At 38.2% G+C, this 72,089-nt stretch overlaps 3 long non-coding RNA genes across 4 annotated transcripts in view; all 3 read left to right on the top strand.

Moving 5' to 3' along the window:
• The first annotated feature begins 31,319 nt into the window (after positions 1-31,319).
• On the top strand, positions 31,320-38,821 carry LOC137858162 (uncharacterized). Of its 2 annotated transcripts, XR_011097534.1 has the most exons (4): positions 31,320-31,814; positions 33,729-36,273; positions 36,835-37,143; positions 38,691-38,821. It is a non-coding gene; the product is annotated as an uncharacterized lncRNA (long non-coding RNA). The 2 variants fall into 2 exon arrangements; XR_011097535.1 differs by having other exon boundaries at positions 33,729-37,143.
• A 153-nt stretch (positions 38,822-38,974) lies between these two features.
• LOC137858161 (uncharacterized) lies at positions 38,975-61,318 on the top strand. Its single transcript, XR_011097533.1, has 4 exons — positions 38,975-39,802; positions 47,785-47,908; positions 57,398-57,459; positions 58,135-61,318. It is a non-coding gene; the product is annotated as an uncharacterized lncRNA (long non-coding RNA).
• Positions 61,319-67,459: 6,141 nt separating this feature from the next.
• Positions 67,460-72,089, top strand: part of LOC137858160 (uncharacterized) — a 22,832-nt gene continuing 18,202 nt past the window's right edge. The window contains exon 1 of the long non-coding RNA XR_011097532.1: positions 67,460-68,825. This is a non-coding gene — a long non-coding RNA (uncharacterized lncRNA). The remainder of the gene's footprint in view (positions 68,826-72,089) is intronic.

Below are 72,089 nucleotides of genomic sequence, written 5' to 3'. Positions count from 1 at the left end.
AGACCTACTGCTACTATTAATTCTTTGTGGAGGTATAGTTCTGTCTACTGGAAAACATTTATGATCCAGTCAGAATGACTGGAAAGCTTTTCACTGATTGCTGAAGAAAGTTCACGATGATACTGCTATGAAATGTTCCAAACAGATTGGTGGTAGTGAAGTTGTGATGGACCACTGCTCATGGCAGAAGTGTTGACTGACATTTTAGATTCAAAAGCAGAGGGTCAGCTCTGTTCCCCTTACAGCTGTATCCTGTCACCTCAGTCCTTGCTTTTGGCAAATTTGGCATCCTTTCAGACTGAGGGGACCTGCTGTAAGAGAACTAGACAGGTCTTAATCACAACCCATTTAAGACAGTAACAGCTTTCAGTGCTGAGGGTGCCACTGGAATTGCTTCTAGGACTTCCTGAGCTTTGCTGGTGCCCTATGAAATGACACTCTGCTGGAGCAAAGGTAAATGTATTAGAAATAATGTATGGATGTGACAGTAGTGAATGATCAGTCAGTTGTGACTGATGCAAAGCTGCATGGGATGTGGTCATCTTCAGACAGAGCATGCCAGGATCACTGATCCAGTACTTCTCCCCTTCCACCTGGGTGAGTAGGAGTGACCCATTGCTCTGGAATTTTGTTCTTTCATACAGGCTAACTGCACAGCTTGCCACAGGAGTCAGTTGCTTAAAACACAGCCGATACCTCAGGGGCGTGAGCCTCAGCTACCATTTAGCAAATGACTCTGTTATTATGCCAGCATTAGCAATTTTGTTCTGAATCTGCCCAGGGATCAAAACAATAAACGCAGGAGAAAATGTTTTCTGGAGCACTGCATCTAACCCTTGCAGGGCCATGAGAAAGCAGTCAACATGATGATAAAATCCTATGTTGGGGGTCCGTCCTCCGTCTACATATTCATTAATGATTTGCAGTGCTGTCTAATGAAGCTACCATGGGATCTAAGGCAATTATCTGAGCTGCTTGCCTCACTGCAGTAGACAGAGGTATAAGACATTCAGAATTGGAGCTAGGACTAAAGACCACTCTTCACAGAATCATAGAATGGTTTGGGTTGGAAGGGACCTTAAAGATAATCTAATTCCAATCCCTCTGCCATGGGCAGGGACACGTCCCAGTACATCAGATTGCTCAAAGCCCCATCAAGCCTGGCCTTAAACATTCTTGGCTTTTTGTCCTTCAAGGTGAAAATGATGTTTTAGATCGTGCAGATTACATTACATAACTGTTTAATTCAGAAAAATCCAATTAATAGCATGCTTAAACTCATTTTTAATTTTACAGGAATTAATCTGGTATTGCTAATTGCAAACAATCAGATCTCTTAAATTAATAAGACAGGTTTAAAATTGTTGAAATCAAATCTCATTGGGCAGGGAAACGAAGATGCTTTTATGTGCATTGTTCTTGCTTTTAGCTGCATGAGAGGTATTTAATTTTATTCTCTATTAAGAATAGAAACTTATTCTTTTAGTTCTTTTTTTTTTTCTTTTTTTTAATTTTAAACTTGAAAATTCTCATGTAATTACATACTTTCCAGATGCTTCAGCTTAAAGAGAATGCTGCTGGAGACTGTGTTAAAACTGCAATCTTTGGTAATATTGCAAATCGTGTTTTCTTGTGAAATGTTATGGCTGGGGTCAGGTTTTTCAAATAAACCTCTAGTGGGATAAGATGAGGACCAGGAAGAATAGTAGCGGCTCAGACTTGTACATTACTATGCAAAAAAATGAACAGAACAGGTTTGCACTCATGAAGCCCTTATATCCACGTCCTGGATTGTTGAGAAAATTTTCACAGCTTGAAAATATTTGACCTTTTGTGTGGCTATTTTGCACACTTAGCTGCAAAAACAGCAAGCTCTGTGTCCGTGGAAGAGTGGATTGGGTTATATCATACTGGAACTGAAGTATATGTCCTACATAAATTTTCTCATTTTATTTGTGTGAATAATTAATGCTTTCATTTTCATACATACATATTACAAAATTAGAATTTCTTATTCCAATATAATAATTTCCAGCAAAATAAATACTCTGCAGAGATTTGCATAACATTAATCTCCTTGGGTTGTTATAAATATTTAGAAACTGTGTGTAAGTAGATCTGTATATGGTTAAAGATTTCACCAAAATCTCTCAGTGGAATTGTTTTCTAGTAATTCTTTGAGTCATTTGTTATGCTATGTACACTAGCCAGCTCTGAGGCTGTATTCCCTTAGCTTTGTTACTCTTAGACAATCCTGCTGGTAGCTTAACTGTAAGGAATAGCAAAACCTATTTCTTAAAACACCAGTCTTCATTAGATGATATTAATAATAATACAACTCATATTTGGCTGTGCTGGCAACTTTTATGTGAACATCTGAAAGCACTTAAGGAATATTAGCTGATTCAGTCTGTCTACTTTCGTGGCAAAATATCTTTTCTATTAATGTTGATTCTCATCTTGACTTTTGAGCTTTTTTTTTTTTTTTTTTTTTCCTACAGTTGAAGCATGAGAATCAAGTGGCTTACCCTAAAGAACAGAAACACAGAATTTAATGCAGGAATCCTGATTTGTTGCAGGAACAGAAGGTCTTCAGTACCTTTATCTGATGGAAGATTCCATTACAGTACAAAACAGGAGTTCAGGTGATTATAAGAAGTCAGACTGATATCCCATGTAAGAGAAAAGCCTTTCATTATACAGATTTTTCAGAACAGAAAAAAAAAAAAAAAAAACACAACAAACAAAAACAAACAAACAAACAAAAATAAATAAACAGTGCTTTTCCTTTTCTGCATGAGCTACTGTAGCATTTCTGGCAGCTCTGAAATTTGATTGTATTTTCAGAATTAGTTACATAAACATAGCAGTTGTGTTCATAGGTCATTCAATGGTAATACTACTGTCACCTACTCTGTGTTTGTTAGTGTTTTATTCAGGCTAGTTCTGAATATCACAAAGCAAGTAGTCATATAAGTAAACTCATATTTATACAATAATTGGATGACATTTAAAGCAGTGACCTTCAAAAGTTGTTTAATGATTTCCTGGGATTAGTTTTTTTTTGTGCCTGGAGTTCAAATTGCAGTTCAGGATTCTTGAGTTCTTTCAAGGCTCAGGCATGTCAACTTGTGACTGTGTCCATTTACATGGACGGTATATTTCTGCACATGCACGCATACATACATATAATCTGCAGGGGCTGAATTGCTGCTACTGTTTGTTAAATGGCTGCAGACATATAAATGTCCTTTTAACACAGCAAGCATTTAACTTAATCGAGGTTTTGAAGAAAACTAAAAGAAAAGAATTAAAATCTTATCAAAACACTAGATGAAAACAATAGTTTTAGCTTAACTAAAATATTTTGAAAGTATTTGTTGTATTAATTTACTAATAATTATAGACAGTTTGGGAGAGGCTTTATTCTAATAAGATATCATTGAAGAAACTGAGTTTGTTCCTGCTGAAACAAATAGGCAAAATACTCATTAACTTGTTGGAACCAATGTCATATCAATTTTAGATGAAATACACAAAGTGATGAAAGGCAGTTCCAAGTGGCTGTTCACTTTTTTCAAACCTACACTGACATGATTAATTAGAATAAATCACAATAAACACATACATTTGAATTCTCATTTACTCCAAAATAAAAGAATGAAGTCATTGAGATGCTCTGTGCCTTCCTATTTCCAAGATCAGGCCATCTTGCTTAGTAGCAATGACTGAAATTTCAGCATAGGCTTTTCTTAGTCTCTGTTGTCTTTTTCTTAAATAGCTGCCATGTCTTCCCACTTTGATCTTGTCTAAATAAAAAGTAGCATTGTGTTTATTATGTTTTTGTTTTGTTTTGTTTTTGTACAAATTCATAGAGTCCTTAAAGGTTTTTTTTTTTTTTGTAGTTCTAGAATATATCTACCGGTATCTGGTAAATATTTAATGACTGCAGACAATTCATCTGCACAAAACATTTTTTAAAATCTATATATACTGCATACCAGAATTATTACTTGTTTAAATCTCTGATTTGTCAGTGGATAGAAATGCAGCCTGACATTGTGGTAATCCTTAGTTTATGACCTAATTTTATGTACTTTAATATTCTTTATTCTTCTAAGTTTGTTTACTGCACTGAGTAAAATTATACGATCCACAGAACAGATTAGGGAACAAAAAGCCTAATAATGGAAGTTTCATTTATCTGGTATCTGAAAAAATTATAATATGGCTGAGATGATATGAGGAAGCCTATGCACTTCCTGTAAATTCTGGTAGATTTTGTGTAGTTGTTTATAAAAAAGTACCATGGAGTACTTCTGTGAGGATGTGAAATTATCCTCCAGTAGGGAATCCAGGACATCTCTGCCACTTCAGAACCAAAAAGTCATTTTAACTGCAGTGACTGAACAGTAAATGTACTGGAGAAGTTTCAGGTACCCTGTGAGGTAGATAGGTAATTACCAGGACTTATGTAAGAGTACATGTCAGCATGGACATGAATCTTGGACAAGAAGTCAGGCCATGTTATTCAGGGTTTTTTTTCCAATCTGGTCTAGCAAACACCTGTAGATGAACACTGGCAAACTTTTCTGGGCAATCTATTGCATTTTTTGACTGCCCTGAATTCAACTACTTTAGGGTGCAGACCAGTGAATTCCACTGCATTAATGAAGCAAAGAATTCCATGAAAGATTTTCTCTAATTATTATTTATTTATTTTATCCCTTAGGATATTTGAATGGTACATACTGTAGGAGTCCAATGTCCTTACCCTGACATGCAAGTCTGTGAATTCAAACCATCTTTCTTCCTGGAAAAGATGCCCTTAAATAATATAGAAGCCCTGGGGTTTAGCACATTTCTAGGTTATCTAAACATTTTCCTGTGAAAATACTTTGAGATCTGGCCATAGGCAGCCCCTTGATTCAATTCAGACTCAAGTACTAATGTTTTTTAGGGGCACACTGGATCCAGGAAAGTGGCTGAGGAGCCTGTGCCGAAAGGAAACCTTCAAGTGCTGAGACAGAGGTTTGAAAGGAAGAGTGTGAATTAGCCTTGTGTATACCAATTTCCCTATAGAAATTCTCCCTAATAAGATATTAAAACACATGGAAAATACATATATTTTTAACTGGCTTCTGGCACTGTAAAGCATTAGTAAACACAGTATGAAATCATAGCACCTCAGCATATACTGTCTTTCACATGAAGAGCTTGAAGTTCTTCACAGACACTGATTAAGCCTTACAACACACCTGGGATGGAAACACTTCAGGCAGGTTTATAATATTGTTCCATTTTGCATTTACATTAAACACAGGCAGAAAAAAGTTAGATGACTAGTCCCCAGTGACACAGCAAGTCAGATTTAGATCAAGGAACACAACCCCAAGGCCCTACTTGAATGTCACTCTGCTGGAACAGTGGAAAATATGTATTGCAGTCATACAGTTCATAGCCAAGTAAATAAACTATGTAAATATTTATTTGCACAGGAAGTTTGGGATAGCAAAACATTACTGTGATTTAGTGAAGTTCATATTGTACAGATTGAGGAATAAATGCAGAGTAATGTGTCACAGAACTCATTTCACATTAGCAGTAGAGAAGGATGTTACCAGTCCTCTTCTCTTTCCGCTTCTGCAGATTTGTTGTGGATCCAGCAGCAGGACTAATCTTGCTTTCAGAATGACTTCAGCTGGAGGGAACTGGCACCTCTGAAGTCCAAGAAATGGTAGTAATAAAAGTTGCTTGAGGATCTGGCTCTCTATGCTCTTTTTAAGTTTCCAGTATTTGATTTTCTCAACTTGAGTCTCTTGAGGTGAAACTCCCAAAAGAACAGTGGTTGTGATTAAGCCCTTTTTTCCCCCCAGAACCACTGTAAGTGCCTTGAAGTGTGTTGTGTGGACCCTAACAATATTAGGAGTTTTAATTGCTCTTCAGTCTGAAATTTACAGGAAATACCCAGGAGATTTTTTTTCTTTATAAAACAAATTGTTAAGATACACCTTTATAAAACAAATTGTTAAGATACACCTTTTCTTGTTAAATTCTTATGGTTTTCAGCCTAGTCATGTTGGGAAGTTGGACAGACACAAGTATGAATACAGAAAAGAAGAAATAAGAAAACTCAATAACCAAAAATTAAATGACTGGTTTAATTCAAACTGTGCCTAGCGTTGTAGACTCTGCATGGGCTACCAAATCTGTTAGTTTGAAATACACTGTAAGCCTTTGAAATTTCTGGCATTTCTAAATGGAAAGGTGCATAATGAATTTGCATTGCTTCCTCTGTACTGTAATTCTGGCTTTTTTTCTCCTTTTTTTTTTTTTTTTTTTCTTTTTTCTAACAGACTTAATTGCTTTCTAAAATTAATTGGCTACTACCTTCAAGTTAGTGGAATCAGTCTGTTCTCCCAGCATGAGTTGCAGAGTTTTCCAAATGATGAAATAAACATGTTGGTGTAAGTTCACACGCAATAATCCAGACAGTGTCATACCTTGAATGATCATCTTAGAATCTTAGGCAGCAGATTTTCCCAGACCACCATGAAGTCTGGGTCAATATGCGTGCCATAGCCACTCAATACTCAGCAGAACCATGCTTGGGAAAGTTTTCTGAGCTATGTGACATTCAAGATCAGTCCATTCTTTTTCTGCTCTAAAGTACAGAACTGACACTATCTTTGGTTTCCTCTTAAATAGCCTGATCATCAAATTTTAAGTGCTCTCAAATGGGACTTGCTTATCTTTCCCCATTGAATTTGTTCAGCTTCAGCTCAATGGATGTTTTTTTATAAAAATATATATGTACATATATTAAAATGTGTATACAGATATAACTCACAGCTTTAGAGAACTGTCAGAATTATAGACTGTGTGGACTGTTTCCAAATTCTGTATAGCAGCAGTAAAATCTTTATGCCCGTTCTTCTGTTTCTCCTTCTTAGTTCTTGACTGTCTTCTAAAGTGACATTAAATATTATCAACTCTTTAAACCTCCCTTCTTTAATGTATTTGCCTTATCAGTGTGAATTTGAATTGTTATGCTTCTTCTCTACATAAGTTCATCCTGAATGCCTAAATTAGACATAAAAGGTGTCTCTTGGTGGCAAGGAGATTTAGCTGAGCAAAATTCATATAACAGGACTTTGATTCCTTGCTTAAAGACACTGAGACTGATTACATGGTGCTTCCTGAGAGCCTCTTCATGGATCTTGTGAGAAAGTTTACCAAAACAACAGACATATGTTTCAAGAGAAAGTTGGTAACAACTGTTATGCATAGGTAATTTTCAATTATACCTTGAAATTATAATTGATGAGAGCTGGAAGTTTACATATGAATATATTACAAATAATATGGTGAAGGGATACTATAATTGTGGAAATATAGTTTTTCTTTGCTTGACTTGTCCCCTCACCTCACCCCCTCATGTTAAGAATGCCTTGGAATTTCTCAGGAAAACTCAGTGAAATGGAGTTGGGAGCATAGAATTGCGTGAATGCACATGCATCATCAAGACTATAGCTAGTTTTGCTCTTAAATGAATAAAGTTATATATATATGTATAAATTTCTTTAAATGGATTTAATCACTTCCTGTCATTCATTATACCATAACTTTGTTTATACCTGAAGGTTGCCTGATGTTAACAGGGTAATGAAAGTAGTGCAATCCCCAGATACGTAGCATTTATATCATCATTAATAGAGCTTATACTGAACTGGAAACTTCTTGCTTGTCTTTCAGTATGAGTTTTGTTTTCAAATATGGTAGTATTTACGTCTTAGAGTGCATTTCATAAGTAGTTCTTTGGAGTGTTTTTAGGAAGGATGTTAACAGCATCACTGTGTTTGTAACGACATGAACCAAATGTCACTGAAGTGTCACACCTCCAGGGTAAGTGTGATTATTTGTGTGGGAATGGAAATAACTTATGCTGGTAAAGGGCACCTGCACAGAGTCCACAATGTTTTGATCTGACTTTCCTGGGACATGTTGATGACACCATCAACAGAGAGGAGGCTGGCAAAGGTCATCCTCATACAGAGTGTGGCAGCTTGCTACTGCTGCAAGTTCATCAGCAGGGAGAGTTACCCTTACTCAGATGTTTGACCCAGACACTGTACTCTTATTAGAAATACTTAGACTGATACAAATGCATGGTGTTAATGAAAACACTGGAACCTTCCAAGAAGTACTAGTCTCTGGTGGTATAAATTCAAACACAGGGTTCAGTTTCTATTTAAATGCATGGCAGAACAGGAGACTTCCACACTAAGTGCTTTTAATTCCTGTTAAATTAACACAACATTTTTGTAAGTAATTGAGTCATCTCAGAAAACACTTTCTGCTTCATTGAGACTTCCATTCCAAAGTCTTTGGAGAAAATGGCTTCCTTTCTGGATGAAAAAAAAATAAATCATTTTGAAAGGGCCTTAAGTAATTTCTTCCACTTTGTGAAATGCTGGTTGGACTTGGACATCTTTTTAGAGTGCTGTGTTTCTTGAAGCAAAACCCACATTGCCCCTTGCTTTTCAGTGGAGTTTTAAACTGTATGCCATCAACCCACCAAAGCGCTAATTTCTCAAGTACTTATTTTGTTAGATTTTTAATTAAGAGTTTATGTCCTCACCTCCTCCCATCAATGCAGGCAGCTCCAAGAAAAACAATCTTGAGCTACAACCTGCATGCATACTGTGCATACTTGATATCAGACCTCAGCAGGGCATTTGTAGGGCTGTGTAATGACAGGTCGGGGGTTTGGGGTGAGAATACAAAACCACTGTTTTTCACAAATGATTTATTAGGCATTCGTTACTGCCAAACTCATTGAAAGCCCATAAATTTGCATACATTTTTACTGATGTGACCCAATTACAGAATGAATTGAATTCATTAAAATGTAAAACGTTGGCTCTCCTTCCAGTAAAGTGCTTATTGTTAGCTGCCTTTTATACCTTAGAGAAGGAGAGGCTTGCTTCAAGGAGATCTGCAGGCTAAAGCATTGTGTATTTAGACCCAGATCTTACTTCTCAACTCTGTCAGTGCTTTTTTCCTCTTTGTAGTCAGCCTAGTTGTATTGCTTTCAAGTACTAAGAGTAATCCCTGTAGCTTTCACAGGCATTGTCAGCTGCTTTGATGCATGATCCACTGTAACATGCAAACATGTGCTCATTCCACTGTGAGAAGTTTCACAGTATACACCTTATTCTTTATCTTCAAGGTGGTGCTGTGTGATGCACTACCTTTCAGCTCCTCCACATTGTTCCCAAGTCTACAGTGTCATTTGTTTTTTCTTTCTTTTTTTTTTTTTTTTTTTTTTTTAATACAGAGGTTTGGTTTTTTTTTTGTGTGTGTGTGTATTAGTGAGTTTGAAATTGGCAGAGAGATGTTGAATTGAATGCCTTGAAGAGGAATATTCATTCTTCACAAGCAAAGAATAGCTGGGACAGTATACAATCTCCACAAGCTACTTCTCAGAGCAAATCCACTTTTGTGCAAAGAAGCTACTTAAGTCTTACTTAAGACCTGCTTTAAAAGGAACTTTTGAGCATGTGACCTTTAAACTGCTTTCCTGCTTTAGCAGCATAACCCATCACTGTTAATATACATGTACATTTGGGAGGGGAGGGGAGCAGAGGATAAACCACTGGTTTTCTTTTGTCATATGTCTTGAGTTGGTGTGTTTTAGGGGAGATGAAAGCAGAAACCCCACTGTACCAATTTAATACATAGTAATTGCAATGCTACAGAAGGAAGACTTGTTTACCAAAAACTTCGTTGCTGTTTTTTACTGAATCAGTTAATCTGCCTGAAGATATTACCATTCAGTATGAACATTACCCAACTTACATAGTATGGCAGCCTTCTTCCAGCTGGCTGTGCACACTTTGTTAGACCTAATATGTAAGGTTTCGCATGCCAATAGCATTTGCCTAAGTCATCTGTTGCACTGTAGTCTTCTGTCAGATATGCAGACTGAATCTCATTATCTTTAAATGAAGTAATATGAGGCATTCATCAAGAGATGTCTCTCCTTAAGTCTGTGCAGTGAGCTGTGAGAGGGAATACTATGATTTGTACCATGTTTTCCCAAGGTAATGTTGCTTTTAAGTGCTGTATATTTAGAATAATGTAAATAGACATTCATGCAGTGATGAAAGATGTATTATAAAACTCAGAGGTAAATGGATAGGGACAGAGTATGTACTTAAAATATTTAGTATTACTTGTTTATTTCCCAGAGGTATTAAGATGTAACTTAAAACGAGCTTTTCCTTCTTTGTTGCGCTCATACAAGCAGCATTACCATACCAACTGATCTCCAGAGACAGAAAAATTATGAGAGCATTGGAATGCCCACCGATAGTTTCCCTCTCTGCTGACATAAATATCAAGTGGGACATCACCTAAATGAACATTGGTATTTCTAAACTTTCATAGTGTCTACATGCAGCAACCTGGATGCAAATATAAGGGACACATGTCTGTCCTCTGAACTTCTTACTGAGTGGTTTGTTTGAAATCCTTTCATGTCAATGAAAGGAGCCTAAAAGGGAAATCAGAGTCTGTACTCTGTAATCGGAGTACAGAAATTAACAAGGCAAGTTTTTTCTATATGCTCCATATCTGTTGTTCATGCCTAGGTCTTAGCAGGCATCTGTTTTTAAGGATTTGAGCATTCGTTGCTGCTCATGAGTTGGTCTCTTTACTAAAAGTGCCAACCAAGGAGCCAATTAGTGTTGCCTGTGGCTGTGATGTGTTTTTATGGAGGCACCTGTTCAGCCCTCAGGAAGGTGAAGACCTACCTCCTCATTTCACACATGGCGTTGGACTACTAGCATATGATGATGGTGATGACGATTAGCCTCCATTGTCCTGCTCTGCATCTAAGGTAAGAATGGAAAGCATAATATTCATTACAATTTCTACACAGTTTTCAGAATTTCTTGGTGGTACAAAAGTCCCCCTTGGGGCTACGAACACTTTCCTTTACTAACCCTAGAAGAAAAAAAGCACAAGTAAAGACCACGTTACCACCATCCATGTCATCGGTAAGCCTCCGTCCTACACTAAAGGGTTGAAGATGAGAAGGCTATGATTAGAGAACTCTTTCATTTTCTGATGCATTTATTTCTTTACCCTCTAGACCTTTGATACTAGACTGAGTTAACAGTTACAGCCATGGTATTTCTGAGCAGGTGGACACATGTCTAAAGAAAACAAGTTGGGACCAAAATGTAGCTTTTGTGAGAGCCACTGAAATTATTCATGATTTTACTGCATTTCAATTATTTTTTACAAATAACCTAAGATAGATTCTAATATGACCAATAAATGTGAGAGGCAGTCATTCCTACTATATTTCTTTTTATATTAGTTTGCCCTCATATTTCATACTTCACTGTTAGACAGAATTTATGCCTCTCCTGAGAGCTGACTGCACTTCTACTATCTTAGTCTTGTGGCAAAAGCAATGTCATCACTTTTTGTGCCTGTGACCCTTCTTGTGTGCACAATCTTCTTAAGATATTGCTTTTTGGTTACCAATGATACCTGCCTTTGGATAGTTCCAAAGATAGTTCTATTTTATGAAAGTTAATAATAAGAGTTGAAAACTTAAGTATGAGCAAGCACAGATTTGCTTTTGAACTTTCTCTCTCAATATTTCACACATCTACAAAGAGGGGAGCAGTTCCTTTTTGTAGGGGAAAATATGTTAACCATATTTGAACTGCAATTCTTGTAAATGAACCTAAGAAAGAAAAGAGAAAATAGTTAAGTAAACCATGTGAACGGAATTAGATTTGGATAAGATTTCATCCAACTTCTTCATCCTTTATAGGTTATATTGTGTCTGATACAGTATATAAACTAATTTCAGGGTTCTTAAATCTTATTACCATTAAATCTTACTACTGTTAATTGAATGCTGAAACAATATGGGTATCTCGCAGGTCGAAGATGAAAAAAACTGAACAACACTCAGCAGCAAAATAAAATATAGGCTCTGCATAGAGACTGGACAATTTGAAAACTGTAAGGAAAATGAAAAAAAGAAGTCAAGGGGTTTTGTGTAGGCTGTATGTTACTGGGATGCTTAAAGTAACACTTTCTTCACACAGATAAGGATATGATCCACACTATAGTATCTCTCATATGCTTTAAGATCTTGATTTCACAACTCTTGACAAAGAATGCTTCGAGCAATTCAGTGTCTCTTAAATCCAGTAGCTACGCCAGGCAAGACAAAGGACACTACAGATCTCTGTATTTACAGTGTAAATTTAATATTGCCAAAGTTTCAGAAGAAAAATGTCTACTTTGTAAGTGCTATTATTACAATATATACATTTTACACTTCCTTCAGCAACTTTTAGTGTTGGCCACTATTAGAGATAGGTTTAATACATTAATTCAGTTTACCTGGTTTATTTAGACTAGTTATGTTTCTTTATTTTGTTCTTTAGAAAACCCAAAGGGAGGACCACAGTATTTTTGGCTTCATCCATCACACATACTTTATGCCAAAGCCAAATCCTGACTGGAAATGGGAAACAGCTCGGTGAAATTCTCCTCTTTGCTATGCCTCCTGGGGAGAAATCTCTGCACAGCCACTGCAGCATGGAGCTACTGGGGGTGTAGTGTGTTTGCAGTCTTTGGTGCACAGAGCTTGCCTCAGGGGTGGTTTCAGACTTCCTGTTGGCTGGCTGTGCACTGTCTCACAAGCCAAACTTCTCAGCAAATAAAGTCATCAAGAGCCTTACCAAGCAGTCAAGAGGGTTTAAGAGGGTTTTTGGTTACTTGTGTTGCTGTGTTGCTCTCCTCCCTTTCTTGCTTTGCCCTCCCCACCCCCCCTTTTATTTTTCGGCTGTGTAGACAGATTTGATTTTGATCTGGAGAGAAATATTAATGTCCCAACTTCATTTTCAAGCCCAGGGTTGCAATTCAGCTCTCTTGCCTGATTGTTGCAGAGTTACAACTAAATCACAAAGTGTCCTGCCTGATATAGCTAGGACAAACTATTGTTCAGCAGTTCGGTTGCTGACTAGCAGAAAATGATGGCTGGATCAAGGCTTATATTGCAGAGTTTTCCTGGCTGAAGGTAGAATCAAAGATTCATGACTGAGCTTTCCTCTTTCTGGAACATGGAAGAGTGATTGTCTACTAACATGTCCTGACATTCCTCACAATCAGTTGCAGTCAATTGAAACAGTATATCAGGGGTTAACTCCACTCTTTCCTTTGCTTCTATCTTATATGTGTATATATATATATTTAATGATATACTAAGTTAAATAAGGCATTAAAGCTTACCTGCCAAAGTATGTAAAAAGAGAGAAGCAGAAGAGAAGAAAATGCCCCCAAGAAAAAATCTCACTTATTAGAGTATTTATTTTTTCATTAAATCTTGGCAGCTACTTTAAGAACTAAAATATTACTGGTTTTCAAATTTTACAACTGACTAGCTTGTGAATTTAAAAGTGTTTGGGGAGGGGTGAATAGTTCATTAGCTTGTTCCCTCAATGACACTTTCAAATGCTTTCATTATGGTGACCTCTATTTTAAACTTACAGGAATCACTTAAGTGTCAAACAAGCTAAGTGGTGCATTTCATTAATGAAAAATTAATGGAGAAGACCTTGGGCTGGTTTGCAGTACTTGTTTACAATACATATAATTCATTAGAAGAACATCAGTCAAGCAAGGACCCTGCATGGCTGCAGTAGTGTTGTAAACTGTACTTTATTCTCTCTTTTCTAGCTAATGTAAGTGTGAGGCAGGGAAAATAGACATAAAAGAGATTTAATGAGTCTTTGGAAAAGTGTTAAAATAGGGTACACAAGTCATAAATTTCAATTACTAACTGCTCCAACCATGCTTATTAGTTTAAGACAGAGACAGTTCGTAAAAGAATGAAAGTATTTGTGAAAAACAGGAACCAACTGACTTCTAGAAATTTGGGACTATGGTCCACTAGTTAGAATAAGGGACTGGACAGAAAGTCTTAATGCTCCTGTGTTGTCTGTGCCATTGAGATGACACATGACCTTAAAGCAAGTCACTGCTCCCCAGAAATGGTGCTGCTTCACAAAAACTCACTTTCTTCAGAGGTTCCTCAGGGTCAGCCTTCTAAGAGAATTTCTCTCTGTCCGTCTACATAATGAATGGTATGGGTGACTGAAAAATCAAAGTCACACTTTCATGAAATGTGAAGGGCATAGTTTATTATCTTAAATGCAAGATAGTGCAGTTCAAATATGTTCTCCTGCTCAAATCAAGTGATAGCTATCCATAAGCTTTGGCTCAGAAATGAAAAAAGTTTTTCTTATAAAACTTTTTCATCATATAATAGCTGAGGAGTCTTTTAAAGGCTGTTCCTCCCAAGCACAATAATACCAAAACATCATCATGTATTAAGCATAGATACTAATAATCCAGGAAGACTTACATTTATTTCTATGATACAATTCTCCTGATTGTACTGTAAGTATGTTTATCAGACAGGTGATCAACATTGCACTAGACAGTGAATCCTGAGTTATAAACAACATGGTATAGAACAAGAAAGGCACATGGATTTGTAAACATGAAGTATTCTGGGGCTTAGAAGAATTTCTAGCAAGTTTCTGCTTTGAAGGAGCAAGGAGCAGAAAAAAGTATACAGTTTGGGACAAGCTAATGATAATGATAAATTTACACTGCAATAATATCTTGGTGTCAAATCCATGTATCACTGTGCTGAAGACACAACTTAATTTTTTGAGTGAAGAAACCTCATATCATTTAGACTTGCCACAAAATACAAGAGAAATTGTGTAAGAAGCTGTGGCTTAATGTCTCTGTCTCTAAACTGAGAGTAGTGGTATTTGTAAAATCATTCCACCACCTTGTTTATCCTTGCTAACGCTTGCATCCAGTCTCTGAACTCTGTCCCAGTTCTCATTGCATGTTTACAAACATCTCTTTTTAGAAGAATGCTCTCCAGTGCTCTGAACTTTCCAAGTGGTCCTCCAGGCCTGCTGGGGCTCACTGGCTGCTGCTTTTCCAAGGAGTGCAGCCTGATCTGTCTGCATGAAGAAGTAAATGAGGGACGGCTCTTATGGCTTTTCTGGCTTTCCATCGGCAGTGGATTAATAATGTAAAGTACTCTACAAGACAAGTTATTTGTTTTTGCTGTGAGATTAAATGGAATCACTTGGAAAACTATGTGGGTTTATTACTACAATAACTTTCATATAGTGATAACAAATATGAGCACTGTAATATCATCCAGATCAGTCCTTAATGGTCACAAGAGCTGTTTAATGTTCTTAAATCAGTTCTGGAATACCAGCTTGAGGATTATTTTGTTTAATAATGCTAATAAAAGCAACAAGAAAATATCCAGATGCTGATTATATTAATTGTACAGGGAGGAGAACAGACAGTAATTATACAGTACATCAAGGTAGAGCTACGCTGATAGTTGCAATGCTTTTCCCAGCACAAACCAGTTGACTTAAAAAGATTTTGAAATAAGTCTTTTCTTTTCATTCAGCTTGATTCAAAAATTTGTTCAGAATGAGACAATATTTAGAAATGGACCAGAATGAGCACACATGTTGCAAGACGGCAGTTCCTCTGTATTCTGAATAAATTTATTTAGGTGTGGCTGTATCTGTGAAAGACTCCAGTACCTCCTGTTCTGAAAAGTGGGATCAAAATGGTGAAAAATTCCAGTAATTATGATATCAACATTCTATCAACAACCTAGGATTTCCTGATGGCTCATAGGCTTGGCTTAGGACCCCTGTTGCTTTAGTTGACATCAAAGTTGATGATGAGCTTATATTTTTTCTTCTAAAATTCCTTAGCAATAAAATTGAATGTAACTGAACTTCTTTTACATGTAGAACGTGTATGTTTTTTAATTCAAAACTTGACTCCTAGACTATATTTCCCATGACTGTTCTCTCCCATGAGGCTCTTTTTCCTCTTGAAAATTTGAGGTTGTAGTACATTGTGAAAAATCTTCAGCCTTAGAAATCTGTGGAATGAAAAACAGTAAGACTTCCTGAGGCATTACAGCAGCATTTTCAATGTATTTGGGGTATTTTTAGTTGTATGCTTTTATTATTTTTGAAACTATGTTTTTACTTTGAGATTTTGTTTGTTTGTTTAATTATATCCACAAAGTGAACTTTGTTATAAAGCTTGAAATCTTATGATATACAGATCACCTGTTAGAGGATAGCTGGCCTAGTTGATTTGTGTTCAGTTCTTTCCCTTTTGGATTTTCTGCTGTCAGGAAAATGCATTAAGGCATGAGTTGTTTCCTCTCTTGTTCTTGGCACGTTCCTGCAGAATGGCTTACTAGTGCCTATTGCTTATCTTGCCCATCCTGGAAGTCAGTCATGAGTGTTTGAAGGTAAAATAAGAACCAAGGCAGATCTAAACTAATTGCTTCTGATCCTGACTTGGAAGCATGCCCTTGTGACATCCAAGCCTGTAGTATTAGAGATGATGGTGTACATATGGAAATACTCACTCAAGAAGATCTTCTGTTTTCAGTGTCCTGAATGTGAGAAAAGCATTTTCATCAAAGGATTTTAGTATGTGGATGTGAAGAGAGCACTGTTTCTATCAGGTACTTTACCATGAACTGCATCTTCCTTCAGCACTTTCATTTTATTCATGAAGCCGTTGGCTTAAAAGACTGTTTTGCTCAATAATAAGGCTCAGGATTATTTCTTTAAACTTGTATATTTCTCTACACTTCTAAATTACTCTAAAGTTTTCACTGCTAATTATTCTCACTTCCTCTTTCAGTTTTCATATTTGAGTGCCATGTTGGGAGTATGAACAGTTCAGATGTTTTCTCCAAATGCCTTATAGTTTGAAATTTTAGAGCCAGAGACTAGTAGCTTGTATCTGCAATATAGCAATGGAAACAGCTTCCTCAAACTGCCTTACTAGTGTATTCAAAATAACTGACAAAATATACAGTCTTTGTAAAGGTGTTAAGATGTTATTCCTTTCAGTGAAAGGTAGTGCTTCCACAAATGAGAGAATTGTTGTTTGACCCATTAATTCAGTTAACATGTTACTCTCTCAACAAAGTAATAATGAGTGACAGTCAATGCAGAATTTTCTTCACTTGTATGGGTCCACCAGATAGCTGTCAGACCTTTTGATAGGAAAGGTTGTTACTTATGTGGACTCGGGTTGGAAAAAAAAAAAAAAAAAAAAACACTTTAGAGCTTAAAGGCCATTCAGTTACCATGAACAATTTTATCAATATCATACACCAGGAAGGCCAGACAATAACACCTGGAAGCTAATATAATCATGACTGAAGAAAATTGGAGACAAGTGCATCTCCTTCTGATATATATCTGTTACTTGATACCACCAAGTACTGAAAAGAAAGAATAATGTCTGAGCTTTTTAAAACTGTATTGTACTTAGATTATTTGCCTGGCTTCTGGCTGACTGGCTAGTTCACTCAGTAGCTTATGTCTTGTCCATTTCCTAGGCTCTCTGATTTTTGGCAGGCTCTCAAAGTCAATTTAGAATCACCTCATTAATCTCTTAAATCAACACATGAAGAAGAAAAAATAATTTAAGACATTATTGTCATTTATATTGATCAAAGACTAGTAGGTATCAAAGACATACTAATCTGTTAAATCAAATTAACTTCTAAAATTTGCGTGCTTTGACTAAGATAATTAAGGAATGTTTCATGAAAACTGGGGGTTCCCAGTTCAACATCTGAATTAGAAGTTGTCATGTAAATGAAGTGTCAAAGTTCAGAAGACCATCATAAAACAGAAGCAAAAAATATTTCGGTCTTAGAGTCATGATCAGAGATTTCCAGAATTAATAAGATTGCTTAGAAGTGTGGGGGTTAATTATCTGCATTATGAAATATTTTGTATTTTTTCCCTAGAACTTACATTATTTTCAGTAAATTTATGGGGGAAAATGCAGCGTACGACACAAAAATTCTAGGTGGTCTGTGGACATATTTCTTCTTTATGAGTATCTTTTGGACTGATTTGTAGAAAAATAGTCTTCTTAAGTGGATAACATTTATTAAAGAAATCAACAACTATAAATACTGATATTCTATGCAAGATTTATTCTGATGTTCTCTTTGGTAAGTAGGAACTACATGTTATCTAGACTTCTGTCCTGGACTAAAAGACAACTGATGTCTGGTAAACATGCTGGAGATGAACAATAGAGTGAATAATAGACTTGGAAGGTATACTGTGGGTAGAGGACATCTAATGCAGTCCTCTGCCATTTCAAGTGTTTATCAACTGCTTCTTAGAAGTAGGTTTTACTTGTTTATTTATTTATTCTTGCATCTGGTACTTCTGTCTCTAATATTGTTCTAGAACCTCACTGTTTTTTCTGATGATAATATAGTTATGTCAGCCCACACATTTATTCAGGTAAGAGAGAGAACTGATGGGTCAAGAGCAATTTGTGAAAAGGATAAAGGTCAGATTTAATGTTTTGCACAAATAATTGCCCCACTTCATTCTACTGATTCAGCTGTGCTGGCAAAGTTTCTTTGTAAAGTGCTTTTAGCAAAGGAAGTGGCTCTGTCGCTATTTTTGTTCAGTGTATTTCACAGATACTCTTCAACATAAAAACAAGAAAAGCACAAGAGGAAATTTTTATAGCTCTAAGATAAGGAGACAATCATCATTCCTTTTTTTTTTTTTTTCTTTTTCCAACTTCCTCTGGTCTCCTGAGATAAAAACAAGTCTCACCCTAATTTAGACATATTTTAATTAGTCAGTTTTGAGATTTAACCTTCACTTGCAGAAGATTTCTCCTTGTGATCTCTCTTTCCTCCTTATTATCTATTAGGAAATATATAAAATAGCCTCCAAATTTGATACGTTTTTCTTTTGAAATGATGAGCTATCATCAGTTATTATTTCCTGTCTGGTGGAGATGAATGCCAGACATTATTTACTATGTATAAACTGTAAAGTTTTGTGTACCTCACTGTCCCCTTGCAGTGTTTTATCACTTTATTTATTAAAATAAATGTTAGAAATTAAATAATCAGAAAGTTCATACTCTTTATAATCGATTATTTCTTCTGTTCTATGTCTTACACAATGTGGCTCAGTTGAATGGTAGTGCAAATGAGTTAAAATCCAACAGATACTAAAGCAATCTTATGACCTTTATTTTGCATTCAAATGTGACAGTTTCCTGTAAAGAACAGCTCTCCCTTGGGACCTCCACCTTGTGTAAGTAAGTGACAAGTCTCTGTAAACTAATCAACAGGATACTATTGCTTGAATATGTTGTATACACTGGCTCCATTTCTTCCATAAAGGGAGGTATTTCAACTTCCCTTTGTCCAGCTCTGGAATATAATCTGAATATGGTACATTACTTGTGTGTAGTTTATATTGGAATGTGAATGACTAAGAAATGATTCTTCTATTGTCAAGGTTCTTCTTCAGCTGAATCATGTTTTACTGCTCTGCAGAATTTCCACAATGCTTCTCCATTAGTTAATAAGACCAGTTTTTATGCTAGTTGCAGAAGTATCCAAAATTGGCAATTGGATACAGACCAGAGCAGCTCAGACATTTTTGTGAATTTTCTTGTGATAAAATTTGAGATGCTACAGCCTGTAAGAATATCTTCAAACATTTGTCTATAATATAAAATGCTGTAATGCTATATTATACATATGTATATGTGTGTATTTCTGTATAATAGATGCCTCACTTTGTTCTTGGAAACTGTAATGCACTGATAACCTACCTTTCTGCCCTATGGATTGTTTGTTCTTGGAACAAATGGCTATAATAGAGAAGATTCTTATTAACAACAGTACAAAGATGTTGTATATTTTGAAGTAACAGACCAATGGCAGTTCCATGTGTGAAGCTTTCCTATCTAATGGTTTTGCTTATGTTCTCACCTCCAGTGATGCTCGCTGTAATGCTTGTCCATCAGGAACGCTATTCATGGAGGTCTCCAATGGGCCTTCAGGTGGAAGAGACTTTCAGAATTAGTGAACTAGAAGTAAAATAGCAAACTTTTTCACATCTACACCAAATTTATCCTATAATTAGCCCACTGAAAACCCACATATTCTTCCCCTCTGCCCCCCACAACACAATATTTTCACTTTCCATTTCATAAGGGCTAGAAAGTTCCATGATAGCCATTCAGTCTGACTTCTGGAATAGTAAAGGAGAACTCTTCTCTGCTTTCCTTTGTTTATCTGATGTATGTTTTAGATGACTTTATATAAGTGCTTTGTAGTCAAATGGATTTATCTCTTTGTTTCTGAGAGAGTTTTTCCCCCAGATAGGAAAGCTCAAGTTTTTCCCTGGGTGAATAGTGTTATCAATATTACTTACTACAGGATGGCATAAGATTGCACAGCTACAGCAAGTAGAAATTGCTGTAGCAGACAATTTACAGTATGAGGGTTTGGGCATGGCACCAAATCACAAAGACATGACTAATACAGAGGAGGTGTGATCAGATCTAGTCTCTTTTCCAATTGGAACAATGAGAATTTTAAGGTGACCCTCACTTGCACTAATTTAAATAATTGAGTGCACACTCCAGTACATAATTTAAGGAAGACAATTTTCTGTTACTGACAGAAAGCATGAAAAAAAATCACCTGAAAATAAGCAACTTGGGAACAGAGTTTCAAAGAATGCAATTTCATGTAAAAGAGGAGTAAACATGAAAAAAAGTTAACAGGAGAGGTGACTGGAACTGGAATCAGTGATGTGTTCAAGACAGAACTAGATGGGATTCATAGTGGGCGCAGCACAGGAAAGAAAAAAATAGGAATGTGAAATTGAGGAAAAATAATGAAAAGGACTATAGTCCTGTATTATCAGTGTTGTGTTTTTTTTTTTTTTTTTTTTTTTTTTTTTTTCTATTGTGTAATGATGGTATTATTATTCTATTATAACAGCAGTTTACATTGAGAGCTCTTGCCAGTGTTAGCTATCAAGTCTTCCTAATAGAATATTAGAAATGAGAAGTAAGATAAATTGATTTTTGTAAATTTCCACTGAATCTTAATGAATGCTGAGAAAAAGGAATGGGAGGGGGGACAGGGGAAAGTGGGGGCTTTACAGAATGGAACTTGCGGACAGAGACTGTGAAGTAACTGTTATAGTATTTACTGAGTACTTGTGCTGTTCAACCTGCCTCGTAACAGTTACCCTTTCACATTTCTCCTGGAGGCTGAAGCCAGGGCATGTCTTTAATCAATAAGGCATATTTTCCTAGTGGCTGAAGCAGAAGACTAGGAATTGCTTGGTGGTTCGTCCAGATTAGGTACAGACTTTCATATACCATCTCATCTCTGTGCCTTATTTTCCCTGTCTGGAATCTGGTGTTGATGATACTTATCTACTTCATAGGGTTGTAGTGAATTCATGAAATTGCCCAGTTTCAAGCTGCTGTGTTGCAACAACCATATTTAATCTAGATGAAGAAAAAATATACACAAAAAGGTGTTTTTTTTTTGTTTTATTTTGTTTTGTTTTGTTTTGGGGGGGGGGGAGGGGGAAAGAGGTTATATTGATGATTTCTGTGACTATTGTGATAGTTGTGACTGTTTTTCAGAAACTGGCCATTATAGACATTTTCTTATTTACCAGTATGCACTCTCACCAATTTCTTCCAACAGCCGATTTAAGCAAAGTAAACAAGTGGTAGTGGATTATACCTGTCACTTTGTTAGTGCGGACCTTTGCGTTTCAACTGCCAGCTAAAATTTGCGATTCTTGATTTTTTTCTTCCCTTTACTTTCTGTCACTGGTACAAAATTTCTGACTATGATTTTTAATGTAAGCATACCTTGATTGAATGTAAAATTCCTTTCGTTTTCAAAAGATGGACAGGGAACAGAAAACGGTGTAAGAAATACATGGTTTTATAGGGAAGCTGGGATTAACATGGTTGTTCGTACTCAGTTGTATGCAAATTCTGCAAGACTGAAAATGAGTGGTAATATACAAGGAAAACAAGACCAAAATATTTATAATAATTAATAATGATTAAATACGTTACCCGTATTGGGAGGAATTATACATCATGTAGTTTAACACCCTTTCATTTTTGGGTCTTCTTTTTTTCCCCAGCTGATATGATACAATCAAGTCAGTGAAATTCTTGCTTTATTGGTTACAGTACTGAGGCTGATTAAAGAAGTACCATTTTTTCTTCATTTTTGTGAAGCAAAATGAAGAAGACTGGAGTATAGAATATTATGGAAGAATATGCCAGCTAACAAGTCTAAATAAGGGCTTTGAAAAAATATGAAATATCACAAAAATATAGATTCCCTCTAGAAACACAAACGGTGCTTAAATTATGCTCACCTTCTGTCAGATTAATCTTTTACTTACATTCCTCCAGAAACTCTTCTCCTGATGGTATTCCAGACAGAAGAAACTCCACCTGACTCATCTCCTAGCCCTGCCCATGTCAAGACTTACAATATATTAAAAAAAATGTGGGGAAAGCTTAAAAGCTCTCTGGTGAAGACTAACTTGTTTCTTTATCCACTCTTGTCCTCGGTGGACACTGGAAATTTTTATGATAAAAAAGTGGGACCAAATATAGCCAAAGAATTGGTGGGAAAAAGGGTGGAACCTTTGGCATTGGCTCTACTTGAAATAAAACTATCGTTTTTATCCTTTATGTGAATATTTTTAGGGAGCCTTGTATTGGCCAGCACCTGAGGTGCTGATTAAACAACTGCCAGTGGGCCCAAAAGAAGAAGAAAAAAATACGTTTTTCAGTCTGATGAGGCTTCATGTCAATTTTTTTTTTCCTCTCCCACATCAAAGGCCTAAGTTGTGTTCTTCAATTATTTGATTAAGTTGATTTGAGCATGGATAATAAAGCTGTCTCGAGATATAATATTCTGCTATGGCTGTAACTGCTCAGGAAAGACTAGAATATATTAACTATTGCTTTGTTTTGTGTCTTGCCTTATTGCCCATTATTGAAGCATGATTTCTTCTTCATTGACTAGGTCTGGGAGACTAATAATATAGGAAAAAAACTATAAGGAGCTTGGGGAGAAGACTGCATGTGCAAAAAGTAAAAAGAAAAATCCTTGAAGATTCAGTGTAATCCTGTGAGTTTACTAAATTGCTGTGAGTGTAAAAAAAAAAAAAAGCAAGCTATTTCTATATCTGCTGCAGGGAAACACGCAAGCCTGCAAGCCTGCATGTTAAAATTGCTACATATTTTTCCTTCAAGCTCAAGCTTTTGGACTGCTGTAAGGATTTTGGTTTTTATCTCTACCTGATCATTTTAATTTTTTTATCTATGTATTTGAATTACTTGATTTATTATATTTATAACCCAATTTTATGATTGGGATTCAAAGCTGTACAAATACCATTAGAATCCTCTCGTATAATCTTGGTTTTGCTAAGATATGGAGAGAAAAGTTAGAATGGAGCAGCAAAGCAATAGGCTAAAATAATTGGTTCAAGAATGAGCAAGAGAGAGAACATGACATAGTGAGGTACTTGTAACATGCTAGTTCAGTAAGAGTGGATTCCATTATTTTAGAGCTAACGTGTTGTTTTAATAAGAGAACTCTTCACAACAGGCGTTCTGGTCACGTACCACTGTCTTCTCCAGCACTTCCTTAGGCTCTGTTCTTGCACCTTATGTTGTTCCTTTCTACTTCATGCAAGATGTCAGAGTGGGGAAAGTAGACACATAAAATGAGTATATAAAGAGTTACAAACAGTTCAGCTACACAAAGAATAATCTGAATATACAAGAATGTCTGTTTTTCTCGTTTATATTGGTCTGAAAAAACAATAATTACCTTAAATTTATGCCAACAGAAATTTGATGTAACATTAGGATCATGTCTTTTGCAAGATGAAATCAGTAAGTATTTTCCTTCCAGCTCTCGTCCATACAGCCAAAATTGGACCATTTACAAAGGCTAGGCCTATTAGCATATACAGCCTTAGTAAATTTTACAGACTAACAGGTCTTCATAGCAATCATTCCAAACAAGAAACAGACATTCTAGGCTGTAATAATGTGCTTGGGTATAAAAAGTGGGTGTAGAGGTGGTACTTTTCCAGATGTTACCTATTGGCCATAACCTAGAGTCGACCACCTCAACCAAAACTAATGCTGGCTGACTTCTGGGGTATTTCCTCCAGCATTTTTGGAGGAGCTGCCAAGTTCATGGCTGTGTCCCAAATTACATAAAATATGAGGCAATCTAGGCATTGATTCCTAAAACTTTTGGAAACTCATATTCTTGGAAAAAGAGTATTTCCAAAGTAAAAGCAGCATCCCTCAAAACTGCAGAAACCTTTTAGGAGGAGCATTGGCTTAATACAAGCAATGATTTGTTCCGTAATGTTTATTTTCCTCTTTGCTTTTAAAAAGGTTCATAATGACAATAACCTTGGCGCAGAACACAAGCTTAATGATGGCTCAGCTTTCTTCAAGCCATCATCTTTTCAGTTGGTCATTAATCCCCCGCTGGTGCCAAAGGCTTTTGACTGTGGTGTGTTTAATTCATGGAGGTTACACAGGCTGCTTCCCATGAAGACTGCAAATGTAAATTCAGGACCAAATTAACTTTACATTTTTTGGCCAGAAATCTTCAGCTTTAATGATATGGATGTCCATGGAGAAAAATGACTCAGACTCTAGAGACTTTGATGAGCATATCTTATGGCAGAAGATTAGAAAGGAATGGAAGGGAAGAAGAAAATCCTTGTCTCTTTTTGACACCCTGGTCCATCGTTTATTTGCCTACTCTGAGGCTGGGAAGCTGATTTTTTTTTTTTTTTTTTTACCTTCTTTACCTTTTTTTTACCTTCTTTGTAACTGCGGCTCTCTGTGTCTCTCAGTGTGGCAGTTTTCATAAATACTTTGGTTGTTTGTGTCTGACTCTGACCTCTGTAATTCCCCACCAAGGCCACAGACCTGTATGGAAGGGGATGGTGCAAGTGCCACGGTGTCCTTCATGGCAGGTGACATTCTTGCCTGCTGGCAGATGAATCAGAGATGAACTCAGTAAGGAGTGAACTCTGGCCCTCCAGTATAAAGTAACAGAAAGAGAGGGGCCTGACTTTTGGTCAGGAGATTGCTTTGTAAAAAGTAATATAACCCTCTAGTATCAAGGTCAAGAGCTAATCTTAACCACAGCAATAACAAGACAGCAGGAGCATATTCCAAAGCTATTTAGCAGTGCAGGACAACACCAGAAAATAAATATCAGGGTGTAATGAAGAATATTGCAGAATTTCTTAACACCTCAGTGCTGTTTCTTGAGAAAGCACAATCAGATTTCTTGCTAAACCCTCTCTCCACTGATTGCTATACTGCTTGCTCTTCTTTTTAAGGTTGCAAAAGGTATTTAGTGTGTGTGATTAATAAAACGTTTCATGCTCTTTATTTTTAAACTGTTAATGTGTAAGTAAAAAAGATAAAGTATGTAACTTTCAGAGCTGAAAGTCTTCCATCTAAAGCTTGCTTTATCACTCTCTCTATATCAGTTACCGTATCTTTCTGAGGAAAATGAAAATTAAAAATCCTGCATTTATCCCCCTCCACTCCCTCCAAATCTGGTTCTTACATGAGAATATCAAGACTAAGTAAATCAAAAGTGTCTCATGTTCAATTGACTATCTGACAGTGCTGGTCTGGGCCCTTCAGTAGAACTGTGATAACACTGCTTATTCTTTCATGTTTCATTCTGCAGTTGAATGTGATCTCATCTGAAGCATCTGAATGCTGTGCTAGTGATGAAGTATGAACAGAGAGGTAGAGAGATTCTGTATACCTGGGATATAATTCCACAGCCACATTTGTAGACATAGAATTACAGATGGTGTGAAAATAGTGCTGATTAAAATAATCAGTCTAGCACTTGATAGCACTTTACATTTTCAAATACAACACATTAATAGATTGATCTTTGCCACGCCCCATGGGGTATTTTCCTTTGAATTTTTTATATACGTAAACTGAGAAACTGCATACAGAGGAGACAGACTCTAATTTAATTTGTTGTTATAACAGCTCTTGATCACACTGAGCATTGCTCTATGAAAGGAATAAAAGCTTTCTGGTGATTTTAATTTCTTACTGAAATCAGCCAGCTCTGGGAGCCCTTAATTTTTTCATATGCAGGTTGGATAAAGTAGTAAAGTAGAAAAGGTAATGAAGAAGTTGGTATTATCATGAAACAACTCTTTTTTAGTCCCTCTTTCTTCTCTGATCAGCATAGCAGCAGAGTATGTGCAACATGGGACAGTTAAATAAGGCCTAAGGAGTTTTAGCTGCTGTAGCTACTGCATTCAACACAGACTTAACAGGTTACCCTCCTCTTCTTCCTTACTTCACATTTTGTTAGGACAGTTGGGAGACAACAGAACAGCTGTCATGACTGAGACAGCAAGGTCATTTACAAGGAGCAAAATATAGGGATATTGTATTGCTTAATACCAGAAGAATTTTTGTACTGTGGCTAGTGTCTTAGGGATAAAAAATCAAACAAAGAAACAGGCATTATACTGTAGATGGAGGTGGCTTTTGGACTGTAAAGTGTGTTTTTATTACATCATTTATCTCAAATAAGTAATTGAGGTTCAGCAACTCCTGACAGGAAATGACATGCAGACCAGCCTTGTTTTAGGCTGAAGTAGAAGCATCTATCATGTAAATTAACTCTGAACCATGCCAGCAGGCTACATACATTGAAGGGATAATGGGTGGATGATGTATTTCTTTATCCCAGGCCTTATTTATCTACTTTTTTTTTTTTTTTTTTTTTTTTTTTTTAATAACCAGCTGCAGTGATAGTTGCCAAATATCTATGCAATGTAAGAACATGGTTACCTAAAGGGCTAGAGGACATCTGAAACCATAATCAGGGACTGAAAGATTAGCTGGGGTACAGTCTCAGATGTGCTTGTACATCTGTTTTTGCCCATATCCACTCAGCTTTGTTTTCCCTTTCTCTGTAAGAAGGCCAGAACCAAACTCAGGATGCCTAGGATTAACCCAGAAAAATTAGTCTTCTCCGAGTTCTTACTCATTTGCTAAATGTTATCTTTATTTCCTATTTAAATCATCAGGAGCAGGTGGTCTGCAGGACATATCCATATGGTATAGTCCAATGTTATAGAATCAGAATATCCCAAGTTGGAAGGGACCCACAAGGATCATCAAGTCCAACTCCTGGCTCCACATAGGACCGCCAAAAAATCAGAGAGCATTTTCTGAACTCCAGGAGGCTTGGTGCTGTGACCACTTCCCTGGGGAGCCTGTTTCAGTGCCCAACCACCCTCTTAGTGAAGAGCCTTTTCTCAATATGCAACCTGAACCTCCCCTGATGCAGCTTCATGCCATTCTCTTGAATCCTATTGCTGGTCAACAGATAGAAGAGATCAGCATCTCCCCCTCTGCTTGCCCTCTTGAGGAAGCAGTAGGCTGCCCATGAGGTTTGTCCTGCAGTCTTATGTTCTCTGAGGTGTACAAAGCAAGTGACTTTAGCCACTCCTCATACTTCTTGCCCTCTACACCCTTTCACCATCTTTGTTTTCCTCCTTTGGACACTCTAATAGTTTTATGTCCTTATATCATGGCACCACAAACACAGTATTATACATAATACTTGAAGTGAGGCTGCACCAGTTCAAAGTGGAGTGTTGTGTCATGAAGAGATACCTAAAAAACTGTATAGCTGTTACTAAAAACAGTCTACATGCACTTGAAGGAAGCTGCTGTAACAAAACTCAGTGAAAGAACTTACGGAAGGGGAAGTAGGTACTTATTATCAGGAGCTCTAAGTAAGTTGATTTTTTCCACTGACACTCTCAGAACCACACACAAACTCTAGAATGGGTGTGCCCAAGTGTTCTGGCTATGGTCTCTTGTGCTACATGGAGAATGTGCCAGCTGTTGTGTGCTCATCACATTCAAGAGTTCTTGTTTGATGATGCTGAATTGGTCTGGGACTGATCTTTTATACCTGTTAGGAGCCAACAGTTATTATGATGTTGTCCTTTGATTCAGAATCTCACATCATTGTCCATGAATCTTAGGCAAGACTACTGATTATATCCTTTTTTTTTTTTTTTCTTTGCTTGTAATATATGTTTGGAATATATGCAAAACTGTGTAGCTATGGCCTGTTTTCCTTGTGAGCTAACAAGAAAAGGAACGGCCTGTGATGGGCTATGACCTTGACACCATCCTCCTGCTGTCAGTGTAGGATCTCCCCCTGATGATTCATCTGTGCTATGATTTTACCAGACTGCAGGCTTTCTGGTCTTGACATGAACAACACACTTCTCATTTTTATTGCTGGGAACAGTGTCCTTTGTTGTCAATGCAAACCATTATTTTAACACTTGTTTTACTGTTTCTTCAGTTGCTTACACACACACTCAATTTAATTCATGCTTAATTTGTACGGATATTTCCATTACAAGTCTCAATATTTCTATTAGAAGTCTCTATACATTCATCAGGGCAGTTTAGATTTAGCGTAAGTAAACCTGAGCAGAATAGCAAGTAGCATGGCCATGGACATGCATATCTGTTTATTGTCTGAGTGGGAAACTATGGTTTAAATCCTAACTCACCTTGAAACAGTTTAATGTTCCAACTGTGAACCATGAACCCGTTTTGAATCTATTGCTCTTACAAGGTCAACAAAAAAGCAGCAAGAAACTAGGCCAAGCTAACCAGATAACTACACAGTTAAGTGGACTAGCTTGGACGAGTACCTTCATTCTCAGATTGTTAAAGCTTGTTTTCTGCTGTTTTCCCCTTCTGTGCATACATTCTTCAGACAATGCAGTTTCCATTCTTGTAGGTGCTCATCATCACATCCACAAGTTCTTAATTGGCAAATCAAGCAAAAGGGGCATGTTTCCTTGTTAGCTCTGTCAACCTGACTGCTCACTGTCACTGAAATGATATGAAACATTTCTTTCTGAACTGGGTTAATGAAGCACTATGTCAGAGATAAGACACCAGTTTCTTTATAGCAGTACACATCTAGTAGTTTGTAGGTTCTACTAAGGATTAGCAAACACAGTATTTTGTGAGCGTATAATTTACAAAGGTAGCTGAAACTAGAGAACCAGTATTTGACACATAGTGGTAGTAGCTGTGTTATCAGAGAGTTAAAATCTTTTACTTCTAAAGCTCACAGTTTATGCAGGCATGCACAAGGTACAGGATTGCATCTCAGTGAATTATGCCTCATTAAGTGTATCTTCAATTTCTGTCCTCTTACATAGTGTTCTATACGACATGTTAGAAAAGTCTGTTCCAAATCCATATCTCATCTGTGCATTAATTCAGAAACAATAGCAATCATTCCTCCTAAGCCAAGTAAGAAGTGTTGCTATCCACATAAGAAGGGAGTAAAACTTACTGCCTTGAAACATGAGGAGAGTGAGAGAAGACAGCTGGAATTATTAACAGTTTCATTGACCCATTCATAAATCACTTGAAGGAATGTCCAGAGAGACCTTGATTTTAAGAGGTGACCGAAATGACCACAGGGAGCTATTATGAATCCTTAAAAGTGAGTAAATCTGTATTAAGTGAGTTAATAGCATCATGAGCTTGAGATCACAAGCCTGCTATTATATCCAACAGAACTAAAGCAAATCAAAGTCAGATCTGGTGTTAAATTTAGAAGGGGTTCCTTGCAGGGCTATATCAATCTGTCCTGTGTTACAGCTATCTATTTCGAGTTTATATACAGTACCTGCGAGTAATATCTTTTATACGGTGAGTGTTACTATTACTGATTTCAATGGGATTTCATAGGTATGAATGTAATTGTACATAGCAAATCAGACAGAAGGATTCAAACTAACTGGTACAATCTTATTCATCAAGAGGTACTGTATTTCTTATGGAGGTCCTTTGTTAGGATTTAGAACCATGTGATATTGAACCTGATGTTTTAAGTATGATGAGTTGAGGGTTCAAAATTGGACTCTAGCTACAAATTCACTCTTTTGATTAGATAATTTACACTGGTTTTGGTTAGTTTGTTTTATGTTGACTTTGGGACCAGGAAATGTGCATTTTGTAATTATGGTAAATAATTGAAATTATTTTAAATTATTAAATTTAAATTAATAAATTATTATTAAATTTTGGTATTTAAAACTGGCATCTTTAAATTATCACTGAAAACATTAATTTTACCTAAATTTGTAGGTGCTGATTTATTATCATTATTGCTCCTTGCTACTTCATAGATTGCCTAGCAATTTCAGAGAAAGAATTCCAAATTATATTGCAATCTATAGCCCAGCATCTGTGAATTGAAAGAGGATCTGACTGATGTATGACTGGTATATGGAAGTATATGCATGCTTATAGAGATTAATTTACTGTTGAAGAGCATTCTCTTGATATATATATATTAAAAAAAAAAGAAAAAAGTATATGTTCAGAAGCTTCTAAACTAGCCAGGAAGGCCAACCGTGTCCTGGGGTACATCAAGCACGGCATCGCTAGTAGGTCAAGGGAGGTGATTGTCCCGCTCTACTCTGCGCTGGTGCGGCCTCACCTCGAGTACTGTGTGCAGTTCTGGGCACCACAGTATAAAAAGGACATGAAACTGTTGGAGAGTGTCCAGAGGAGGGCTATGAAGATGGTGAAAGGCCTGGAGGGGAAGGCGTACGAGGAACGGCTGAGGGCACTGGGCCTGTTCAGCCTGGAGAAGAGGAGGCTGAGGGGAGACCTCATCACAGTCTACAACTTCCTCGTAAGGGGGTGTCGAGAGGCAGGAGACCTTTTCTCCATTAACACCAGTGACAGGACCCGCGGGAACGGGGTTAAGCTGAGGCAGGGGAAATTTAGGCTTGACATCAGGAGGGGGTTCTTCACAGAGAGGGTGGTTGCACACTGGAACAGGCTCCCCAGGGAAGTGGTCACTGCACCGAGCCTGTCTGAATTTAAGAAGAGATTGGACTGTGCACTTAGTCGCATGGTCTGAACTTTTGGGTAGACCTGTGCGGTGTCAAGAGTTGGACTTGACGATCCTTAAGGGTCCCTTCCAACTCAGGATATTCTATGATTCTATGATTCTATACCCAATTTTATTATTTACTGATACTGGAGAAGTAAGAGAAAATTATTATTCAATTATAACGCACAGAAATTGAGAGCTACAGAAGCCTTGCAATTTTGAAATCTGAATCATCTTGTTGCAAATCCAACAACCACTGCTCTTGGGTGTGTGGATGGGTGGAGTAGAGTGAGGAGGAAGAGAGGGAGCCCATCCTTTCAACATGGGGTGTTCTGTCACCCCATCTTACATAACCATTCTTTGAGATGCTAACTGACTTCTGTGAGAGGTTCAGACTGTACAACTGCCTCTGCACAGTCTAGTCTATTTCTACACCAGTAATAGAAATAGACAGCACTAGTCTATTTCTACATCACCTTCTGTTCTTCTAGAAGGTGATGTAGAAATAGGTGAGACAGACCATTAGAGCTCCAGGAAACTGACCAGCTAAGTTCCTGCCTTTGTGTTTCTCACACAGTAATTCAAAGCTGAAAAGCACCTTCTAGATTTCTCACCAAGCCTCATCAAGATATGATGCTTTCTTTGTACCTTCCAGGATGTGTTCACCACAGAGATAAAAGCTGACATTGACTCTTCCACAAGGTTTCAATAGGAAAGTAGACCAGGAGCCAGTGAACCAGAATGAGGAGGAAATCAGAAAACATGCCATTCCGTTCATCCTGTAGCACAAAGGCAGGTAAGTGTTTGTGACTCAAAATGCTCAGAGATCCTCAATGAGTCCTTTCTCCACATATGTGTTGAATTTTAGCATACTATATATTGTAAATAAATGGAATAGACAGTGATTGAAAACCTTTGGGCTTGTCAGTAAGAAAATGCAACTGATTGGCTCCCCAGTTAAAACCTTCTGGCTGCTGCAGTTCCTCATTGCTCATTAAGACTCTAGATGCTGCATTTTTTTTCAACCTATGGTCTTGAGCAGTCACTGTTGCATATCTCACTTTGTGGGGAACAGATCTGCTTAAGCAAACACAACCCAACCTTATTTTTGACAAGGTTGGGTGATAAGAGGAGCTGTGCTGACATCTACCTGCACTTCTCAAAAGCATTTGACTTAGTACCACATGACATTCCAATTAAAAAATTAGAACTATGCAAAATTAATGTAGCACATAATAAATAGATTAAAATTGGCTCATGAGTTTCAAAAAAAAAAAGGAATTGTAAATGAGGAATCATCCATAGAGGGTATTTCTAGCAGAGTTCCATGGGGATCTTTTCTAGCCTAATACAAATCAGTGGTATTATTATTAATGGTTCAAAAACGAGGAAATCGGTGCCTGTAAAATTTGCAGAGGATACATTACTACTAAGAGTAAATAGGGATGAAGTTGGATCAGTTTGACAGATCAATCTAGTTCATTTGGGAAGTGGGGCTTGTTTAACCAGCATAAATGTTAATGTAGCCAGATGCAAGGTCGTGTTTGGGAACAAAGATGATAGTGCACACACACAGAGCAGGGTACTTGCTTCCAGGGAAACAGTGACCCTGAAAGGAGTTAGAAGTCAGCTAATTGGCTGAACATCTCAGTGTAATGCTGTGACTGAAAACTAATGTGATCCTCAAATGAATAAGCAGAAAATTATTGAATAGGAGCAGGAAGACAGAGACTTTGGCTCTACATAGTGATGTGCTCTTACAGAGTCTTGACTGAGACCATTATGTGCATCCCTGAGCTGGAAGTTGAGCCTATCCTGTAGGAGGTGAAAACACTGCACAGCACAGCCCTCTAAATATCACATGGTAAAGTGAAGACACCAAAGGATGTTCTCTGCCACCCATAGATCTGTTTGAGTTGCAAGCTTTCTTGACACAGTATAAACTGTTTAAATGGTAGCATCGAAGTTGTTTCATGTTTTTGCTCTTATGTATCAGTCCCAGCTAGAGAGGAGCAAAAACTGCCCAGCACTGAATAGAACGCTGCTTAATTATGGAAGTGCTGAAACGTGACTTGATTCATATTTCAGAAACCTCAAGACCATTTCAAGGCCTATTTCAAGGAGTGGGGAAGATCAAAAAGTGGATGGGGAATAAAACCATGCATTGGCTAAATAATTCATCATGTTACCTTGCTAATCAGCTACCTGAGGGGGTAACAAATGTATTGAGAGCCTTTTTCCTGCTCAGTACTGACTTTACTGGTCAACACTTTCATTTAGATGCTAGCATTTTTATTGAGTTTACAAATTAGATATTGAAGAAAACACTACAGATAGTGGCAGAACTCAAATGTGTTTCTGTATTTCCTGAACTCTGTACCCTACTCAGTGTTTTGGAACCATATCTGCAAAACTGAGAAAAGGACACTTTCTAAAGATATGGGATTCTTCCCTCCCTCTATCTTTATGTCTCTCCCTCCCTTCTTCCTTCCCTACTTTCCTCCTTCCTTCCTTCTCCCTCTCCTTTTCTTTATTTTCTTCTCACACTAACTTCATCTTCTAAATTAAATAAGTGTCACTTTTAATTCTTTTTAAATATTTAAGTACCCTTAATTTGATGTTGTGTGTTTAGATTTAGGGCAATGCTGTTGAAGCCTAACCCCATGTGGAGAGCTTGGCACTGAGATGCTTGTGTTACTATGTATTGTAGAGACCTGGAGAATTTCTTTCTCTCTTACTGAATAGAAGATTTTGAATAACCATAGCAACAGTAAAACCTGCTGTGAAACTTACAGCATGAAGTGTTGCAGATATCTACCTCTGGGGATCAAGGAGTTAGTGAAGGGTATCGCTTCTGTGTTGTTGTTCCCCCCTGTCCCATCACTCCCAGGTTAGTACTGGAGAGATGAACATAAAAACAAGTGAACAGTTTCAGACAAATAGTTTGTACTGCAATATTCTTCTGTTTTCTTTTTATCAGATTGTTCTTGCATTGATTGTGGATTTTTTCTATGACTTATTTAAATGAAATCAGTATGAAATATTTAATTTTTAATATTGGGTATTCAGAGCAAACCTCACAAATGCTTGAAGAAGTGTGTGTTTTGCAGGGAGCAAAATGGGACATACAGCTTAAATGGAATGATTTGCCTGGCTTAATTCAATCATCTTTAGGGAGTTTCAGTGGAAATGTGATTGACCTGGTGAGGGGAAAAAATCACATGTATGCTAAGGTTACCAAAGATCAGCTGGGCTAGATATTCTTTTAGCCTACAGCAAACACAAAATGTTTCAGAGTAGCTGAAATGTTCCTGTCTATGAGGTAAGTTGATCTCTGTTTCATTTGCCTTGAGCTGAGAGCCTGTATCTGAACAGCCACTGGGACTCAGGTGCTTTGTGGCAGCTTAAGTCTGAACTGACTCTGTGCCTAGGTCTTTAGATTCAACTCCCAGGACTTTTAAAATGGGAGCTGGACTGGGTACTAGAGTGGGAAAGTAACTTAGATATTTTATTATGGTTATTTTCTCTCCCCAGACAGCCTGCTTCATTCACCCTCACAGGTAAAGAGAGCAAGTTTTGCATTGTTCCACATTTGTGAATCCAGATTATGTCTGTTGTTAGACTTACAGCTTTAGCAGAGTTTCTCAGGTGTAACATTTACATAATTGAATTCAGAAATTGTTTAGTTGGTTGTGTCCTAATAGAAATTTCTTCATTTTAAAATGTCTAATTCTGCATTCTGTACAGACTGAAGTCTTGGGGCAGGTGCTACCTGCTTACCCTCCAAACAGGTAAAAACATATATAGACACATTCCTGTGGCAATGTCCTACTTGCTGAGGTTTAGTGTTCTGCTAAGCATTTATATGCAACCTCTGCTTGTGGCTCCACATGCCTTTGCTTGATTCAATCTATTGTAGGTATAGACTCAGGTCTGCTAACAATGCCCTGGCAGAAGTGCCAGAGTGGGTGCTGAGAAATGAAAATGCTTACTCACGATTATTGGTATATTAGAAATCTTCCCTCATTGCATTGTGGCAAGTACAACTTGCATTCAGTTGTTGTAACATATTCCTTTCTGTCTGTATTCTGTGTAAAGGAAGCAAAGCATGTTACACCCCTGATGACAGACAGGTACTCACTCCAATGGGCTGTTGGTCAACTGCTTCTGTAACTTCTTTCAAACATTCCAGTAGCCAGTACAGATGGTTTTGGATGTGGGAAAGACTTGTATGCTATGAAATGTTGGTGTACATGTGCAAAGTGGAAGGACATCATTGACAGGGTAAGAAATAATGGGCATAAACTGAAACACAGAAATATCTTTCTGAACATCAGGAAACATTTCTTTACCATGAGGATGACTAGCAAAGTTGTCCAGAGAGGCTGTGGAGTCTTCCTCCTTGGAGATCTCCAAAACCAATCTGGACATGGTCCTGAGTAACCTTTTCTAGGTGGCTCTGCTTGAGCAGAACAGATGTTCAGGGTATCTCCAGAGGTCCTTTCCAAGCTCAGCCAGTCTGTGATTCTCTGCTGATAAACCCATCATGGCCCCTAGCAGGTGACTCATTTAGAAGAAAATCTAAGAGTCTGGCATGTGGTTCTTATGCTTGGAAGTCCGCCATCACTGGTTGGAGGCAGGGACCAAAAAACTGCATTTGCAGTTGTATTTCAGCTCGCAAATATATTTGCCTCTGTATCTCTGTGCCCCAGGTATAGGAATATTTTCTTAACAGTGATGCTCTGAACTTCATCAGAGATCTGTGTGATGTGTTGAGAGATCTGCAGATTACAGGCACTATGGGAACGATTGGTCTGTATTATGTATTGCCATGGGGTTTTCATGTTGGTGTAACTGGTGTGTGAGCATTCACTTAGAGACAGAAGGGTATTTATTTTTTGCTTGTGGCATCCACTTCCATACAAAAAAATGTGCATGTGACAGAGCTGAAAAACCTTTGCTATTCACAAAGCTATTAAAAATAAATCCTTTTGCTGTGCTGAGAATTTTAATTGGAGTTGGATCTGCACAGTTCTTCCACAGATTTTAAAATGATTATCTTTGCTTGTCTGTTTATCTGTTTATGTCCTTAGACTTTATCACCTAGTACTCACATGGCTCCAGGAAAAGAGGCTCGAAGCTCAGCACACCCTTTTCTTTGCAGGATTACTGTGGCTGGGAAGGTCGGTGAGGATTTCGTCTGCCACCAGAGAGCACTGTAACTATACGCTCCAGCCAGCCGGCCCAATTTCCAGGTCAGGTTCTACCTGATGCTGCCTGTTTCTTTCGTCAGCTTTCCCTTAGAGCAAAAAGGTTCTTAAAGGAAACCCCGCGTAGGACAGCCCTGTGCTTTTCCATGCTGCTTTACCTCCACTTTTACTTTGTGAGTCCACACAGACAGGGTTGAGTCACCACCCACCCAAGCGCTAGGCAAGAAAGGACTCCACCTTGTCAAAGGGCAGTTGACCACTTGCACAGCCCCTTGTGTTAAGCTGGGTGTACAGCCTGAATGCATCTGTCTGCAGGCTGGAAAAAAAAAAAAAAAAAAAAAAAGACACTGCTGTTATTCTATTGTATGCTATCCCGCTATCCCTTGTTATCCCTTGCTATCCCTTGCTATCCCTTGCTATCCCTTGCTGTTGCTCAAACACAAGAAGAAAGGGCAATGTAGCAGCTACCCTAAAGCCAGTTCACTTTGCTCCCTCTCCTCTTCTACAAAAGGTTTGTCTGTTTTTTATTCAAAACAACCTTGTTTAAACTTAAAACAAATGCTTTCTATTTGTCATTAACTTGAAATCTTACTACTTCTGTTTCAGACCTGAAGGACTTGAGTGTTTCTTCTACTTTTATTCCAACACAAATATAGCTTCACTTACATCCTTCAAGCAGCATGGCTGCAGCAAAGCTTCCAATGCTTTGAGTCCTGGCATATATAAGGAGCACAGCACTGCTGGCCTTCTGTGGTTTGTACACATTTTGCCTGACTAAAACCATTGCACTATACAGGCTTAATAATTACTTTGAGATTGGACTTCTCCCTTTTTAGGGATGGCAGAGACCTTTGCTGATGGTACATGTACCTGGCCGAGAAATGACATATCCGCAGATGTGGAGACAGCCTTGAGGTATTTCCTTCTTGAAAGGCTACAACACCAACAGAAATTAATGCTTGGTTTTATGCATAATAATTGTGGGCTATTCATCATGACATGAAAGGAGATCCCAGAAACACTGCACCAGAATGTTGTTGTTCTCTCTGCAAGTTTTTGACTATTTCTTACTGTTACAGGCAGTGTCAGAGGGCTTCTTCCATCTCCTCAGTGGCAGGGTAGCAAGGGATTGGAGTAAAAGGATTCCTTGGTTCTCATCCCTGGGTTTAAAGTGTACATGGAAATAAAGCAGAGGGGTGAGCTGGCTCATTATATCCTCCTTTTTCTGCAGTAACTCAAGTGCTGTGTCTGAGCAATGCTGGCTCAGCTTCTCAAAGCAGTGACCTTCTGCCCTGTGGAGATGAGCTGTTGTCAGAGCTATTGTTTTAGAGTCAGTACACATTCAGGCAGCATCTCTAATAGCTTGGGTACAGTAACACCGCAGTAGGGGATGCAGCTCATATGGATGGAAACAAGCATTATGTAGTGTCTTTCAGGTTGTAGAAGGTAGAAGTGGTCATTTATGTGACATCTTGACACCCCAATGCCTGAGCATATGCTACTCAGTCAGTAATACATGGGTTAAAATAGACAGCCTATGCTGGGATAAAAGTCACATCCTGGGTCAAATGGAAGAGAACTTTCCCTTAAATTTAAGTGCAGAGAGTTGAGACAGCATCCCTGTTTCCTACAGCCGTCTCTTTCATGTAACTCTAGGCCCAAATCCTGCTTAATTTATAGGCTCTGACAAGATCTTTGAGCAAGAATGATAGCATGGTTGCAGAGCACAGGCTATCGTTTAGTATCTAAAGTGCCAATTTTCTGACAAAGTGTGTAATCTAATACAGTGTGGTATCGTGTCTGTGTTTGATAGGGAACCTCTGTGAGTCACCTCAGATTAGGAAGGGGAGAGTTTAAGATGTTATATGGATAATGACAAGGAGAAAAGCAAATAATTCAGGCACAAATCTCCATTCTCTCCCCCAACAGAGATTAAACAAGACAGGAAAGCACAGTCTGCCTGAAATCTGACATGTATTTTTACCCTGTTTGATATCAGTGTATAATTCCCTCTGTTCCCTAGGGCTGAGAGAGCTTCACAAACAGGCGCTCGGACACATAGCCCCCAGAAGTGTTTTGGGGGCAATTCTTTTAAAACTTTTGCAGGGTCCCTTGCTGCCAGTTGAATGTAGCTTCATCCAAATCTCAAGCTTCAGAAAGGGTTTTAGTATTACACCATGAAGATACCATGAGGGAGATTTCTTCTACTGGCTAAGCTAGGGACTTGCTAGGCTGTAATGACAAAAAGGCATATTGCAAAAAGATATGAAAAATGCTTTCTGATTCACTGCAGGCTGAGTCCCAAACCTGATGAAAGAGCTAAAAATTCTACTGCAGGATTTGATAACTCTTGAAGAAGTTCTGCTGGATGATGAGGGAGAGGGGGAGAGGCTGAGATATACTCAATTTACTTGTATGTGTAACCTGAATGCTTAAAATGGGAGTCTTGGTTTTCTTTTTAGTCAAAGTACTGCACAAAGCACCTGCTGATGAGACAGAAAGCCCATGGTCAGGTCAAGTGGAGCTTACATGAATCTGCATCTTTGAAGAAGAAGAATGAAGGACCCCACATTTCCAGCAGCAGAGCTAAAAGGCAAGAGCCAGTTTTATTTTCTCTCTTTTGGAAGCATAATCATATTGGAAATTCCTCCTAGATAAGCAGCAGGCAGGCCACAAGATTCTGTTTTGGTTGCTTCTATATTAAATCCTTTTTCCTTCTCCCTCCCCCCCCCCTGAATTATGAGGAGTTACAAAATCTTCACTATGAATTGAGACATTTTATTCCAAAAACATTACAATTTCCATACATAATTACCTTTGCTTTCAAGCTACCTCCAATAAGAATAACCACTGAGTTGTAGACTCTCAAGATTAACGGAAGATACACAGTTTCTCATTCTAACGAGCTGGTACATCCTCCAATTACTGTCTCTAATTCATATGACACATTGCTCTGTTATACAAAGCATCCCTGTGCAACAGGGTACAGAACATGTATTCGGATTTCTGATGCCTGAAGAGGAGAGAGAGAGAACAATTGGGATTCTGATTCAGATGTTCGTGGAAAACATGCAAGAGGTAAAATATTGACTGAAAGAATTTTTCAAACCCTCCAGGAACTCAGAATCATTGATAGAGAGGAAACTTCATGAGAAATTTCATGAGGTAATGAGATACACAAGAAAAAAATTAGTTACTTTTTTTCCTTTTTTTTTTTTTTTTTGTTTCCTTTTGGCTTACTTAGGCTTTGAAATCAAAACACATTTAAGACATGATTCCTATGGATTAAAATAAACTCCTTCTCCCTTGCCTCCACTCCATTCTTAAGGGAATAGTAGGACACTTTATCTTGTCACTATCCCACCTATAGCTTATATCTGTATTTAGATGATATCTGTTAGACTTGTGTGACGATCAGCACTAGATATAAGCCAACTGCATTTTTTTTCAATCTTCCAGCAGTAAATATTAAATCCTCGATGATTTCAAATTTAAAGATGACACAAATGCTGACTGATTGATGGTAAACACCAGAAAGAAGAGGACAGTCATGAGAAGTGGTCTGGATTACCTGGTCAGTATCATTCCCAAGAGACAAAAATTCAAATAAGCTAAGTCAGTGCTCTGTCTCTAGGAAACTGAATACATGCGAAGGTTACAGAATCAGGACCTGTTCCCAGGAAAGTAGTGACACAGGCAAAGACACATGGCTTAAGAGTTGAAAAGCAATGTGACATGAGACTCCCAGAATGCTCTGGGGGTAGAAGCTCAGACCCTGGAAATGTGAGAAGGTGTAGCAAGTAGGATTAGGGAAGGATTTACTCTGTACACAGTGTAGTAAGAGCCAACACCTGAGTATTGAGTCTAGCCAGAGTGTCTATGTTTTAAAGAGAACATTGAAAAATAACTAAAGTGCTGGAGAAAAACCTTATATCAAGAGACTTAAGAGCTCATTCTCTTTACTTTTTCCTAAACGACTGACTTGATTGCAGCTTGCAAGTACCTTCATGAGAAGAAAATGCCTGTTGGTAAAGGGTTTTTTAATCTAGTGGAAAAAAAACATAATGAGAGTCAGAAAGCATTAAGTGAAGCCAGAAAAAGAAAAAGGAAAAAAAAAAAGTAAAAAAAAAATTGAGCAATAGGAAAAAATAACTCCTGTAAAAAATAACTAAGGACAGTGGTGGATTTTATTATTATTTTTTAAATTTTATTTCTGAAAAGCACTACTATATTCCTTTCTGGAATGAATCTTTAACAAAAATATGCTTTATTTAAGAGAAGCTGTTGAAATTTATTTCAGACCAAAATAAAACCATAAGTAGTAAAGGGTATTTGCTTTACCAGAAACCTTGGGAGAAATAGAACAACCAGGTCTCTGTTTTGATGGGAAGTTTTGCTAAAAACACAAAACAACTGTCATATATACTGTTTAGCTCAAAGTCCGCTTTTTCTTTCCTCTTAGCTATTTACTGAAAGGAATGAAACCCTGAAGGGTTAAATAATCTAAAAATGTTTCCATCTCCCATATTTAAAGTGCTCTAGTTGTCTCAAACAAGCTGAAACATGAGTCTTTTGCATTCTCTTGTTTCTAATGCTACCCAGCTGCATCCTTCATACTTAAGCAAACTCATTTTACTAACTGACTGGTCCTGCTTTGTTTCTGATTTGTGGCTGGAGATAAATCACTGATGTCCAGTGACTGATAATTCTAAACAACATGCTCCCTTTTCAGTAATGAGCATGGATGCTCCAAAAACTTTGATTGCACTTCTGCTTCTTCTCTGTTCTGATTTCAGATGGTTGTGTTGCAGTGGATCCTAGAAAACATTTACTTGCAAGATCTGTAATATTTTTCTGTTCTTAGTGGATCATTGCTAATGTTAGTGAATGTGGTAATCACTTCATTCTAGTTTCAGCTTGTATCACAATGTGAACATTTAAAACGAAAGAAAAAAAACTATGCAAGGAAGATACTCAACAAATGTTCTCATTAATCACATTCTAAACAAAATTGAGTTGTCTGCAGGGAGATTTTATTTTTATTGAAAGATATTCCATTACTTTTATTGTAATTTCTGTATTCCTTGTTCTGATTACTGAGACAAAAAGATGAAAGTAGTGCATTTGTCTTTGACCAAAAATATTGCTGTACTTTTAAAGTATAATGCTCAATTTATTATGTAACTGGATTTTAACATGACTGAATTTGCAGGACATGCACTTTCCATAGCCGTAGTTTGCCTGCTTTCTCTGATCTGAGAGCTGAAAGATCAACCAAACAACCCAACTTGAAGTTGTGCTTGTAACATTCTACTGCTGCTGACAAACCAGGCCAGCTGGCTAATTAATTAAGGATGAGCTAGTTGGAGATGTGCACCTGGAAGTCATTAGTTACCTGGAGGTTACCTATTCATGAGTTTTTCTGTGGAATTTGGACGTTATTTGTTGCTTTACATTTGTTTCCCTAGATCTCTGTTGGTAAAGTTCAAAGAAAGTGACCTCTGAGGATCTCAAGCATCATTTTTCTCTTCTGGTCAGGTGCAAATAGTTGTATTTGCTGGTAATACGAGTGCAGATTAGTTGACAGGGAGTGAAAGTGGAGCATCTTGGGTCACTGTGTGTGATTAAATATCTTCTGCAAAATAATTTATTTTGGGGAAATCAAAACAATAATAATACAATCAAATTATCTATGAAGGTTATGTTCTTTTAGGTCATTCCAAAGATGGAAAGAAAAGGTCTTTATGGCATGATACTTTATACACTTTTTGGTCTCTCTCTCAGAGAGCTACTCCCAGACTGTCAGTTTCTGAGGTTTCTTTTTTAGTGTACCTGTTATGCCTAGCAGCCTTATGGTTATCCACAGAGTAAGGTCTGATATGTCACCTCATCACAGTTTAGGGCTGAGAAGTTATGACACCGATACACAGCTGATCCAATACAAATCTTCCATTGATCAGAAAATGCTTCTTCTTTTAGATATAAGTTCTCGTAGAAAGTTATTTGATTCATTGAAATTTGGAATGGGAAGCTTCCCAGGTCTAAAATGATACTTATAACTAGAAATAAGGTTGAGAAGAAGTCACTTCAGAATAATATGGCAGAAATGAGCATGGGTATACAGGAAGAATAATCAGACTATATGTAGCGCAAATGTAATTTTTTTGTTAGATAGTGTTGTGTTTTTTTTTTGTTTTGTTTTGTTTTTTTCTGTAGTGATAATATTCTTGCTAGATTCAGATAATAAAATGGGAATCTGTCTTACGATCAACGGTTTCTGAGCTGTAGTGCACAGTATAAGAAATTAAGCAGACAATTTTAAAGGTATTTATCATAGATCAACAATCTATGATAAGTCATAGAGGTCAACAGAACTCCTTTCCCTCTGTTCTGTTCTAGTCCAACACAACTGTGTGCATTAAAATGTTGAATTGAATTAGCTAATCTGTGTTGGAATTTAAACTCATGACTTAGTGCAGCTGAACAAGCTCCTACAAATTATCTGAGCCATGGTAACTCTTGCTTTTAGTCTGTGTCAAATCAGAGATCATTTAGCTTTGCCCACCATGAAACTATTGGTAATACAATGCAAACGTGCTACTACAGTGAACAATCTATTTTAGAGGCAGATTATAGGATCCCCTCTGCTCCCCTCCCTTCCTCTCTTCTCCCTGGTGATTTTAACAGGATTTTTACCCCCCCCCCCCTCCTTTTTTTTCTTTTACAGAAGTGACTTCAAAGGTCTTGTGTTAGTCTCTGCTACCATCTGTTCTTGTGTTACAACAGCACAAAACATCAAATAGATATATTATTTTAAAGTCATTGCCAATTTCACTGAAAGAAGTGCATGAAAATGAGCAGAACAGAACAACTGAGAAAGGTACAGGAGGAAAAGTTGCAAAATGATGGAGAAGCTTTCATGTTTGCTGACAAATTTTAAATGAAGGCTCAGATATGCCTTTCTGAGTAGGTGGCAGTGTTGCTTCCCCCTCCATCTGACACTTTGGGTTTCACTTCACTGGAGTCACAAAACACATTCCTTGGGCGCAGAGAGAGAAGACACAGAAAGATGGAGAGTATAGCACACATGTAAGACCAGATACTTTTGGGTGACAACAGTTTAATATTCCCCAACAGGCAGATCATTATCTTTTGTATTCTTAATAACAGGAAGGGAAGAGAGATTCTGATCATGAAATGCAAAGACTCTTCTGCCAGTTACAACTGAAATATCTGGTTTATTGTCGCTTGTGACTTTTACCCTTCTAGAAGACAGAAGAAATGAGACAAACATGACACCCATGACAAATACTGGTTGCTTATACAACAAGTTGGATGCATCCATTTGTAGTAAAAGTCTGTTCCTATTGGGCCCCTGCAAGTAGCAAATAACGAGAAGCTGCACATAGGAGAATTTAAAATCAGTGCATACAAACAGGAAAACTGCATGGGAAGGTCCCTGGGGAGGTGTTTACTTGGGATGCTATAGATCTGTGTGTCATATCCAATTACGTACATGCCATATGATGATGAAGATAATGGTTTACGGTCTTACAAGAAAATAAGTCTTTAAGAAGGATTTGAATGGTATTTGATGAAGACCCAGAGCTTTGGGAATAAATAATTATTTGGATATTAAAGCCAAGCTGTGTTGATAACAGTGGGTTAAAGAAGTAAGGGGCTGCTGACAGCAGCATCATTTAGAAAATGGGGATAAAATGTGCAATAGCTTTGCTAAACTTTGAAGGCAGAGATGACAGAGTGGAGATGGTCAGACACAATTCCTCCATTTCTGTTGGTTTAGAGATTAAAAAAAAAAAAAAAAAGAATCCCCAAAGCCTTCGTATAAAGATTTTACAATCTCTACTCCTTGTTTTGACTGCTATTTGCAGAAGAAAGAAAAGAAAAAAAGCAAGTTCACTTACTTTCGTGTATGAAGGTGAAGGCCTGTGAAAATTCAGTATGAAGTTTAGAAATAACTCTTAATGGTAAGATTTACTAGGACTGTAAAATCATTTCCCCAAATGATTCACCAGCAGCCCCATCACTTGGCCTATTTAAAACTGGACTTCCCAATACAGTAGGGAGTCTTGTGCAGGGACCAATCCTGATGGAGCATAGAAGCTGTGATGCACCAGCAGCCCTAATGCACATTCCCTATTTTTAGTGTCTCCCAACCTGCTAAAGCCCTGTACATAGCCCAGTTGGTTTGTGAAGAAGGTTTGAGTAATTTATTTTTCTGGCCTAGCTAGTCTGGCCACTTTTAGTGATGTGCCATTTCATTTCCCATTTAGTGATGTGCCATTTCATTTCCCATTGCACCGATGGGCTGAGGCCAACTGCATGAAGTTCAACAAGGCCAAGTGCCGGGTCCTGCACCTGGGGCGCAATAACCCCAAGCAGAACTACAGGCTGGGAGAGGAATGGTTGGAGAGCTGCCAGGCAGAGAAGGACCTGGGAGTGATGGTGGACAGTCGGCTGAATATGAGCCAGCAGTGTGCTCTGGTGGCCAAGAAGGCCAACGGCATCCTGGCTTGTATCAGAAACACTGTGACCAGCAGGGCTAGGGAGGTGATCGTCCCCCTGTACTCGGCTCTGGTGAGGCCGCACCTCGAGTACTGTGTTCAGTTTTGGGCCCCTCGCTACAAGAAGGACATCGAGGTACTTGAGCGGGTCCAAAGAAGGGCGACGAAGCTGGTGAGGGGCCTGGAGAGCAAGTCCTACGAGGAGCGGCTGAAGGAGCTGGGCTTGTTCAGCCTAGAGAAGAGGAGGCTCAGGGGTGACCTTATTGCTCTGTATAAGTACATTAAAGGAGGCTGTAGCGAGGTGGGGGTTGGCCTGTTCTCCCATGTGCCTGGTGACAGGACGAGGGGGAATGGGCTAAAGTTACGCCAGGGGAGTTTTAGGTTAGATGTTAGGAAGAATTTCTTTACTGAAAGGGTTGTGAGGCTTTGGAACGGGCTGCCCAGGGAGGTGGTGGAGTCACCATCCCTGGAAGTCTTCAAAAGACGTTTAGATGTAGAGCTTAGGGATATGGTTTAGTGGGGACTGTTAGTTTAAGGTCAGAGGTTGGACTCGATGATCTTGAGGTCTCTTCCAACCTAGAAAATTCTGTGATTCTGTGTGATTCTGTGATTCCGAAAAGCAGCTTCATTCTGACAGTTGTAATTCATGGATTTCTTTAGTATCCTCTTGCTCCACAGTTAATGCATCAAGAGGATATATAGGCTTCCGTCACAGCTGGAAAAGAATAGTCCATTACAATTTCTGTCTCTGTTAATGCTCCTTTGACATTATGAGAAATTATGTAAAGAGTCCTAGGATTCTTATTCCTGTTGCCAGTAGCCTACAAGAGGGCTTAGACAGGGAGTAGGAAAGTTCTGATTTGTAGTGCCATGCTATGCCAAAAGAGGTAGGAAACAACATTCACTCACACTTATACTTGGTCCAGAAGTTGAAAAGGGAGAACTGGGTCATTATTTGCAAACCATTTTTGTTACAAGCCTCAAGTAGCTGCTTGGGCTTCAGGTTAGGTTTGGAAGAAATTAATGAATTCCCAGAGAGCTGAACCTAGTAAGAAGAGGGATTTCCTCTCCTGTTATGTCCTGACTAGGATCTGGCTATTAATGTTCCTGCTTATTCCACTCAGTGCAAAAATGTAAATGTCAGCAAGGCTTTCATAACAAGGAATGTACTCACTCCACAGCAATGCAGTATGCCAAAATGGTTTGCATATCACAGTGATAAGCATGTTAGAAAATGATGAGATCGAGAGACTGTTAAATGCAATGCCACTCAAGGCAGATGGGTCACAAGTGTTCAAACTCAACGGCAGGTTAGCTCACTCGCATCACTTCTCACTTTTCATGAATTTTCAGGCAGCTGGATGTCTGAAGAAAGGCTGCTCTTACAATGATTATTGGTAGTGTCATTGATGTGGTTGTGTGTAAGAGCATGTGTGTGCATAGCAATTTTTCTATATTCCTTTATCTTGTATTTAAACAATTTCACTCAGTCAGGGATCAGAAAGAATGCCATGAGATTCAAGTAACCCACCACATCTTGTGAATGACAAGCATCAAGAGAAACTTATGTACAACTCAGGTGCAGATTTATCTGTGGAAATTGAGATCAGTTTAAAAAGAAAGAAGTTCCTACCTTGGCCGGTTAATGTATTCAGGTCAATTATGTTACTTTAATAAACATATTGTATGTGGAAAGAGGTCATATTAGCAGAAAGAAAGATAGCATAGTGATTTGTACAGAGAATGGCGTCTTTAATTATTAAGTACACAGAGGCTTTACAGACCGTATATACTGGTTTTCTATTGATAAAAAGCAGCTTCTTCTGCTTTTCAATCTTATTTCTGCAGTTCAGTCTTATTTCTTTCTCTCAGTATTCTTCCTCTGAAAAAGGAAGAGTTAAGCTGTCTCACATTCTAGAGTTAAGCAGTCTCACATTCTCCTACCATGAAAAATCTGTGATTTCCCCCCCCCCCCAATTATTTAGGTACAAAATGCACCAGGAGCAGAGCACAGACTGAACACCTATGACAGGCTCAGATACCTTCATCTATCAACCCAATATGCTACATTGCATTCTGTATTCATTTTTAAGAATAAATTTTTCCCTTAATAAAGCTCTGAAATGGAAATGATCGCAAGAGTTAAAGGTCTATATTTGCATAGTTTCATCAAATGTTCAAGTGTACAAACATTTTCATTTCTCTAAAGTATGTGTTCTCTGTCAGGCAGTCTGAGGCCTGTTGGTGCTGGTGAGCAGAAGGGGGATTTCCACTTCAGTGGGGAATGTTTTAAAATTTGATCTAAGACTGTAGTACAGCGATTAGGTGAAGCTGTGTATGTAACCATATGTATGTCTATGGCAGCTTAAGCAGAAACAAGTCAGTGCTGCTGCAGTTCCTAGTACCCTTATGACATGTGTTCCTGCCTTTTCCCCTCTGCCGGCATATAGTTTTACTGTGGCCACAGCAGGAAAACAGAAGTGTTCTGACTGAAAATTAACAGTAGAAAATAAAATTAATTTTCAAATGAGGATGACTTGTGAATTGTGAACTCTATGGACCCAAATAAGCAAGCTTAGTTGTCTGTCAGGTCTTCTGCTTATATCTGCACCTTAGTCAGCCTGTGTTTATGTCACTAACTTAAGCATCCTCATATGGCAACAAAAATTCATTGGTCAATGATATTACATGGACTTGAAATAATACTCAGCTACTTCTCAACAGTGCTTCCAGATGAGTTAGAAACACATCCATTCGGGATCAAAAGAAGGAACATAAAAAACTGGCAATTGCTAATGCAACACTTGTTGACAACAACATAATCCAGCTTCTTGTGTTGCCTGTGCTTGATGCCTGAAAATGTCCCTGCTGAGAGGGACTAAGTGGCCCCTGGTAGGCTGGTGACTTTTCACAGAGATAACCACCATGCTCTTGGGGGACCAGCAAGCCTTGCTCTTCTTGCCCGCCCCATCCTATACCAGTTCTCCCTCATCTCTTCTCATATTGCATAATCTCTGTCTGTCTTTTAAAGGAAGAGGCCTGGACAATCTCCATTTTATCATTCTGGGAGGAGGGATGGACCAATAATAAGAAGCCTAGATTCAACATTGCTTCAGACTACATGATCCAGAGGATACCCAGATGCTTCACGTAAGGTGAATCAAATCTGTAAATGAAACTGTTGAACTCAAGATGACTGTCATGATGTTTGACAACTTATAATTGGACTCTGTATTCCATAACATAAATACAGGAGAATGACTATTAAGAGACCATTAGCTGAGTAACATGGAGTCTGTCAAGCAAGTTGTGTTCTTTAAAGATGCTGAGGGTCTACTGTGCTGGCATTTTTCCTTCAGTTTGTATTATCACTTTGAAGATGAATTTTAGTACTTTTTATTGGTAGGGCATTGAGTCTTGGCTGCAAGAAAGAGGGTCAGCATAGCCAGAAGCTGTGAAAATCAATTTTGACTTAACATCAACCCTGTTGCTTTAGCTTTGGGACTCTGCTGCTCCAGACACACATTTGTGGCAGATTGACTGGGGGGTTGTGAAGCAATTACAAGAGCACTTGGACACTTGGCCAAAGCTGCCAAGCTCTCATTACATTCCATCAAAGTCAGAAACCCCAAGTGGGTTGCCACGGGCTTGCAGGCTTGTGGCTTGTCTCACATACTTCTCCATGTCCACTATCTGCATTCCAATATGTTTGTACAAGGCAAAAGCTCATTAAATACCATGTTGATTTTATTTCTTTTATTGCTGGAATTACCAACAGTATGTACTGACAGTAACAACATTTCCAAGCTTGTACAGAGGCTAACATTTAATGTTTCTGTGGGTTTCTGTTGAATATATACAGTGGTTATCCAGGGACATCTTGAAGTATCGTTTTTGGAGAATTACATGAAAGCAAGCTGGCAGGTACCATAATGAATTGGCAAGTGTTTATATGCCTACCCTACATCACATGTGCCCTCCACAGCTAACAGCTGGTTGTGATCCTCCGTGTACATACAGACAACTGCAGCACAGGGATATTTGCTTGAAGGCTGCTGGTACAAGAAATTTCCAATGGAGAAGATGTACAAGAATGATAAAGGGGAAGCTTTGAGTAGGCTTGAGCTTTCCAGGAAGCACACTGTCATTTATCTTACAAGAAGAAAACATGCAGATATTTGGAAAATTACTTACTGAAATACATTTATAGCAACATTTACCACATGCGTTAGGCATATGTGACTAAGTAGTTTCCCTACTGACATACGAAACAGTGCCTGCCTCTCTCTGCCACCATGCCCCATGTGCACCTCTGTCTCCCACAGATACTTCACCATGAGTGTTGCCGTGAGGAGAGCTCTAATGTTTTTATGAGTTGAGGGATAATGAGAATGGACTAAGGCATTAACGTATCTGAGGCAGATGATCATCTCCTGCTGCTACATAACAGCCAAAGCATTTATTGTCAGAACAGCAGACACTGATCCTCTGACAGTGCTGTATTATGATGTTATCCCAAATGACTGAGATAATTCCATCTGATGAATGTGGGTACATTAGAGTGACAGTTGCCCTGTGTCTTACCTCTTTTTTTCTTCCTTAAGAAAGTAGTGTTCATTCTCAAAAATACTGTATTTGCTTACATAACAGTATTGGTTCACTGCAAACAGATTTTGACCTTAAATTCTGAATGTATTGTGCATCTCTGTTCTCAGTCTTGATAGTGGCCCAAGAGTAAATATGTGATTTGTGCACTGTGGCTGTACATAAAAATAACAAAGAGATACTGGGTAAAAATCCTGGGTTAGGAAGATTTTACCATCCACTTAAAAAGTTCAAAGTGCTAATGCTTGGTTTACTTCCATGTATATCTGCCAATGTGTGGCATGTATCTCTGAGTGCCTTACTGATACCCCGAACAATGCAACCTTCCCTCTTTGAGACACTTTTTTTTGGCACCTTACTTGAGATCAAAAATACTCTACAAGCAAGATATACAGAAATATTTATGGATAACACACATAAGAGATAGATAGGGTTTACAGAGGTACTAGGCTAAATGTCAGCATGCTCTCCACCCTGAGAAAGGACCAAAAGCATTTTTCCTGTCTAAGCAGACATCAGTCTGCAGGAGAAGGGCCAGCTCCTGTGGCTCCCTGAAGCCAGTCCTATGTGTTGATGAGATGCCATTTCCCTCTTTTTTTTCCCCTAAGGATTTTATAACTTTTCATGTTGGTGTTTTTCTTCTTAAATTTCTGAACTACCTGCAGTCCATGTCTCAACAATCCCACTTCTGTCTGTAATTCTAGCTTTCTTATTCTGCAGGGCTCTGTTTTACAGCCATTCTCATGGCTGTTTCCAGACGTTGCTGAGAAGTCCAAGCCAAGGTGACACAGACATGTCAGATCAGAGTTGGGCCTTGAATCCTTGGAACACAGAGCTGAGCCATACAGGAAGAAGGCTACATAGGGAGTAGGTTACAGCAGAGGTGGCCCACAAGTGCCAGGATCCATGTATTATGGCAGTTCTGTATTTTATCAAATCAGTGTTTGTGCACAGTCTGCCAAACCTAACAGAAGTGGGCAGCTGGGAGGTTTCATGAGATACTGCGTATATCAACTGATGCTGTGCATAATTACATACATTGGATTAATCTGCAGACAATGATCAGTTGTTCTCTTCTGATGCAGTAGGAAGGGACGACACTTCCAAAGGCAACCTCTAGCATGGAAAAAGACAGAATATGCACCTGCAGCTGCCAGGGTGACGTCTGCCAACCCTGGTTAGTAGAGTTTACAGTAACATTTAACACACATATTTGGTAAAAGAGGTGCTTCTCATTCATGGATATCTGGGAGGTAAGAGGGTGTTCCTAACACGAATTCTCTAAACTCACCAGGGACATAGATGAGACCTAATCCCTTGCCCACTTTGGCACACTAACTCATTCTCACAGGTGAACATGGAAACGAAACTCCAAATTATAAAGGATGTTCTGGAAGATTATTCTGTGGAAATCACCTGATTATCAGCAGAGTATAGCCCTTGTACATAACAAAATGATTTTTTGAAAAGGTTTGATCTTGATTTCATATGACTCCTACCACCAGACTGCCAAAATCTGGTTCACCATCTTCCTACCTCCCTTCTTTCTCTTAGTAGCCCAAAGGCCTCCATTTTCTGACCACCATCGCCAGTGTTCCTGATGCACAAATATAACTCTTCATAGTGGCTCATTTGTGAGTGCAGGGGGAAGGACATTGATTTGAAGATAGTGGCCCAGGTCGGGTCTCTGGAAAGCCATGAGAACAGAGCAGGGCAATGGTGAACTTGGCAGCTCTCCTGGTAATGAGTACACCAGGTTGGTTTGGTTCTTATCACACAACATATCTGACTGCCAGCAGAGACCCAGGTGTTATTGGTCAGGGTTCTTGTGCATGCTTGCAAACAGGGTGTGGGGAGAGATCTGATATTCTAGTACATAGAAAGGGGCAGATGATTGTGCCCATGCTTGATTTGTTGCTCTCTCATTAGACTAAGTTCCAGGGTGGCAGTGGTGTTTCTTCCTGTTACTAGAGAATTGTGAAGATGCATACTGCAATCAGTTTGTGAGCCATTCACATCTTGTGGTGATTTGGGTCTGAAGTATCTCAGTAGGGTACCTCCCATTCATGGCTACTGTATGAATGTATATAAGAATCACAGTATTCCTGCAAAAGCTGAGAGGTGTTGCCAAAGCTGGTGAGGGGTCTGGAGAACAAGTCTTACGAGGAGCGGCTGAGGGAGCTGGGCTTGTTCAGCCTGGAGAAGAAGAGGCTCAGGGGCGACCTTATTGCTCTTTATAAGTACATTAAAGGAGGCTGTAGAGAGGTGGGGGTTGGTCTGTTCTCCCACTTGCCTGGTGACAGGACGAGGGGGAATGGGCTTAAGTTGCACCAGGGGAATTTTAGGTTGGATGTTAGGAAGAACTTCTTTACCGAAATGGCTGTGAGGCATTGGAACGGGCTGCCCAGGGAAGTGGTGGAGTCACCATCCCTGGAGGTCTTTAAAAGACTTTTAGATGTAGAGCTTAATGATATGGTTTAGTGAAGGACTTGTTAGTGTTAGGTCAGAGGTTGGACTCAATGATCTCTTCCAACCTAGAAATTCTGTGATTCTGTGTGATTCTGTGATTCTGTGTTGTATATATGCACATTTTGTAACTGATTTAATAGCAAACACCCAGAAAGATGGGCTACTGAGATACAGGTGAAAGCCTTGCACTTCCCAGTCACTTGTAACAAGAAGATTGTATGTTACCTGCTACTGTTTGACCATCTCACCTGAAAAAAGGGATCCTCTAGCAGGCTTGTGCTACTCCGTCATTACTGTTGGCAGGTGTCACTCAGCTTATGTGCAAGCCAAAGTGTGACGTTACTCAGTGTAGGGGACCACCTACCAATTTCACAACCAAGCCAAAAATCTAATGGAAAGCAGACTTTGTAGTAAAATCTCTGACACCTTGTACAGACAAGTGTTGCTGGAACACCTGAAGAGCAACTTTCTCTCATGTACTTTTGCTTGTCTTGTTCAACTGGAAGCAAGAAGGGATGAAAATCACATCTGAACTCTGTACTTGTAAGTGAAGGTGAAATTTAAAGTCACATGTCTTGATGGAAATCACTAGCACTTTAGCTGTTATTCAAGGAATCTTGTTAGTTACTTCATGGTGCATGGGCCAAAAGAGAGTCAAGCTCCCTTTCTCAGAGCTTTGTTGCTTCTTTGATTTTTTTTTTTTTTGTTTTGTTTTTATTTTTTTTTTTCATCTTCATCAGTCTGGAGGTAAAAAGGCATGGTGTGGTTAAAAGGCATGCACTTGAACAGATGTGCTGAACAAATTAACCCTTATTTTTATGATTTAGAACCATGTTCTTTGTGTTTAAAATGGAAAAGGCAGTGGCCTTAGTTCAGAAATGAAAGACATAGGCTTAAAGATACCTGTGTCTTAGATTCATACACTGAACATTTAACAGGGTTTCTCAGGCCCTCTTCCCTTCCAGCATGGACTTGTTGAGCTTAGGGTAATGTGGGACTTTGAAGTATGAGGTGGTTTGCAGATACATGTTGTATATGACATCTGAGGTCAGTGTGTGTAACAGTCTCCCTTGGTATGTTTGGCCCAGGGTATGCTTTCCTGCTTCCCACTGCTGTGTTTATCTTACACTTTATGGCCTGATTTGTCTGTCCCAGATTTCCACCTTCCATTACAGGACTTTTTCTCTCCCTTTATAGTATTTCAGACTTTTTTTTTTTTTTTTTTTTTTTTTTTCAGCACAGCAAACAGTTTTTTCCCCCCTCTGTCCTTCAAATAAAGTTTTCTTTGGCAATCCTTGTCAGGATAAATTCAATAACTGTTTAACTCAGAAGGATCCCTGAGGAGGAAGCCAAGAGTCAAATGCTACAATTATTCACATTTTGGTGAGAGGAATCAGACTTCTCAGGAATCATTTCAAACAAAGCAGTAACAGTTTATTCCTGCTGGGTGGAAGCAGGAAGTGTGCTGGAGGGAACCGGACGGCCTCCTGAGCACCATCAGGAAGCATAAAATGGATGGGCAAGGAGAGGAGAAGAGAGAGGCATTAAAGAAGAAAAATGTCTCATTTCCTCCCTCAAACTAATTGGAAAAATGTGTTAGTGGTTGTGGAAATGGTAATTTCTCAAGGTGGTAATAGCTGCAGCCTGTCCTGGAGTGGGATTGGCCACAACTTAGACCTCCACCCAGGACGGAGTGCAAATGATGGCAGCTTTGCTTATAATATAAATGTACACATACATACATATACATATGTAAGGTTTCTTTCTATTCAGGATCTACTTATCATTTCTAGTACTTGCATATGCATATATTTGAAGAGTAAGAATGACAAATGTAGCAGAACATCAGCTTGTTTGTTTGTTTGTTTTGAAATTCTCCTCTAATTCACTGCCCGTTCTCTGTTCTCATGCCCACTTGAGGATTAAATTTTATTCCATGACAGCATAGGGAGGCATGGAGGTAGAACAAAATCAACATGACCATATTAGTCACAATATTTTAGGATAATAAAAAATGGAACTGCTTATAAATATTGATGCAATTTCTGGGCAAAAAAATGGAAATCAAGGGATTTCCTTTGACATGTCAAGGTATGCTCATGTCACGCACCCTCTGTAATCTTACTGCAATGTTGATAAACCACCTTGCATTTACTTCGTAAAGAGTACCAGCCTAAATTCAGATGTCAGTCACATGGGCTGTGCTAATTCCACTACTTAGCTGAAAAACCTTAATAGACTCTGTGACAATGAAAAATGTGCATCATAACTCCTCTATGTCATGACCTCTAGCCCTGAAATATCACTTCCCGAGGCCCAGGGCAAGAGTCAGCTTGTGATGATAGTGACTTAAAGGGGGGTTCGTAACACTGGGAGAGCTTTCTGGTCATAAGCATTTTCCTTTATGCTTCCTCAGTGTCACAGGTCTCTTGCACAGGAATGGAGGATAAGAGAGTTGCATGACTTGGATGTTCTTGACCACTGCACTACATGGGAAAAACAACTCTCAAATTCTTATAGAGAATTCTTATAAAAGCTTGAATCAAAAGTGTTCAATTCCACACCTCTCCAATTATATTTTCTGTGCAGCTGAGGATAAAAGCAAAATGTACAACCCAAATGCAATGTGCAGATTCTCTTTTGAATAAAGGTATTGGCACCTGCAGCCATTTCAGCAATCAGATTTGAAATATTCAGCCACTCCAGAAGTACTGATTCATATTCTGTCATCATTTTCTTGGCTTTTCATCCTCCTGAGACAGATAAATGAATCTCTGTGCAGTTTTCTGTGTATGCATGTCTTTTAGGTGAAACCTTTTAAACAGGGATATAGATGAACTAAATGGAACTAGATGATTTTTAAGGTCCCTTCCAACCCAAGCTATTCTGTGATTCTCTGATTCTGTGATTGAGTGAAACCATTAAATTAAAACTGAGTTGTGGGTCATGCTGTATACCCAGGAATGTTAATACAAGAAGAGAACCTAGAAGTACAGATCTTGTAGAGTTTTGACAGAGGCAGCAGTATACTGAAAAATCACCTACCTAGATTCTTAACATAGCTTTGCTTTTATTAAGTACAGAAAAGACATGTTAAGGAGAGATCAAACAGTAACTGTCTGTTGCAAACTTCCCAACTGCACTCAGAAGCCAGCTACATTTGAACACCTCCGAATACAGCCCCTTCCAAGCTGAATGTACATGCAAGTTAGAGAACCCTTTGCAGTAATGCATCACTTTACACTTCATTCTCTTGTAAATGTGAATACATGGGTCTCAGTTTGGAGCATGTTCAAAAAGATAACAAGTCCTTCAAATATCCATAGAGAAGCCATATTGTGTAGCACTTTGTAAAGAGAATATCAAAGAAAAGCCAGAAAGGAGTGTGAATAGCTCTGCAGCTTGGGAATTAGCAAACTGAAACAAGGAGATTTCATTTCCAGGCCACAGTGGCTATTTCATCCAGTCTAGAACAGATTCAGTGATGAGGTTGAGCTCTTCTAGAATCCAGCGTTTTATTAACTTTGAAGGGCATGGAAGCTATCTTCAAGTCTTTAATTGAAACCAGCAGAGCATTGCTTCAACTTTGCATCTGAGTACCACGGGTCAATAATTTCTCAGCCACTGGAACTATTTGTTTGGGCTGTGCATATTTCAAGGGTTATCTTGAGAGCAAGATCTAAGCAAGATGAGTCATCTTCATGGTACTGACTTCTTTTTGTCTGATACTTCTTTTCTACTCTTCTTCTAACTGTGTTGTGTCCTTCCTGTTCTCAGTGTTGGGTATCATTTATGCAGTTTTACGTTTTATATTTGCTCACAAATTATATCATTGTTTCCTCTGCCTCCCTTCCCTGGGACTTGCGGACCAGGTCTTCTCTTCTACAGATTGCAGCAATGAGATCTGTCTGCTGTCACCCCAAGTCAGTCAGGCAGTAACCAGCCAGTTTGGGGATATTTGGGAGAGTTTGACCTTTGTATATTCTTGGACAAGCTGTACAGTTACTCTTTGCAAGCTGCACAATTACTCTTTGCTCTCTGAAGCAGCTGTCTGGATGGTAAATGCGATGAGTAGGACTAACAGACAGGTGGAGAGATGTCTTTGAGAGTATCAGAGAGATGATGAGAGACATTTACCTTTACAAGTTTTTCTTCTTTCTTTCTATGAATCACCCACCTGAGCTCCCTCACAGAGACCTCACTTCTGCTTTTCACGTGCTGATCTTTTTTTCTATTGCAGCAACTTTGTTAGTGTGAAAATACTCTTTCCCTATGGAAGAATATATGCAATATAACAAAATAATAATAACAGAGGAGGTCAGAAAGGAGGAGGGATACCAGGGCTATTGTTTTTTGTTTGTTTGTTTCGTTTGCTTGTGCTTTTTTTTTTTTTTTTTTTTTTTTTTTTTTTTTTTTTTTCCTGTTGGTTTGGTTTGGTTTGGTTTGGTTTCTCTTAGCAGATTCTTGAAAGCTGCTTGTTAATTCTACCAGGGTCCAACAAGCCCAGGTTTCCTGGGCAGACTCTGCTTTGGGATATTCTGCCAGTGTATGCTGTTTCACACACACGGTATGTCTCTGCCTACTAGTCATGGTGTACATGCACAGAATGACACTCTGCTTCTGCTTAAGGGCAAAGTTTGGGGAGTGGGAAGTGTCAGGAATTGGAATTATTCAAGCGCATATGGCATTTTGCATTTTATTTGGTGTTATTTTAATTTTTTCTCACCTATTACATTGTGGAACAATGGAAAATATCAAAACCTTCTCTGAGGTGCCTGCCTCTCTGATAGAGATGAAACATAGCATATACATTTAAGCAATAAAAATAAAAGTATGTATCTTTTAATTTTAATCTCAAGTAGTACTTGTTCTGAGAAAAGAAGTGAGTATAAAGATTAGGGGAAAAAGCATGGTTGATTTACTTATGCTGTCACTGACTTAGGTTAAGGTGGATAAAATATGGCAATTTTTTTCTCAAATCACTCATTTCATAACTTTCTGTTTTTCTTTCTTTACCAAATTAAAATCCAGCACATGTAGAAAATGCTTTTGTCTTGCACAAAACGGAATTCAAATGCAGCTGGTGAGATATCAGTGCATTACTTATCTGTCTGTGAAAAGTAGCAGAGGCTCTGAAATACTCTCTGTGTTTAAGAGGGCAAAGTGCTAAACGAAAAATCAGTCAAATTTTCAGATTCATTATGACCCATAAGCTGCCTGCCAGAAATGAAACACCCGGTAGAAGTCAGCAGTGTGTATGTGTGTGTGTGTGTGTGTGATGGGAGTCAGAAGTGCGTGTGTGTGTGTGTGTGTGTGATGGGAGTCAGAAGTACATTTCTGTGTATACAACTGGGGGAAGGAAAGTAGAAGATGAAATTTCAGTCATGACTTCCCCTCTATTACCAGAAAGAGAGATTACATGTTGCCAGGTGAGAGGTAGAAAGGACAATTCTATACACAGGGTAGAATCTGTTATCTTTAATCTTGAATGGTGTTTTTCTTATTGTATCTCAGTGTTTTAGGCAACTTAGCCTGAAGGTTTTAATACCTATCCTCTTTTATTTCTTCAGAAATGCAGAAGCCATCTCCTTTTGTGCCAACTGCCTCATCAAGCCTCCTGCACAGTGCACAGGTAAGTTGTCCTCTCAGAAGTTGCTTGGGTGATCCAAGCCTTGGTGGAAAACCTTCAGCACGTCTCTTCTGCACAGCTGGAGTGGCCAGGAACCCTCATGAGTCCTTGCCAGTGCATACACCTTTGGGTAGCTTTAGTAGGCACAGCCCTGCACACAGCATGGAATTGAAATGGGAAGGTCTACTCAGCACTAAGATCAGAACCCATTTCTCCCAATCAGTCACATTTAGGTTACAATGAAGTGTTGCACGGGGAATGTATATAGGATGTTTTCTCTAGGCAACATGTATTTTCCACCCCCTTACTCTTTCTCAGAGTCTCCTCAAGCATTCGGAAGGATGGAGGAGTCCCTCTCTACAGCTGATACAGCAGCGCTGCAGTCTGCAACTGAGATACTTCCTCGGGTCCCTGTATAATTATCTCTGTCTTGAGCCCTGGCCAGTGTGACACATCTTCATTTCACCAAGGGGACAGGCTGGAATTGGGAATGGCAGAATTCATTTATCACATTTTAATAGAGAGGCAGCTCAGGAAGGGAGGGACTAATGAGATATTTCTAAAGAAATTAGCCAGCTACTATTACAGGGTTGTCTCCTGCAAGGCGGCTGCAGCAATGACGAATGGCTTATGGCATGGCTCTGTGTTCCCTCCCTGCCTCTTCCCTTCTTCCCCTAGGGCTGCCCTGGGCGGACCATCTCCCTCTGACTGTTCTCCTGCTGCTGGGCTGGAGACCCCTTCCTGTGGGATGCTGCCATCAGGCCTGGGATTCCCAGCAGTTCTTCTGACTCTGCATTCACTCAGGAGCTGCTTGCAATTGCCGAAAGGTCTCTACTGAAAATTTAATTTAGAATGGCACTTGAAGAAGTACATTTTTTTCCCTCTCTATTCAGTGAAGCATATTAAGAGCATACTTATCTCAAGCAAGTGATTAAGGCCTGCTGCCTGTGAAGCTACAAGTGGGTGCTCTTGTTCTGTAGTGAATCAGGTTCTGTAGTGAATTAGGTTCTTGATTCCCAACAGAGGTGATAGCCTTGCATCACCTCATTTATGCACATTCAGATAGTTTTACCCAGAAAAGATTTTTATCTTTTTAATTTCATATCTTTGTCTCTAAGTATTTTCTGAACTTTGTTTCAAAAACAAATATGGAATAAAAAAAAGTTCTTGCAACCATTGAAAATTGTAAATTCATCTCAAACCTCTTACAGGTTTCAGATGTGGCACTCAAATCTGCTGTAGAAATTCCTGTTTTAGGAATTTCTAAAATAAACAGTCAAAACAATCCTCAGTTGTGCTGCAGCTTGCTTGCCTAAATAAATGCTAGGCTTTCTCTTCAGTTTCAACATACATATCCTACGTGCTTACCATATATCATAGACTGTATTACAGATTCACAGCTTGTACTCTCTTCCTACCCCATATGGCATCATATAGAGCTCTTAAGTGGTTAAAGTAAACAGATTTTTGTGTCTATAGACAGAGTAAACAACAAATGACAAAATGGTCTAATCATTTTAAAGTCATTAGTTTTAACTCTGTATCAATCATTCCATATTGCTGGGCTAATAATCCCTAATTATGAGCTGCTCCTGGTGTCAGCACTCTTTTCCATTTAGATGCAGATGTTCCCTGACCTTCTGCTTCCTGTGGAAAGGGAGATAACTCCTTCTTATAAAAGTCAAAGGAAGGAGAAAGTCTGTCCTTGTGCACAGAGCACCATGTGGCAGGCCATTTTCACCCTACCATGCCGTGTCATGTTCCCCCAAAAAGAGCAAATACTTTGACAAGGCTGGACAGTGCTGAGGGCAAGCTGGGCAGAGCACAATTCCTAGCTTTAATTAGCAATTGTAGGCACATCACTGTTAATGCAATGTTGATTGTGATGGTATTTCAGTAATTTGCTGGATATCTTTCTGACAGTTTATACAAGCCAGTGGCTGAATGGTCAGCATGAGTGCATTGTAGTGGAACAGAGGAAAGGCCAAATGTCTTTTGCCTCAGGCCTTGAAATAGCTGGAACTGAATTTATATTTTAAATCCAATTGAAATGCATTGAAGAACAGTATTTGTTACATATAGATATTGGTATATCATGGCTTGATAACATACAGAATTTAATCTACCTCTACCTACAACTTTTCTGAGACCTAATGTAGAAACTAATCGCTTGCAGCAGACAAGTGAAAAGCAAAGAAGGATTTCCATGTTGTCAGAGATTCTGCTGTACTTCATCCTCTCTTCTCTACAGGTGGGCTCATAATCTAGCCTAGGTGTGAATGATATGATGGATGCTGATGACTCTGTGTCACCTCCACAGGAGCCAGCTAAGGTCAGGAATCTCTAAAGCTGCCTTTGAACAGTGCTGCTATGGGGAGGATTGCCAGTCCTGTCAGAGCTGTACCTTTGTGCTCCACAGACAGCACTGCATGGGATCTCTAGATCTATCTTCTCCATTGGCTCTTGTGGTGAATTCTTACCACCTATTTCACATATTTGGCATTATCATGTTTGGATCTATGTGAATTATTGCTTTGTAGGAGTTATCATGGCTAGCTATGCATTGATTGTATTTCATAATTTTCTCTCATTCCCAAAGGGAATAAAATGTATATTGTTTTTATTTGTTCCACGAGAGAGAAGCTGACTTTCTCAGGTTAATTTTAGTAGTTTTTGTTTTGTTTTGTTTTTAATTTTTAAATGTACACAAAAATATATTAATTATGAACTTTTTTCCCTCTGGAGATGCTGAAAGAAATGGGGTATTCTCATATCAAACTGTGTTGGTTCTTTTCCTTTCAAAATGGAATCCTGTTTAAATCAACATTTTTTACCAAGAAAAAAGAATCACAGAACAGCATTTTCTGCTAAATGCTTTGATGAGAATTTTGTGGCAAGGTAAAAGGAAGAATTGGAAAGATAGTCCAGTTGTGACAGCCATTTAACAGTGTAGAATGGCTTGTCACCAGGGTGCTGACAAATGGTCATGCTTTACTATGATATATACCCGAATATTACCATGATAGTACTATAATAGTACTATGTACACATTTCATATATTCCACCAAAAATTATCAGGGGGTGAGACTTGTGGTTACTCTGTGGCACATTTACCAGTGGTGTGATGACAGTGGGGTTTCTATTTTCACAGCCATTGGGGTTGTCCACAGAAGGACTGTATATATATGTGGTTTTGTGTGTATATATATGTGTGTGTGTGTGTGTGTGTAGAATTTATATTACTGTGCTGTGTAATCTTTGCCTCTGAAACTTCATTTTCTTACAGGTACAGTTCCTTCAAAAAGAAGTATTTAGATAGTTTGTAGAAAATCAGTTTAGAAAGAGGCCATTTGGGTCAAAGGAGTGGATTATAGGTGAATGGAAATGTGATCTCAGCAAGATCTATAGTAAACTTCATTTTGTTTTATTTGCATGCATGTTTAACTTGCTGCTATATCAGGAGCATTAGAAATAATTTTAAACCAGTAACTCATTAAAGACAATTGTTTGACTTTTCACATATTGTTTTGATAAGCAAATGAGAAAACTTTGGGTAGAGGAGACTATTTCTTGTCTTTCTGTGCAGCCATTTGTAAGCTATAAAATCAACATACATATATATTTACAGTAGCCTCTGGTTAGGTGTAATCTGCAGTGTAGGACTGGCTAGGTTAATGAAAGAAATTATTTATTCTGTTACCTGACTTTGAAAAAAGCAATTAGAAACACCTGACTGTTTATGCTTCTTTCAGAAAGTGATTCCATTGGCAATTTAACTTTATTGCTTTGCAATGTTTTTCTTTGTCAGCTTAGTTACTATTATACCATTCTTTTGAATAAAAAAGAAATAGCACACTTTTGGAAAATGATCATGTTCCTCAATTAGTATTATTACCTTAGTGTAAGAAGGGAAAAGAAGGTTTCCAACTCCACCATTTATCTTTATTCAAAGATCAATGAAATCTATTCAAAATAACGAGTTACTATAAAAAATGCAAATAAGTAGATAAACACTAAAAAACTCACATGCTTGTCAAGAAGTTTAGACATTTAGGTGCTACGACATTCATAGGATGTTTTACAAGTCCTCCCCTCTCAATCCTGTGATTTATTTTTATAAGACTTCTCATACCTACTGTCTCCAAGCAGAACGAAATTATCCTAAGAATTTCTTTCTTTATAGATAAGTAAACAAATGACCAATTAAAATAATTTGCAGATAGATATTAACCAATTTTTCAAAACTCAAAGAAGTGTTTGAGTCAGTTTCTGAACAGCCTGGGCATAAATATGAGATAATTTCTTATTTTACTCAGTGCTTACAGAGACTACAAGAACAGTTACTTTCTTTCAAATGTGATATTTTTTTTTTCTCTACAACCACATGTACACTGTGGCTTTGGTGATAACACTTCATTTTGACTGATGATGTGTATATCTCTTAAAGATCAAATTTTGTGAACCTAAACAAAGTTAATGTCTCAGGCAGTTTGATGTTGCACCAGAACAAAGAGGACATTTAAAATGCTGTTGAAAGTGACATAAAATCTATGTTAAACAGAAAAAAAAAAAAAAAAAGAACAACAACAAAAAACCTCTTAATGATGCAAAAACAAAGACCAAAATAATCTCAAATTTAAGAAAATTCAATACATATCACTCAATAAATGGATTCAAGAAAATTCAAATTTGCATGAGTGTACATGGGAAGCCAATTAGATTTAAAAAGACATCTTCCACTAGTTTAGCTATCAAACTTTCTTTGTTTACAGTGACACATAGATGGTAAAGAAGCACACTGTATTTCATGGAAACATTTCCAATGTACTCAGTAGACTGTTCAAACTCTTGGAGGCAGAAAACTGGTTGAGAAAAATCTAGCTTCTCTGGATTAATTTTTAAATGATTTAATTTCAATGAGTTTTGCTAAGACATAAAATGTTTAAAAATTCTCACTAGACAAATTAAATGCTTGTAAGTAATATTTATTCTTGGAATGCAGCAATTGTTCCTGAAATTACTTAGATGAATGTTGAATTGTACCTATTTTTACTGCCTTGTTCAAAGCTTTTTCAGCCCTGTTCAATATTTATTCTTCTTCTAGTGGTCTTTTGACATCCTGAGATTTTTTATGTCACACCATGTCAAAAGACAGAACAATGTAATTATTACATAGGATGTAAGTTTGTATACTGACGTGCTCAGCAGAAAGCACACTCATACTTTCACACTAGCTGGTCAGAAATGGTAATTATTTCTCTCCTCATTATCCCTTTCTCTATTGGAAAAACAAAAGAAGCACTGCAGGGAGGTTGGCAAAGGTGAAAAAATGCCATGTTGTTCAATAACACTTGCTATTTCCATCTAAAATAATTTGTTGATTTTTTTTTTGAAAAATTGTTTTCATTAAAAAAAAAAAGTAGTTTGTCTGGCTGCTTTACCTGGAGCCTCAAGAACCTTCCATTCTGAGGCAGAGTCACTGCCAAACTGGCTCAAGACCTAGGGTTTTTTGGCTCCTTGTTTCAGAGCTGAGCTCTGACTTCCTGACTGTGGTATCCATCTCTGGATATGGCTCTCTGAGTCTGTGCACACCTGGGTCCCAGTCTGTCCCCTAGGTCCAATGGGGCTGAATCTGGGAAATGGCAGTGAACTGAGGGTGCCCAAGTACGAATCTGGGTCCCTCTGGAAAACTGCATCACAGAGTGGTTTGATTATTTCAAACCATTGGTTGTGGACTTCACTTCCATTTCTCTCATTCTGAAAGCTATAACATTCATTCTGAAGTTAGATAAGGTATTTTTACAAGTCCACAGCTTTCCAAAAATGGAAAAGTGATTTTCAGTTACCTCTAATTCTTATAACATTCTGTTCCTCTTGATACCTATGCTGAACTTAGGATGCTTTGAACAGGTGGCAACTCTAATCTGTCATTCCTAGCATCAAAGACAGATTTCAATATCTGATATCAGTCACTATTCAGTAAAACTGCCAACTGGTTGCAAGCCAGGTTCTTGATTTTAATGGGGTGACAATAAAATCTCTTAATGAGAAGGTTATGCCCCTGATATTTTTGCCAGATACTTCAGTCAGTTTTTGCCAGTTTCCTCAGCAGCTCTGTTCTACTATGTTGTGATGATTCGTTGTTGTTTAATTTTTCAGTTTGATAGTATATTTTCTCTTCTGAAATCTCAGCTGCTAACAACATCTTTCACTGTTATGAAAGGAAAAGGTCTGACAGAAACATCTCCCTGATGCCTTCTCTGGCAAGGACTAAAAAAAAAATATCCTGCAATGTCTTGATGTTCTGTAAATTATCCCTCTATTTCTGGGAGTTCATGATTCTCTGCTTCTTGATAGACTGAATAATACAAACTGAACAATACTGTTGTTTGACTTTGCTTTCTTGTATAATTGCTTTTTAATTTGCCTTTGCTCTTCATTTCAGTTTTTCATGCACAAGTCTACCTCTTGGTAAACACATCAGTACATATGCAGTACAGGCTGCCTCTCAAAGTGCAGGAAAAATAAGCAGAGAAATTCATAAACTAAAAAAAAAAAAAGTAAAATTTGATTCTCTCTGATTCCTTTCTTTGTGACTGAAAACATCTTTTAATAATGAGGGGTATGAGTCCTACTGCCATCTTTAATTCTTACTGATATATACATGTATATTTATCTAAAGGGTTTGGTGATTCTCTCGAAAAAGAATTTTATTTTGGTTTGTTTCTTTTTGTTTCCCCTCCTTCTAGTGCTGGCATATAGTCAGTAAAGCTGTCAGGCTAGAAGTAATGTGAATAATGAGAATGAGCCTACGAATATATATGATTGTGAGAACAAAACCCAGAAAACTTGGAGAGCCAGCTTTTGCCCTCCACCTTTGCCAGTATAAATAAGAAGAGCTCAGAGTAGGAAGACACAAATACTGGGTATCAAAATCATTAATAATGCAGTTGCCATACAATATATTACTTGTAAATTCCATTTAAAGGGCATGTCACACTATTTAGTACAATCCATTAATCAATACCTTACAGAGAAAGAAACCATCTATCTTGGTCCGTTCCTCAAATCTAAACTTTTAAACAAGGAGAGATTTGTTCAAGTTCAGTATTAACTATTCCAAAACAAGGGAGCTTGATCATCCAGAAGGGGGCAAGGGTGGCTATTTACTTTCAGTTTGGGTTGATTTCAGTATGAAATGAATCATCTGATTTATCTCTTCCCCACTTAACACCATGAATATGTTATGGATCTCTGTTAAATTACAATCATCTTCTCCCCCACAAAAAGGAAATTAAAATATAAATCAAAGGTTCTTTCTAATGGTGAACAGTGTTAAATAATTATGTTGGAAATATACTGTAACAGTTATCAGAATAGGACAGTGTAATGCTCCATTTAGCCTCCATCAGACCCTAGTGATAGTTTTATTAGAGACCGGAGCAAATTTCTCACAATGCACCTTCTTGGGCTATAACAGTAAGAGGAAGATATTTTTTCCTGACCAAACAGGACACATAAAAGTACTCCAGTAGTCACTGTACTGAAAATCTGCCATAATCTTTACATTTTTGGACTTTCAAATAACATTGCACGCTGGCATGTGAACTTGTTTGTCTTTCTGTGTTTTTCATGCCTATAATCTTGAGACACTATTCATTCTCTTTCATTTTGTATACTATGATCATGTATGCACATTCATGAGATCACTGCAAGAAGATAGCTGAGCCAGCAGAGACTCAATTGGGTTAGTTACGTTAGCATGTGATGAACGTTAACTTCTACCCAAGACACAGGGCTGGAATTTCACTGAGATAATGTAACAGAAACATATTTGTAAGGGACCTGGTTTATCCTTTGTGCTTATCCATACTTGTGGTTGCAGGATTAGTAAGGGCAGAGGAAGATCTTGTCTGTGTGTTACTGCTGGTATGGATGTAGTCACAGTCTATCCCAGAAACAATATATTGCCTAGTCACTCTTCTAGGCTTCCACTGGTCTGGTCTCCCAAAATAGCTCTGAAGTGGATATGAACTTAGGAGTCTGAAGAAGGAAGGAATAGCCTAACTACTCAGCTGGATCATAGAATCATAGAATGGTTTGGGTTGGAAACGACTTTCAAAGATTGTCAAGTTCCAACCCCCTTGCCATGGGCAGGGACACGTTCCACTAGACAAGTTGCTCAAAGCCCCATGTAGCCTAGCCTTAAACATTTCCAGGGATGGGGCACCCACAGCTTCTCTGGGTAATCTGTTCCTCAGATTGCAGTCTGGAAACAGACTGAGATACAGGAACAAGGGCAATGATGCATGCTACAATTTACTACTTCCTATCTTTCAGAAGGAAAAAGTTTGCATTTGGGTGATTCTCTTTTTTGTTTGTTTGTTTGTTTGTTTGTTTGTTTTCTTTTCCTCTCCTTTGAGTCCTTTTCTAAACCAAGAAAAGAGTGGGCTAAGTGAGAATGGGTCAATGGTTTGTTCCTTTACTTTTGCCCTCTCCCACTTCACTGGTTGACTCCTGGCATTTTATTGAGAAAGCTGCATAGTGTTTGAACTTCTTATTGATTAGAAATCAGGGAGAAAAAAAAAAAAAAAAGAAAAAAAAAGAAGAATCCATACAGCAAGGTCTATGTATAGATACCACTGTGCATCAGCACAGGGAATACAATTAACCTTAGAGAGCAGTAGCAGTAAAAAGGAACAGAACAAACTGAAATAATAAAGCTGGCTCTGCACTCTACTATGGTGTCACGGACAGATTGTGCTGGAAAGCATCAGCTCTGTGGAGCTTTGGGGTGAGGGGGGTTAATTATCTCTCTGTGAAACATTCATTACAGCACCTGGAACTACACAGAACTCACCGGGCTGCAAGTTCATTGAGAGGTTCATGATCCTTTGGAGCAAACCCAGAGTCGTTCTGGCATGAAACCTTTTCACTTTGCTCCCCACTCAACCAGAGCTCTGCCTCCTATATGCTGCAGTGCTAATGCTTTTTCTCTGCTGTTCCTGTGATTTTGGCTTTGATTGTCGTTTGCTGTGTTTGTGCAATATGTAGCACAATGGGGCCCTGATACTTACATGGAGCCTCTGGGTGGGAGTATGATACAAATAATAATGTTTCTGAGATGCCAGGACATTTTGACTGTGCTGTCTTTCAGATCATGTAATTTCTTCACACCCTTCACTGACTGGCCATATTCCAGTGTGATTTTAAGCCTCTTGTCCTAACCTTTGAAACCCATCTTGCTTTTGCCTTGTCACCCATCTTACCTCTTACTAGTTTGCATAGCTCCTTAATACTGATTTGATTGTCTGATTTTTAACCACAAAAAATCATCTGTGCTTTCATTTCCTACTCATCCACTGAACAATTCAAGCAGTCAGCAGATCCTTTGCTGTTACAGCCTTCTTTCACTTTCATACTCACTCTGATGCCTACCAGAAATCTCATACACAAATGCGGGCAGGGAACTGCATAGTCAGAGGTTGGAAAATCAAATTAACTGGTCAATATATACATAAATGATCTTAAAGGATACCTGGCATTGTGCAAGTATAACTGAAACCATAGCTCTGGGGTGTCAGGGCTTCAGGAGTTTCTTACTTCTCCACCATTTCCTTTTCGTTTCTTCAGTCTGTCTTGCTCAGTTGGATACTCTTAAGAGGGTGCACTGCAATGAGGCTGCATTGCAAATAGGACCAGTATTCAAAACAACCTCCATCTTTGCCTTTTCAGGCTTTGTTTGGAAAAGTTTTGAATCATCTCTTAAATTGTATAACAGATTGACACAATGGCAGGAATGAATTTCTCTTAATCTCTGAATATGCTAAGCTCTGTAAGGGCAGTCTCTGAGGGTTGGGAGTTGTAGCTTTGGATTCCTTGAGATGGAGTACAAAGCTAAATTTACTTCTTCCACCTGTTGGTATTATGTAAAAGCTAGGAGAAGTCAGAATTTCCTTATTTAAGATAAAGCATTGCAACCTGGAATTTGTTATCTGGTCAGTAGACACTCAGAAATTCAAGTAGATCAGAATTGCTTGAGGAAGAAAGGTAAGACAAAAAAATCCAGTATGTGAATCTTCCTAAACTTACCTGAGAGTTTTTGATAAGTCCACTCAGCCGAGTAGCATGAAGCTTGAAATTATTGGGAATCTCCACAATTTAATTCAGAGGCACCAAAGGAGACTGTGTTCTTCCAAAGTTCTGTCCAAACTGACTGGGTATTTTGGGAAGCATGTCTGAACTTAAACATGTAAATCCCCACTAATCTTCTTTCCCTGCATGTGAGGTCCTTGCACTTCCCCCCTGAAGTCTAGAATGAAATAATCAAGACACAACAGGGAGAGGAATTGTGACTGTGTCAGAACAGGGGTGAGATCTGATATGTCAGTGGGAACTAGATTAGATAGGATTTAAAGTTGTAACTCCTGAGGACAGAGTTGACGGGTTTTTGTCAAAGGGTCAGAGAGACTGTATAAAAGTAAGATGTGAGAGACTGTGAATAAGAAGAGACTAAGGATTAACAATAAGTAAGCAAACAGTAGGAAGGAGTAGAAAAACATAGATGAGAGTGGAGGTACCGTAAAGGTCAGAACTGAGTTCTGACTTAAAGATAGAAGGAAAACAAGGAAAGCCAATAAGTATAGAGAAAGACTTTCACTGACAGCATTCCAAAGGGGTTACTTAATATCAAAGGCCACGTTGTGTGGCATTGCCCCATAAATAAGGCCAGTAATCCAGACTGAAATGACCGGCCCTGGTTCACTTAAGAAAAGATAAACTTGAGAGCAACATGAACAGCTTCAGAAAAGACACTGTAATATTGCTTCAAGTTTGATGTGCATAAGATAAATATTGAAAGGATTAATCCACACAAAATGAAAGACAAATGCAGTGAAAAACTGAGGGGGCTGAAGGAAAATTCTGTTCCTTTCAATTTTCTGGAAAATTCAGGAAAATGTAAATGTTGGTATTACAAATACCCTCTTCAGCTAGTAACTGTTTGGGTTTCCTCTCTACTCCACTCTCTATTTTGCATTAGTCCAGCAAGAGTTCTGTAACCTCTTTCACTTTCCTTTTCTATCCCTTCACTGTTACCCCAATGTAACAGCCTTTTTTTCTTCTCTTCATCTCCCATTCCATCTTTTCCTCCTTATCACTGCCCCAGAGAGACTTGGAAGACACTGGTTCAATCAGGGAGGGGTGGCTATATGAGGAGTTGGAGGAGAAGGAGGAAGAGAAATCTGTGACTCCACAAGTTCAGGACTGCGTCTTTTACATTTGCCAGGATCTCCCTAGCTGTCCAGCCCAGCTGTCCACTGCCAACCAGCAGCAAATCTCCCTCTCTACTCACAAACACAAGAGCTGAGGTGGGTGAGACTGTAGAATTTAGATAATGACTGCAGAAAAAAAAAAATCCATGCATTTTCATAGGAATGAAGAATCAGTGGGTCAAAGATTGTTCTAGATATCCTGACAGATTTTCAGAAATGCTTTAACAACCTTAGCACCTTATTCTTAATATCTAGTTGTCTCAAAATGAAATGCTAAAACTTCAGCAGAAAACCCCAATGATACATGTGAAAGTTGCTTTGATGGTGTAAATTACCAAATAGAAATTAAATGTTATCGATGATTTCAAATATTATTACTGTTTTCTGACAAAAATTTAAATGAACTTAAAATACCTTTCAAAGCAGTTTATTTTTTCATGAGGTCATGGAGAAGGTAAGCTATCAAGAAGAGTATTAGTGGCATAGCTGAAATACTTTGGATTATGAGCAATAATTTGGGTTGTAGTGTCTGTCTTGAAAATGCAGACTAGATATTTTCCACTCTATTATTCCATCACATCTTGTTTTAAAGTTATTTCTTTCCCCAGGGTTGACAGTATGATCTGGTCAGCATTTGTAACCCTATCAAAATGACTTTAAACAGGAAGTACCACCACAAATGAGAGACAGTAATAGACTAGGCTGGCATGTGCACTACAGTACAGGAAAATAATGCATTTGCACAGCCCAGCAGTTAGCCAGTTCTGCTATGCATGGCAGTGGACTACAAACCTACGTCTGAGCAATTGATGCATCTCTGTTGAGTTGAATCCAAAGTTTTTATATAATGTAATCTGTTCTCATTCATTCATCTTGTGACAAAAATGTCTTGAAGATGGACAAAAACAAGAGAAAAGGCAAGTAGCAGGTTAAGTCTTTGCCTTTGAATTCAAGCCTAACTTGGCTAGTGACTTTACATCCCATCTCCAGCAAGAAACCACACAGTGCTAGTTTGTCAAAATGCAAAATTTGCAAAGTAGAGTTAATGCAACTTTCTTAGCTCATCACTGAATTGTGAAGACTCTGTTTCATTGCTGTAAAGATGATGATGATAATGATATTGTTTCTAAGGGAGAAATCATGGAACTCTTCACAGCACTTGAAATTTATTTTTTGCTATTATGAAAGGAAAAAAATACTACTTTTATTATTTAAAATGATTTTGATTCAATTGAAATAGAATTTTAGAGAAGCAATAGTGCAATTAAAAAAAAGAAAAAAAGAAAAGAAAAAGGAAATTCAACCCTTTCTTTTTCTTCTACTGTGAAAACAACAAATGACATAATGAAGATACACCAAGTGAATGTAGGTAACACAGCTAGAAATTTCTGGAGCCACTATGCTCATTTCAAAGGACAAATATTTTTTTTCTGTGCATTCTAACCAGTAACTAAAAGTATGTGTAAGCTCTTCCTTGCTTTCTCAAAGAATGAGAAAATCACATTCTTAAAGTTTTCTAAATCATGGTCCTAAGATCAGTTGATGGCTTTTCCCTAATTTGCCACAACCCTAATTAGTTTATTGACTACTGTAATGCCACTGGTGAATGCCTTATAATTTCGTTTAATTAGAAGAAAGCCTTTTAGTTAACAATGGAAATAATTAATCTCTTTTAAAGAAAGGACTAGAAAGGAATAGTTTGATTGCTCATGTATTGTTCAAATAATAAATATAAATAAATAAATAAATAAATAACAGGCTCAAAAATAAAGCTAGGAAATACTATCTTCCTCCTCAGTTTTCAAGATTACTTTCTTTTGTTTACAAATCATTTCGATCAACTTGCTAGTTAAACCATCATTCAGGCAACTTTCATTTTGAGTAAGAATCAAGCTAAAAGCATTCATTCAGTCTGGCCTGGTAAATCAATGGAGTAGAAGGTGCTTAGGAGGTAAGTTGTGTTTCTCATCTGTCAGTTTGGCTTCTAAACCTCCATAGACTTAGCAAACTTGTTACAAGCTACAGTGCTGATTCAAAAGTGTTTGAAATGTTGCTTCAGATTGTAAAAGAAGCTTGGATCAGGCTTTGGGCACAGCATCTTTATTTAAGGTATTGAATGGTATTTTCCCTCTTAGATGGGTGCAGTAGTGTTCAGTATGAGGAGAAAGTCAGGGCTCATCTGGAACTGGACTAACTGCTTCTGCTTCCTTTAGGCTTCCTTGAGCTCAAATATAAGATAGCTGACTTGTCTTGAAATAGGCTTTGATTGAACTAGTTCTTGTCCAGCTGAAGTATGTGCAAGACATTTCATCATCAGACTTCTTTTGACCAAAACCAAATTGGGTCAGTTTGTGTGATCTAGGTTTCAAGTTTGCAGGTACAGGAAATTTGAATAGGTTAGTCAAAAACAAGAAGTCCTATCTCATGAATACCTTTTATTCCAGAGACTGAGGATTACTGGGGACTCATGAATGCACTTTGCTGTTCCAGAGATCTAGAGTATCTCCAGAAGGGACACAGGTTACTGTGTCAATATAAAATCCTAAAATTAGAGAAGAGTTCATGGATTTGTGTTGCTTTTCCTGGAACTGCAGATGCAGAAATCTTTCTTCTGTAGATCAGATAGAAATGTATGTGAGCTCTCCAACCAAATTCAAAAGTGTTTTCTTCACAAGCTTCTTCTTTTAATTAGAATAGCAAATGGGGAAAAAGGACCCTCTTGCAAGGCAATATTCACAGATATCACTATACCTGATTCCTTTTTTGTGATGAAAGTCTGTTTTGTTTCCATGTTTGGGCCTATCTCTTCTATACTCACAGTAATAACATGAACCATTCTGACCTCAATTCATCAGTTAATGGGGCTCTACAATAAAGCGAAACTCTCCAGCAGGGAAGAATGCTACAGCTACTGTTTGCAATGTGCAGTGCTATGGCTTGTTCTCTGTTGTCAAGCAGAGAAGGGGATGAACTCTTCATCTTATCTGTAGGAAGCAAGGTGCTTGGAAGCCTCTGGTAAAACGTTTATTTTGATGAGCTCCCTTTCATCTGAGCCTGCAGCATTTGATATTCTTCAGTTGCTCCCTTACTGAACACTGTTGAATCTGAGGGTGAATTGCCATTCATATCTATCAAGTGATGTATTTCTGCACTTGTGTAACATCAGCAATCAAGGATCTCAAAATACTTTACAAACTTTAATGAGTAGGGCTTCACAACACTCCTGGGAGGTGCAGAAGTACTGTTAACCCAATTTAATAGATAAGGAAAGAAAGATGCAGAGAAATCAGCAGTTGCATATTCAGACCCCTGCCTCCACCTGCATGTATATTTTTGCAAATTTTTGTTCATACATAAAGA

The sequence above is a fragment of the Anas acuta genome, chromosome 5 (genome assembly GCF_963932015.1).
Source record: "Anas acuta chromosome 5, bAnaAcu1.1, whole genome shotgun sequence".
Lineage (NCBI taxonomy): Eukaryota > Metazoa > Chordata > Aves > Anseriformes > Anatidae > Anas > Anas acuta.
The sequence above is the reverse complement of the archived record's forward strand: the minus strand, read 5'-3'. Positions and strand labels throughout refer to the sequence as shown.